Genomic DNA, 67268 nt, shown 5'->3' with positions numbered 1-67268 from the left:
ATTCTCTGGCAGACAAGGGTAGCCTGGCACTATGGTCCCAGTACTCTGGTCTCCAGCGACTGGCTCAGGATGGGCAGGCTCCAGGGTGAGATGCTGCAAGGTGTGGTCAGGTCATCCTGAAGACAGCAGAGTCCCAGGAGGACTTAGGGCTGGCTACCGGGGGTGGTAACCTGTGAGCATTCCCTGGGGCAGGCTGAGGTGTGGTTACATTGACTCAGACTTCTCAGGTGACAGGCTTCAGGATCCTGCCTTGGCCTGGGACTCCTGGCAGCCCCATGTCGAGCAGGCTGTTGCAATTTAGCCTAGAGGGATTACAAAATCCTGCCATGATGGGGCAAAGCACAACCGTTCAGAGATGATCAGATGATGGCAACTAATCTGGAAAAGGGAGGACAAGCAGATTCTGGACACAGGAGTAAGCCGGTGGGTCTTCCACTCAGAGGATCCTTCCAGGAGTTCATCCCTCAGCTAACGGCTGCTCACCTCTGCCCTGTGAGTGCCCTCTCTATAACATTCCTCATTTTACAAGTAGGAATGAGTTCCTGAGTGCCTGAACCAGTTCAGAAAGTGGCAGGGACTGTCCACCTCACCAGGAGATCTTTCTGGGCTCCAACCCCCCTTTTTCGCTGCTTGGAAGTTAATCGAGATGGTGTGTGAGTTTTGTTGTATTAATTTTCACTTATTCTGCTTCTTGTGTAATTTAGTCCATGTCAGTATCTAAGGCACCTTCATACAAACTATATTTCACAAAAAGAAGTAGAAAATGCCATGGGAAAGCATCACTGGATGAGTTTATTTAAGTGACCAGGGTTCTGTGCTAGAGACTGGGAATACAGGGTGACCCAGACATGGGTCCAACCCTCAAGAGCCCACCATTATTTCCCGGGGTCATGAACACTTGAAAAACAAAACCATTTGCATCTTTTGGATATTCACAAATTTGTATATCCAAATAAAAGGGAAAATGTCAGCCTTACAAGATATCATGAGCCAAGGGAACCACTGATGTGTGGCTGCCTGGGTGGGAATGTTGAGAGGGAAATTCAAGGTTGAACTTGAACCCCTTTGATGGAGTTACATTTTTTAGGTATGAGTTTTACTAAATGAATCTTGGATTTTTGAACAGGAAGGACCTTTAGAAATTTCATCAGATAGGTGCAAATCAGGATAGTGATATAGTGTAGGCCCACACCAGAAGGAAAGGGGCTGCATGGCTTCCAAGGGGCCTCTGGGCTGGGGCCTTCTCCTGTCCCCCAGGGAAGAGTTGTCCATCCCAATTCACACTTTGTGAGGCTTCAGTTTCAGAGACCCGGTGCCTGCTTTCCCCTTGCCCAGTGTTTGCACAGGGGAGAGGAAAAGGTTACGGTGACAGCCGGGAAAGGTGGCTGCTATGTGTGTCATCTTATCAGTCACTAATGATTATCCTTTATTGATCTGGATGCTCCAGAAGTATTTCCTCATTTACCCTCCCAGAAACCTGTAATTGTGATTACTGTCATTCTAGATGTGAGAAAAATGAGATTCTGCTTGATTGACATTTTCTCGTGGTTACCCTGCTGGCAAGCAGCCAGGCCAGGACTGGAGCCCACAACTGCTTAAGTCCAAAGCTCCCACCATTCTTTATGTGCCATAGAATTGCTCAGCTGTTCCCCGGGATCACCATGAATGTGTTGGGGGAAGAAAGCACAGTATATCGATCATCCAAAAATCAGCTGAGCAGCCCCTAGCTCCCTTGGCCACTCTTACTCAGGGTTAGGTACTCTTGCTGTGCTATCCTAGTGCTGCCGTATACCTTTTTCAAAACCTTTCACAAGAGAAGCTTAACTTCACTGTGTCCCTACACCTAGCATGGTATGTATCCCCTACCACATGTTTAAGAAGTAACTTTCTGAAAAATGGTGGAATGAGCAAGCAAATTAATTCATTTTCTTTTGTTCCTACATTTTTCTATACTGTTAGAATAGAATGTTGTTTGATTTTATTCCCAAGATTTATTTTATTTATTTATTTATTTTGTGAGTAAGACCGTTGTTTCCACATCATTGCTTTTTTTTCTGTATCTGGGGTAAAGGGGGAAAAGCCCCACCCAGCCTCCAACCCTTCCCAGGTCCCCAATATGGGGCATGCTCCAAGCGTCCTGCTCAAGCAGGTTTGATAATTCAACAGTTATGCATTGCTGCCAATCTCGCCGTTCCAAGCACAATGAAATTGCTGCAGAATTCACTACTTGACATAGTCCACCTAATGTCTCCTTTTGCTCAGATTTTCACTGCCAACACATGGCTGGGTAGATAACAATTTGTTCTGTCCTCTGTCCTCTGTTATGGTACCAAGTATCCTCTGCAGGTTCTGATGGACTGCCATATCCTCCATATGCACCTGGATAAGCTGTCCAGACCATGGAACCTGCACTTCTCTTCATGGTTGGGGTTCTGAGTCCGGCAGTTCAATTGGGGAGATCCCCAAAGAAACTCTGAGGTGATCCCAGACCAGATTCTTGTATGTACTTGCCAGTACAGGGTCTGGCACAGTAGATCGCTCCCAATTAGCTTGTGGTTGCAATTGCTGGGTCAGTTCTGTTTCCAGCCCTGTCTTGCACAAGAACCAATGGGTGTTGCAGTCCATCCTGATTCTGCCCAGCACACACTCGGCCCTCACGCAGCCTAGTTGGAGTGACCCACAATAACCCCCACCAGGCCTGCCCCCTGCCCTGGTTCCCGTGCTTGCAAGTATGTACAGCACACTAGTCCAATCTGTCCCACATCCCACTTAGCTCTCATACATGTCAATGGGGATTGAAGCACAGTTCAACCCAACCGGCCCCACTATCCAGCCCACATACATGCTGCTGGGTGCCTTTCTGACCAGCCACGTCTACCTCCAGTCCTGGTTTTCATGCTCTCCTGTGGGAGTGATAACCCAGGAGGGAGGTACCCACTATTTCGCTCCTGGGCCCACTCCCAGATCATGCACTTTCCAGGTGTCTCTGCAGTTTAACCTGACAGGATTAGCCCCCAGTGCCAGCATCTGCCAGCTGATGCTGTGGCAAAGCCCAACCAACCCACACCCACTCTGATTAATGCTTGCACCAGTAGGGACAGTGAACCAAGCCTGGCTCTTCCCTGATCTGGCTCTCATGAGGCCCACAGGTGTTGTAACCCTGCCTGGTCTGGTCTATCCCCATCCCAACTCAGGCTCTCCAGTGTGTGAGGTGTTCCAGCAGGAGGCCCTCCACATCCCCCCTACCAGCTTTACCTCTCCCTCCCTGGTTCCTACATGTGCTGGTTGGGCACCATGGCCCACCTCACCTCAGCATTTGCCAGTGGGTGCTGTAGCCTGGCCCAGCCCGGTCCACCCCCAATTCCAGTCGACGCCTAGCCCAGCATGCACCCTATCCCAGCCGTAATGTTTACTAGTATGTGTTGCGATCATACCTGGCCCGACCCACACTGTTCTGGTGCTTAGATTCATCAGTGGGTGATATGACCTGGTTCAGCCTGGTCTGCCCCTGACCTGTATGTATGCCAGTGGGTACCTTTCCCTGGCCTGGTCTTGGCTTCTCTTTATTGTGCTCACCTACAGGGTCTGTGTCCTGCCAGAGGAGTTGCCCAAGCTCCTCCATCAGAACCTCTCCCAACACAAGACCTCGCGCATACCAGTGGGTCCATAAACCAGCCCCACTCAGTTGACTTCCTGTCCTTTACTCGTTGAAGGCCTGTTTCAGCCCAGCCAAGGCTCGTCCATAACCAGATACAATTCACACATGGCTCAGTAAGGGCAGAGACCTACCCTAGTCTGTCCTACATCTACCCTGGTCCTCCAGAGCACCAGATGGTGCTGGAGTCTAGCCCGGAGTGGTGCATGTAGCCCCAGTCCACACTTGTGCCAAGGGGGACTGCAGCCCTATCCAGACCAGAATGCAGCCCCCACTCCAACCCCTGCACTCACCAATGGGAACCCCAACCCAGCTAGGGCCTGTTCTCAGCTATAGATCACATGCATGCCAGTGGTTGCTGTGACTCAGTTTGGCATAGCCCCTCACTTGTCTTGCTCTTTGCCTTAGATGCTGTGTCCTAGCATCCCTGGCTCTGCAGACCAGTAGGTGTAAGAGCCTAGCTTGGCATGACCTGTGCTCCATCCTGACTTCTATTCTTGCTTGTGAGCTGCTCGGCCCTGCCTGGTACACCCCCTTCCATAACCAACCCACACATTAGCCAGCCATTGTAGCTACTTTGCCCAGCTTGTCCAACCCCCAGGCCTAGACCATGTGTTCACCAGTGATAGCTATGACCCACTAGGGGAATTTCCCAAGTTCTTCAACTTGACCCACTCCCAGACCCAGTTCTCATACATGCCAGTGGGTGCTAGGCCAGAGTCTAGCATAGTCTGGCCTTCCATTTGCCCTTGTATGAGCTGGTCAATGTTGCAGCTCAGCCCACCCCACACCCTATTTAGGATGCACGTTTGGGTGCTGCTGCCTTGACCAGCCCAGACTGTTGTCGGTTCCTTTACTCATGAGTGATGGCAGGTTCCTTGGTCACACCAACTCAGCCCATCACCCCAACTCTTGAGCTAACCAGTGGGACTAGTATTTCCACAGGTTTTGGCCCACACATCCCCCACAGAATCTACCCCCAGAAATGGTTCTCTTGTGTGTTGGTTAATGTCATGGCCTTGCCTAATGTGACCCATCCCCTGATGCAACATTCTGTCAGGTGCTAGGATCTGAGCCTGCTAGACAAGGCCCTAGCCTAAGCTTTTGCATGGACTCGTGTGTGCTGGTCAGCATTGTTTGGTGATAACAAGTTCTATACAGGACTCAAAGAAGGCTGGTGTATCAGTCTGATCCATAAAGATCATCTGTTCCCTCTTCTCCAAACCACCAGGTCTCAGTACCCTCGCTTACCTGCAAGGAAAAGTTACTCTGTCACTGGGAGTCTTCAGGATTGATTCGCAATCCAGAAGCACAGTGGGCTCAACATAGAGGTAGCTAGGCAGCAATTCATGCTGCTAAAACTCCAGAGCTCGCCGCTGGGTGGCCAGCAGGTGGAACCTGGTGCCAAATGGCACAGTGGCCGCCCAGGAACAGCTCACCACGTGTTCATGGTGGCTGGAATCAGGGCTCTGAGCATGGAGTTCGACCCGGCCTGGGACCTCCCAACAGCCAAAAGGCTGCTGGAAGTTCTCCCACTCAAACCCCAAAGCAAGATTTATTTTCTTTTTGTTAAGATACATTTTTTTTTTACTTGTCAGAGAGAGAGGAAGAGATAGAGACAGAGGTCTTCCGTCTGTTGATTCACTCCTCCAAAATGGCCATTACAGTCAGAGCTGGGCCAGGCTTCAGACTAGAAGCCAGGCATTTATTCTGGGTCTTCTAAGAGGTGCAGGGACCCAAGAACTTGGGCCATCTTCTGCTGCTTTCCAAGGCCATAAGCAAGGACCTGGATCAGAAGTGGAGCAGCCAGGGTACAAGCAAACATGTGCCCATGTGGGATGTCAGGGCCACAGATGGAGGATTAGCCTGATACACCACTGTACCAACCCCCCTTTTTTTTATGTGAAAGACTGAGTACATAGAAAAGAGGGTATCTTTTCTTCACTCCCCAAGTGGCCACAACAGCCACTGGCAGGCCAAAGCCAGAAGCCCAGTTTCTTCTTGGTCTCCCACGTGGGTGCAGGGACACAAGCACTTGGGCCATATTTCACTGCTTTTTCGGGTGCATTATTAGCAGGGAATTGGAGTGGAAATGGAACATCAGGGACTTGACCCAGTGTCCATATGGGATGTACATGTAGTAGGTGGGGGGCAGATTGACTAAAATTACTCTAAAGCTCTGGAAACCAGCCAAATGAAGCCTATCAGGGAAAAGCCACACTTAAAATTATAGGAAATTTCACGATATTTTTACTTGACTATGTCCATTCAATGAAGGCAGAAGGAAGAGGCTCAACTCCTGGTTCCCATCCTTAGGCAAAAAAAAAGAAAAATGTATGAATTGTTTGCATTGTTCTATCTCATTTGTGGCCTTCCCAAGGAACTAACCTGACCCTGCTGTCAGGTACCACAGAAGGAAGTGATGGATACTGTGGTGAATGAAGTCTTGAACCTGTGGAACTGGGGGCAAGAGATTACACACAAAGGAGCTAGTATGGTGGCTCAGCAGGCTAATCCTTCATCTTGTGGCACCGGCATCTCGTAGCAGTATGATTCATGTCCTGGCTGCTCCACTTCAATCTACTCCTAGGAGGGCAGCAGAAGATGGCCCAAGTCATTTGGGCTACTGCACCCACGTGAGAACTTGGAAGAAACTATAGGCTTCCAGCTTCAAATCAGCTCGGCTCCAGCTGCAGTCATTTGGGGGAGTGAACCAGCAGATGGAAGACCTTCTTTCTGATCTCGCCTTCTCTTTCTATAAAATTTGCCTTTCACGTGAAAATAGATAAATCTTAGGAGAAACATTTTAGCAGAGGAATACAACTAAATATGTTAATGCCTGAGAAGTTAGGAAGAACCTGGAAAATCAAGACACTTGAAAGTAGGCAGGGAAAAAGGGAAGAAAGAGGCACACAGGCCCAAAGAAGAAAGTTCCCAGAAGAGCCTTGAGAATCCCTGAAGCCTCTACCAGGAGCTGACCTCTGGACTCAGAGTAGAGGCCTCCGTGCCAGTCTGGATGCTGTAGGAGGTAGCGTTTTCATTAAAGCATACAAAGAAACTTAGTTCATTCAGAGGAACAAAATAAACTTGCAGAAACTGTGATTGAAGAAACACAGAACAAACTTAGCAGACAAAGACTTTCAAGTGACTGACTTTTGTATGCTCAAGGGCTAAAGGAGGGCCCAGCATGATGGCTCACTTGGCTAATCCATATGGTTCCCAGTTCATGTCCCGGCTGCTCCATTTCTCATCCAGCTCCCTGCTTATGGCCTGGGGAAGCAGTAGAGGACAACCCAAAGCCTTGGGACCCTGTCCCCATGTGGGAAACCTGGAAGAAGCTCCTGGTTCAAATCAACTCAGCACCAACCGTTGCGGCTACTTGGGGAGTAAACTAGCAGATGGAAGATCTTTCTCTCTGTCTCCCTTTCTTTCTGTAAATCTCCCTTTCCAATAAAAATAAATATTTTTCAAAATAGAAGGGGGTGGGGAGGCTAGAAGAAAATGGTCATAACATAAAGGGAAAAACTGTAGAACAAAATAAGTATGTAGACAAAAGATAGAGATTCTTAAAAATAGCAAAAACCAAACAAACTATAGAGCTGAAAATACAGTAAGTGATATACAAATTTACTAGAGGGGTTTAGCTGCACTCAACTAGAAAAAAAAAATCCATTGTCAAGTGTGAGAGCACAAAAGAAAAAAAAAAGAATGAAGGTGAATAAGAGCCTAAGGAACTTATGAGACATGAATAAATGAACCAATACACTTATTAAGAGAGTTCCAAGAACAGAAAGGGGCAGATTATTTGAATATACAACAGCTGAGAGCTTCACAAATACGAAGAAAAATATTAAGAAATGGAATTCAAAGATAAATTTGTTTTTGTGCAAAAATATTTTTAAATTCATGCAGTTTTTCTAATAACATTTTTCTTGAACTTTTTGAAGACCTCATTATACACAGGTGTACAAATTAAAAATGTAAAACTGTCCAAAGAGGAAAAATACAGAGGTGCCCCAAAATATAATCAAACTATTACAAGTTTAAGACAAAGAATTTAAAAATAGGAGGAAAACCATGACATGTACAAGGAATCCCAACTTAGATTATCAATGGATTTATTAGCAGAAACCTAGCAGGTTGAAAACGTTGAATAATATATTTAAAGTGATTAAAATTTTTAAAAAGACTATGAACCGAGAAATCTGTATTTGGTGACTTCAAAACATAGACAGTGATGTAGGCACCATATAGGACATCCACACCCAAGTTAGAATGGTCTGTGTCCTAAAACCATTCCTGATTTCAGTTTCCTGTTAATGTGCATCCTGGGAGGCAGTACCTTAAGCTACCGCTTTCAACACTGGCATCCCATTATCATAGTGTTGATTTGAGTTCCAACTCCTCCACTTTTTTTTTTTTTAAGATTTTATTTTTATTGCAAAGTCAGATATACAGAGAGGAGGAGAGACAGAGAGGAAGATCTTCTGTCTGATGATTCACTTCCCAAGTGACCGCAATGGCCGGTGTTGCACCAATCTGGAGCCAGGAGCTAGGAACTTCCTCCATGTCTCCCACACGGGTGCAGGGTCCCAAGGCATTGGGCCGTCCTCTACTGCTTTCCCAGGCCACAAGCAGGGAGCTGGATGGGAAGTGGAGCTGCCGGGATTAGAATTGGTACCCACATGGGATCCCAGTGTGTTCAAGGTGAGAACTTTTAGCCGCTAGGCCACTGTACCAGACCCGCTCCTCCACTTTCAATCTTACTTCCTACTTATGTACCAGGGATGGAAGTGGAAAATGGCCCAAGTACTTGAGCCTCTGCCACCTTTATGGGAAACCTGGATGGAGTCTCTGGCTTCTGGTTTGGTCTGGCCAGTACCTGACAGTCATCTGGGGAGTGAATCAGCAGATGGAAGATTCTCCCTCTCTCTCTCCCCCCAAGTTTTTCTAATAGATATATATTTTAAACCAATGGAAGAAAATTCTCCAGTAGAATGATTTACTTGTCTACTTGGTCTCAGTGTAATAATAAGCAAGCTTGCTCAGCCTTTGTCACTAATAGCAGCCACAGAGTGTCCCACAGCACATATTCTGGAATCTGAGGTCCTCAGTTATCCCCAAGGAGATGCCCCAATAACTTTGTTTGATGACCTGCTATCTCTCCAAGGGCCTGACACTCAGCCCTGGCACCTACTGATCTAGACCCCCATTAAAATGGTGTCATCCATCTGTAGTTTTGAGAGTGTAGTAGGGAGAGTTTGAAGTTTGGAATTAGAGGAGCTGGCTCAAGGCTCAGTGGCAGCACCTCAGTTTGGAGAAGATCAACAAAACCAAGTATGGATTCTTTTAAAAAAATGTTGTTAAAAAATTTTTTTTTGGAAAGGCAGATTTAGAGAAAGAGACAGAGAGAAAGATCTTCCATCCACTGGTTCAATCCCTAAGTGGCTGCAATGACCAGATATGAGTTGATCCAAAGCCAAGAGCTAGGAGCTTCTTTCTGGTTGCCCACATGGGCGCAGGGTCCCATGTCTTTGGGCCGTCCTGTACTGCTTTCCCAGCCCACAAGCAGGGAGCTGGATGGGAAGTGGAGCAGTCGGGACGAACTGGCACCCGTATGGGATCCTGGCTAAGTGAGGATTTGGCCACTAGGCTACCATACTGAAGTTGAATTCTTAGAAAAGGTAACAAAATTGGTTCACCATTAGATAAATTAACTATGAAAAAAATGGAAGGCGCAAACATAAAAATGAAAAAAAACCATGAATTTTATAAAAATAAAATTACTAAGAACAATTATACATCAATAAATTAGAAACCCTAGATAAAACAAACAAATTTCTAGAAATATACATCCTACTGAGACTGGATCATAAATGAATGCGAAAATCAGAATAGAGCTTTAACTAATTAGAAAATCTAAATAGTTAACAAAAATGTGCCAATTCCATCAAATGCTAACAGAATTAGTAACTTCTCAAAGTCTACTAAAAATGTAAGAAGGGGAAACACTCCCAAATTTGTTCTTTGAGGATGGTATTACTCTGATACCAAATCAGAAAAAGAAAACTGTAGACAATGTCTCTTATGAATATACAGGCAAAATTCCTCAGCTGGTAAACTCGGTTCAAGAAATGCAAGAAAAATATATCGCAAAAATCAATACAATTAACAGATTGAGTGGGAGAAAATGCAATCATCTGACTTGGTGCAGAATGTTGTTTCATTGGGTTAGGTGTTGTGGCACAGTGAGTTAAACCACTACCTAAGAGAACCACATCCCATTTAGGAGAGCCAGTTCAAGTGCTGGCAACTGTTCACAATTCAGCTCCGTACTGAGGCTCCCAGGAGTGGCAGATGATGGCTCATTGAGTTCCTGCCAATTGGAGTTCCTGGCACCATACATTCCAGATACATGATAGAAAACTACAGTTAATAAACAAATTCAGCAAAGTTTTAGGATACAAAATCAATACCCCCAAGTCAGTTACATTTCCATTCATGAACAATGAAAAATTCCCCCAAATTTAAGAAAATAATTCCATTGATAATAATATCAAAACAGGTATTGAGGAATAAACTATATCGAGGAGGTGAAGTATTACACAATGGATGCTGAAAGATGTTAACAAAAAGAAATGGAAAAAACTGAACGTTCATAAATTGGAAAACAGTTTTGTTAAGCTATCAATACTACCAAAGATAGCTACAAACGAGATCCTGTTGGCAAATTTTGGGGCAGAAATAGAAAAATCCATCCTAAAATTATACAGCATCTCAAGAATCCATAATATCTAAAACAGTTTTGAAAAAGAACAAAATTAAGGGTCTCACACTTTCTCTTTTCACAACTTATTACAAATCTAGGATCAAAACAACATGGTAATGTCCAAAAAAAGGCATATATGTAAGTGGAATATGGGCAAGAGTAAAAATAAACCCTCAGGTATATGGTCAAATGAGTCTTTTCTTTGTTAAGCTTTCCTGCAGATTTAGTGCTGTTTTCTCATTTCCTTCAAGCCACAGTAAGTCTGGCTATTTTTTAAAAAAGCTTATTTATTTATTTTTAATTGGAAAGTCATGTGGAGAGGAAGTGAGACAGAGGAAGCTCTTCTGTCTGTTGATTCACTCCCCATTTGACCGCAAAAGCTGGAGCTGAGCCGATCCAAAGCCAGGAGCCAGGAGCCCACACAGGTGCAGGGTCCCAAGTCTTTGGGCCATCCTTGACTGCTTACTGAAGCCACAAGCAGGGAGCTGGATGGAAAGTAGGGCTGCCAGGATTAGAACCGCTTGACAGACGAAGACCCTAGCCACTAGGCTACTGTGCTGGGCCCAGTCAAATGACGTTTAATAGGACAATAAGACCATTCTTAAGGGAAATGATAGTCTTTTCAACAAATAGTTTTGGAAAAGCTGGATGTTCACATACACCCAGCAAAAATAATCGGACCCTTGTCTTGTACCATATTTCAAAATTAGTGAAAGACCCTAAATGTAAGATCTGAAAATGGACTTTTGTATTCTAACCTTGTATTCTGGAAACTTGTTAAAATTGTTTATTAGTTCCTGTTCTTTTCTCAGTTCTCTGGGATTTTCTACATAGACAATCATATTCTCTGTACACAAAGATGGTTTTATTTCTCACTCACCCATTTGTCTACATTTACTTCCCTTTCTTGGCTTACTGCTTTAGCTAGTCCTTCCAGTATAATGTTGAGACAAGTATTATGCTTGCCTTGTTCCTGATCTTAATGGGGAAGTATATAGGTTCTCATCATTAAGTAGGATGTTATCAAGTTGTATAAATTCTTCCTCAATTCCTAGTTGCTGATTCTTTTAAAACTTCTGAATGGGTTTTGGATTTTTTTAATGCTTTTTCTACATCTGTCATTGTGTCCACGGGATTTTTCTTTTTTGTGTTGGCTTTTAATAGATAAAGCCTTAGTTAGGTTGCCTGTTTATTCTTGTATAACTTGTGGAAGGTTGTATCTTTCACATAATTGGTTCATTTCATCTAAGTTGTCATATATGTAGGCATAGAGTTGCTTATAATATCACTTAGTTATACAAAATGTAGTGTCCATTGAATCAGTAGCAGTATCTCATCTTTCATTTCTGAGACTAATAATTTGTATCTTCCTTCTCTTTTTGTTGGTTAGCCTGGCTGGAATTTTATCAGTCTTATTGATCCTTTTAAAGAACAAATTTTGTTTTCATTTTTCGTTATTGATATTTTGTTTTCAGTTTCATTGTTTTCTACTGTCTTTTCTTGCTTACTTTGGGCATAATTTGCTCTCCTTTTTCTAGTTTCCTAGGAAATTAAGCTCAGATCATTGATTTTAGATTTTTTTCCACCCTGATGTATGCATTCAATGCTGTTCCTGTACCCACTGTTTTCTCCTTGTCCTGCAATGTTTGACAAGTCGCATTTTCATTTTTATTTAGTAATGAATATTTTTGAATCTTTCTTTGGATTGTTTGACTTGTGCTATTTAAAAGTATAGTATTTAATCTCCAAGTATTTGGAGGCATTCAAGTTGTCTATTATTGACTGCTAGTCTTAAGAGAATCCATTGCATAATTTAAATTTCTTTAAATTTGTTAAATTGTATTAATAGCTGAGAATGCAGTCTACCCTGATGAGTACTCCATAGGATCTTGAGAAAAGTGTGTGTTCTGTTGTCTTGGGTTCAAGTGATTAATGGATGTAAATTATATCTAGTTCATTCACTGTTGAGTTCAGTCTCCTCACAGTCCTATTGGCTTTCCTCTCTTACTGGTTTCCTTTTTTAAGATTACTCATTTATTATGAGAAAGTCAGAGCAACAGAGAAAGAAAGAGACTGACAGAAAGATCGATCTTTCATTCGCTGGTTCACTCCTCAAACTCCAGCAACAGCCAGGGCTGGCCCAGACTGACACCAGAAGAACAGAGATTCAACTAGTCTACCAAGTGCTTGAACCATCTTCCACTGCGTTCCCAGATACATTAGCAGGTAGCAGTCCAGCACACTGATGTGGGAGGCTGGCATCTCAAGGAACAGCTTAACCCACTGTGCAAATTTTCATTGAAATCTGCTTTGTCTGAAATTAAGGAAGCAACTCTAGATTTCTTTGAATTAGTGATAATAAAGCATCTTTCTCCATCCCTTTACTTTCATTCTGTCTGTATCTTTCATTCTGTCTGTATCTTCATCTTTAAAGTGGGTTTCTTGTAGATAATACAAAGTTGGCTGTTTTTTGTCTTCTCTGACATGTTGATGACTTCTTTTTTAATCAGCTGCCGTTTGATTGGCAATATACATCTTACAACTAAAACTAACTCAAGTTCATTTTCAAATAGCACCATACCACCTCATAGATAGGGCAAGTACTTTATAAGTTAGCATTCCTAATTTTTCCCTCCCATTCTTTAAATCATTACTACAATGCAGCTTGCTTACATTAGTTATAAAATACATTATTTATCTTATCTTGAATGAACTGTTATCTATCAGGCAATTGAAGAATCAGAAATTTTTGAAAGCATCATTTTTATCTTATTCTATCTTTCATGGTCTTTACTTATTATATCTTTCATAGTCTGTCTTTATATAGATCTGATTTTCAAACTCAAATAATTTTTCCTTATCTCCAAAGGAAAAGGGGGATGATGGTCTATTGATGACAGAATCCTTAATTTTTTGTTTATCTGATAACATCTTTATTCCTTTCTGCTTCTTTTGTAAAGGAAAATTTTGCTGGATACGGAACAGTAAGTCAGTGATTTTTTTCAGTGCTTAAATATTTCATTTCATTTTCTTCTTGAATGAAGTAAAAGCTAATGCAATTCTTCTTATCCTCTCCTGCCTATAAATAAGATGACAGAAGTGTTTTCCCTTTGTATTCTTTTAAAGATCTTTTTGTTTTTGTTTTTATTGGAACTATAGATTTACAGAGAGAAGGAGAGAGAGAGAGAGAAAGGTCTTCCATCCACTGGTTCACTCCCCAAGTGGCCGCAACAACTGGAGCTGAGCTAATCCAAAGCCAGGAGCCCAGAGCCTCTTCCGGGTCTCCCACACTGGTACAGGGTCCCGAGGCTTTGGGATGTCCTCAACTCCTTTCCCAAGCCACAAGCAAGGATCTGGAAGGGAAGAAAAGCAGTTGGGGTATGAACTGGTGTTCATATGGGATCCTGGCACGTGCAAGGTGAGCACTTTAGCCATGGCCTACTGTGCTGGCCCTTTTTTTCAATTTTTAAGAGAAGTGAGTAACTGTAGGCTGGGACATGCCACCCCGGGCTCCCCAGAGGTGGAGACTACAGATTCTGGGCAGGGATGGGAGTAGAAGCAGTTGAGGGCATGTTTGACAGGAAAGGAATGACTTCTGGAGTCTTCCATGGGCTGGGCAGGTTGAGGATTAGCTTGTTGAGCCATGGCACCAGCCTCTAAAGTGGGTTTATTATAGGATTCAAGTTGTTGATCCAATCTGGCAATCTCTGCCTGTTAAATGGAGTATTTAACTCAAAAATATTTAATATGATACCCAGTACGATTATATTTTAATCTAACATCTTATCACTTATTATGTTTGCCACATCTGTTGACTATTGTTGGTTCCTCCCCCCCCTTTTTTTTCCTGTTTTGAATTAGTTGGATAAATGGAGTATGTATTTTTGAGGAGCAGAGACACAGTATGAGAGACAAAAAGATTTCCCAGCTTTAGGTCCTTGCAGCAATGCCCCAATGTCCAGAGCTGGACTGGGAGCTAGGGAGATGGGGAGCTGGTTGAGGTCTCGCTTGTGGGAGGCAGGGACTTGACTGCTTCAACCATCACGCTCTGCCTTCCAGGGTCTGCACTGGCAGAAAGTCCGAATCAGGATATTCAGCTACAGGTCAAACCCAGGTACTCTAATCTGAGACATGGGCATCTTTTTAAATTTTTGTTTGTGTAAGATTTATTTATTTTTATTAGAAAGGCAGATTTACAGAATGAAGGAGAGACAGAGAGAAAGATCTTCCGTCTGCTAGTTCGCTTGCTAAATGACCACAACAGCCAGAGCTGAGCCCATCCAAAGCCAGGAGCCAGGAGCTTCTTCTGGGTCTCCCACATGGGTGCAGAATCCCAAGGCTTTGTGTCATCCTCCACTGCATTCCCAGGCCACAAGCAGGGAGCTGGATGGAAGCGGAGCAGCCAGAGTACAAACTGGCACCCATATGGAATCCCAGTACATGCAAAGTAAAAATTTTAGTCAATGAACCATTGTGCCAGACCCAGAATGGGCATCTTAATTGCTGGCACCAAGTTGATTTTTTAAGATACAATTTTATATACATTAATGACCTCCTAGGTCTCTTTAAAGTAATTGCTTTAAAATTCATATTATAGATTTTTGAGCTCATTTACCATCAAAGAATACTATTCCACTTCACACACAGTGCAAGAGCTTCACAGCAATCTGTTTTCATTTCTGTCCTGCTCTTTGTGCTATTGCTATCATAACCTTGGACTTCTATAGATTTCATCAGGATGGGTCTTAGTTTGGTTTCCTTCGGTTTATTCTGTGGTTATTGTGTACCTTTTTAAACCTATGAGTTTATAATTTCCATTAAATTCCTATTTTTAAATATATTTTTCTAACCTTTCATTTCTGATGCTTTAATCACACTTTTTTTTTTACAAGATTTATTTATTTTTATTTGAAAGTCAGATACACAGAGGAGGACAGAGAGGAACATCTTCCCTCTGATGATTCACTCCCCAAGCAGCCTCAACAGCTGGGGCTGAGCCAGTCCGAAGCCAGGTGCTCTTTCTAGTTCTTCCGCGCGGGTGCAGGATCCCAAAGTGCTGGGCCGTCCTCGACTGCTTTCCCAGGCCACAGGCAGGGAGCTGGATGGGAAGCAGGGCTGCTGGGATTAGAACCGGCGCCCACATGGGATCCTGGTGCGTTCAAGGCGAGGACTATGTTATCACTATGTTATCACGCCGGGCCCTTAATCACACATTTACAAATATTCATTTTATTTTTATCTGAAATGCAGATTTACAAAGAGTGGAGAGACAGAGAAGGTGTTCCATCTGCTGGTTTGTTCACCTAGTAGCCAAAACAGCCAAGAGTGAGGAACTTTTTCCAGGCTTTCCACGTGGAGGACTTAAGCCATTCTCCACTACTTTCCCAGTTCATAAGCAGGTAGTTAGATTGGAAATGGAGCAGCCAGGACATGAACTGGACCAATATGGGATGTAGGCACTTGTAGGTAGAGGATTAGCCTTATATGCCACCGCACTAACCCGTTTAATTACATTTTTAGGCCACTCAATATTGTCTCTCAAGTCATTGCTTCTGTGGTTATTTTTAGTTGTTCCTCTGCTTTACATTTTGGAGGGTTTATATCAGCCTGTCTCATGTGTGCTGTTTTCTGCAAGGTTTGCTTTTTCAGTCAATTTTATATAGTCTGCTTTCATTTTAAACACCTTTCAGATTTTGGTTTAGATCATTTCAGGTCTCCTCTCTTTTCCCTGTCCTTGTGTTCCTCTGCCTCCATGACTATATGGCATGTACTTTTACCGTCCACGTCTGCCAGGCCCGTCATCTTTGGCATGTCCAGTTCTGTTTCTGCTGATTGACTGGGGTGTAGTTTCATTTCTTCCCATCAAGCAGTCATCTTCTGAGGATACTACCTGATCTCTTCCTACCCCAACCTGTGGGAGCAGGAACTCTTCCTGTCCTTAGCACAGCTCAGAAAGTTGTTCCTCCTGGTAGCTTTGGTGTTTTTCTCCCACATGTGAAAGTCAGTGTTCAGCTAGATTCAAGGTGATCCCCGCCCCAATCTCCGAATCCCTCCTGCTGTACAGTCTCTCCTCTGGGGCCTCCTCCTTGAGCCCGGAATTTCATCTCTTCACTCTTCTAGACTCCTGGCCTCCAATGTGCCTTCCCCTCCCCATGCCATGGTTGGTAAACCTCCCGCAGACACTGAGCAGAAGCACCCACTGGGTTTCCCACACGTGTTTCTGGATCATTGTCCCACACTGTCTACTGCAGAACATCTGAATACTCCAGGTCCATAGGTTTCCTCCAGGCTGGTGGACCTTTCAGGTGGGCAGGTAATAAATCGGATCCACTGGCGGGAGTTTCTGTAATTTAAGACTACTTTCTTACACCTGATAGTGTTTGAATCCAACCTCATTTGATTTAATCCCTAAATCCTGTGAAGAATTAAGCAATGACTGGAATCCTAGAGAGGGCCTTGGACTGAGTCATTTTACCAGTTCTGCAACTCACTCACTTGCTGTCATTTAATTCCTATAGGCCTCAATGCCTCATCTACAGAGTGGGGGTAGTAATAGTACACCTTCCCTGCTCACCTGGAAAGGTGTTAGGAAACAACATGACGCAGCTCACGTAAATGATATTTACAAGTGCAAACAAGGCGCAGGACATCATGCTCACGAGAATAAAACTTTTTTAAAAAAAAATGAAATGTCTGCTATTTTTTTTTATCAGTTACTTTGGAGTAATTTTGAAAAGCCTTTGAAAGCAATGATGCTGTGTGCAGTTTCTCCTAAATGTGTGTGGAAGGATGAGGGAGAAGGCGGCCTCATCTGAACCTTGGGGGTGGAAAGACTGCTCCTATTCTGTTAGTCATGCTGGTTTTTTGCATCTCACACGTGCCTTGTGGTTAAAAACCACGGCTACAACTCTAACACTCTCTGTTTTGAAAACTCGGGGGCTCTCCCTTTTCATCCCTTTGAACCTAGCCAGATTTGTGACTGCTCTGACCAAAAGAATGTGGGCCAAAGGAGCTCTCGAATGCCTTCTGAGCTTGGATCGTCAACGTTTGTGCAGCTTCCGCCTTGTCTGTGCGAGCGCACATTCGTTGGGACTATGAGTTGGTCTGTGTATTCTGGGCCCACTCTGTGAAAAGGCTTCCACCGCCTTATAGAGAAGCTATGTACCAGTCCTCCAGCCAGCAGGACTAGCTTAGTCCTCCCTTTGAGTCACCTCAGCCCTGGCACAAGACTTGTGGGGCCAGAAATCTCCAGGAGATTCCAGCTCCTGACTCTTCCGGTGACCCCTAGTCACTCATATCATTCCAGTTAAGACATCGGACGTCATGAAGTAGACACAGGCCATCCTCGCCCTGCACCGTCTAAATTCCTGACCCCTAGGATCAGGGAGCATCAGCTACAGTTGTTTGGAACTGCTAAGTTCAGGGTGGGCTATGGTTCATCAACTGACCACTAGAGCCCATCCCCTCCAAGTCACTTTCAGGCACTGGTGGAATTTTGGAATGATCCAAGGACTAATTTCACCAGGTGGTCTAGGTGGTCATATGAATGGATGAATATGTTTCCCAGGGAAGTCTGCTGCAAAAGGTCTCTAGGAATGCTGAGCTCTGCCAGCTGTCTGCATGTGGATCCGGAACTCAGGAAACAGGATGTCCTCACTTGGGCACATAGGGCAAGAATACCACATGTGCTTCTTTGACACCTGCATTTGCTCTGGGCAACTCACATCCGTGCTTGTGGGAGGGGAGGCCCTTGAAGGCAGCCCTCTCGGTACCCAACCAGCCAGCTCATTGCGCACCATGTTCTCCCCTATCTTCTTCTCTTCCTCCTTTCATTGAACACTTAGTATAAAGAAAGCATTTAGGGTTCTGAAGTGTCAGGGTTGAATGTACATCCATCACACGTCTGTAACCTCATGCTTTGACATCTGGTCCTTGCCATCCTGGAAGAACTGCCCCTCCTAGAATTAGCCAATCCTTGGAGATAGTAAACAGCTCACCCCGTGAGTGTGTGTTTCAAAGACAAACCAACCAATCCAGAGTTCACACCCCAGCCACTCCCTCCAGCAGGCTCTTAGGTCCAGGTCACTGTGGTTGCAGACAGCCGGGTTGACCCACCTGTCCCAGAATCCATAGCAGTCAGTCACCCCCATACACCCTCAGCCTGCTCACTGCCTGCCACAGGGAGCCCTTCTCCCTTTGCTTACTGAGCAGCCTCACTGCTTTCCTAAAACTCCCCATGGTGTAGATACCCCTCCTCCCCTATAGCAAGTGCTCTTTGTAATGGCAGTCTTCTCAGCTGTCAGCCATAGGATGCCTTATATTTTCTATATTTCAAAACAGAATTATACTCAGTCCCTGTTACAAGGGAACGTGAACGCTGGTGATGTTGGCAGCCTTGTCAGGAGCAGGGCTAGGGGCATTCTGTGTCATGATAGGGGCCCTACTTCTGCAGGTGGATTCCCTTTGTGAAAACTCAGCCAGCAAAAACCCCTGTGCACCCCTATGCAGATAAACTGTACGTCTAATAACATATTATTAAAAAAATAAAATAATAATAGCCTGAAATCCACCAATCGGGGCCAGTTTGTGGCATATCAAGTCAAGCCACCTGTGATGCCAACAACAAATATCAGAGTGCTGGCTGTTCGTTTTCCAATCCAGCTCTTTGCTAATTCCCCTAGGAAAGCAGCAGGAAGTGGCCCAAGCACTCAGGCCCCTGCCACCTGATGAACAACCTAGATGGAGTTCTAAACTCCTGGCTTTAGCCTGGCCCAGGCTGGGCCATTGCAGCCATTTGGGGAGTCAGCCAATAGAAGGAAGATCTCTCTCTCTCCCTCTCTATCTGTCTTCCTTTCAATTTCTCTTTGTTATTCTGCCTTTCAAATTTTTTTTAAATCCACCCATTAAATAATTTCAAAAGCTAAACAAGTACATCTCCTTGGCGTCTCACATTAGACTTGTTCACTGATGACAGAATTCTCTGTGCTCAGGTGTCTCTTGAGCTGGCTCGTCATGCTAGCCATCGTGGTGACACCATTTACCCAGCAATCAGAAGTGTATATAGGAGGCCTAAGAAAAGACTTGTTTTCTTTGATAGGTTATTGTAGGTGGTTTCTCATCAGCTTCACTCCTGGACATTTGGAAGGAAGAGATCACTAGGACAAAGAGAAAAACATAGACCTCACTCCCCCACTCCCTGCCCCGATGATACGACCTTTTCTTTTCCTTATAATTTCTTGGTTTAAGGTCACTTATAAAATGATCAAAATAAAAATCAGCTCTGCACAACCATCTGACATATCTGTCCCTTAATGGAAGCCTGTTAATTGTTCAAGGTGGAAACAAGTAAAGGTAGAAAAAAGCTCCTTGTTGGCTCAGAGCCCGTCTGGCCTTCAGTGCCAGGGAGAAGCTAGCACACATCACAGAATCGGCATAAGCATCTCTCAGACTGGCACAGCCCTCCTGCCAGGGCCTCAGCGGTGCTTCTGACCCTGTGAGTTAACCAGGTAAATGACTGGCTAACATTCGCACAAACCAGTTAGGACAGGTCAGACTGGACATTGGGATTCTGGGCCAAGCTCATGTTCTTCCCACCTTGGAACCCAGCAGCATCCTCTGGGAGACACACTTAGTCAGAGACAGGAAATGGGAGAACTTGCAGTGTGTGTGCATGGGAGAGGGTGATTCTGCTGGAACCAGGAGACCTCAGGAACACTTCCACTTCTGTACTCTCTGCTAGTTTATTGCTGTTAAGCCACACCTACAAAAACTGGAGTCCCAAGGGCTGATGAGAAGCCTCTCCCTGGGAATGTAGGGAGAGGTTGAGGATGGGGAGAGGGAAGCCCTCCCTTGGTGCACTGGAGCAGCAGCAAAGGCCTGGGGGCAAGAAATCCCGGCCCTCCCAGTTGCAGCCAAGCTCATCTGAGAAATGGCTTAATACCCAAGCCTGAAGGGTGGACTTCAGGTTATGTGGGGGCACAGATTAGCCGCTGCAAGGGAACCTGCTTTACAAAGTCAGCCAGTGAGTGAGAACAAAGTGGGTATTCATCAAGACTTCCTATTTCCATGCTGGTGTATAGGGCAGGCGGATTGGGAAGGAGCCCTACCTCCAGCCTGGTTTTGCTTTTTAGCAACAGCAAACACCTGCACCAAACACTGCAAACGCCACGCTGCCCCCAAGGCTTCAGAGCCTGAGACCTGGCCCTGGGGACAGTGAGGGGACCCTGGCAGACTTGCTAGGTTTGAGACCGGATTTGCAGCTATTCCTAGCTGGTGCGAAGGAACCTCTCCTTCTTCTAGTCTCCCTCTTCCTTTCCATCCCCAGAGTGACCCAGATTCCTCCACTTGGAGTAGAATAAGGGTAACTCTCACCTAGGGAAAAGTTTGCACGTTTTTACAGGCGTATTTCACGGGTTCGGGCAGGTTCAGGAGAAGCTTTTGCAACCGCGGTGTCGGTACCCCGTGCTTCGGCTCCGTTTTAGAGGGGAGGAAACTGGGGAGTGATGGGGCAGTCTCTGGCTCTCAGGTCCTGCTGTCCTAGGAACTTGCTATAAAGAGGAAAGGAGAAAGAGGTGGAGAGATGGAGAAGAAAGGGGAAAGGAAGCAAAGAAAGAAAGAAAAAAGGAAGTCTTTTTTGCTAGGAGATGAACCCGTGGTTCACGCAGCTGACATGGGAAAAGCGGGACCGCCCAAAGGTGTGCTGCTGTTTGCGCTCGCGGTGACCAGCGAGGCCAGCGTGGAGGTGCTGGGTCTGCTTCTGTAATCTCCAACATCTGCTGGCGCCTCGGTCCCATCCCGCTGCGGTTCACAATACTGCGCAAGACTCAGCTCCGTAGCACCTGCGTCCCGACTGCTGGCGTTGCCCACGGGTGATTCGCCGCACGGAGTCTCGATCCAGAAGCTGCTAAACCCACGGCGGCCGCGGAGTCCCGGCCAGCACGGGGTTCCCCACAGAGTGCGGGTCCTGACATCTGCAGCTGAGCTCTCCGAGCCCCTTGGCGTTGGACACTTAGTGTCTGGGTAGAACTCGGGAAGGATCAGAACGTGCGGTGACCAGAGAAGTGGAGGGATACGGGAGACCCCGCGTCTCCTGGCATCTCCCGCAGCAGGGCTGACTAGCACTCAGCCGTCCGGATGAATAAACTCATTGCCGCGAATAGAGGAAGGGATGAAAAAGCCTGGGCGATGAGAAGCCCGTGCGCCCACAGCTCTCAGCGCTCCTGGCCACGCCAGTGCCAGCGAGGAGATGATGAACGCACAGCTCCTGGACGGCCCAGGTTCAGTGAGCTGTCTCTGTACGAAATGCCAGAAGTCAAACAATGGGAAATAGCAATCCCAACACGCACTCCCTGCCCCCGCCCCTTTGTTTTCTTGGTGTTTGCCTCCGGTCCCTGGGATTCACCTGGGCCACTCTGCTCTGGCACCCTGACGGGGAGTGCGCGCTCGGCTCTGGGTCACGTCGGGCACCGGAGGACGCAGGACGGGGACCCCTCCTGACCTCTTCAGACCTTCTTCCCTGGGGAGCCCCGTCCCCGCCCTAGCCAGAAGGTGGAAGCAGGAAGATGGGACCGCAGTTCTTCCCAAGGTGCGCCTTCGGGACCCACTCCCTCTCTTGCCCAAAGAGCTACTCTCCTTTAACGGGGTGCAGCCCGCCTTTCTCACCCCCGAACTCGGCAGCACTCGGCCAAGGGAAGAATTTCCGGCAGAGGGGCGTGACCCTGGGAATGGTTTAGGCTTCCCGACGTAGGCTGTCGCCCTAGATGGCAGTCACACCCTCTACAAAGAGCTTCCCTGCCTGGTTCCCGGCGCCAGGCAGCCGGTTTGCTCGGCCTTGGGTTCCAGAACGCTTTCCTGCGAAGAACAACCCACCTTCTCCGCCCGTGCCGCATCTACTCCCCACCCTGTTCTGGCCGCAGCCTGTTCTGGGAGAACCGCAGGTGGAGCAAACGGGCCTGGGGTACCGTTCCTAGACCCCGGTTGGAAGTCACGAGAAATCCCTCCAGCAATGTATTATAAGAGGAAAGGGCATTTTCAGATGAAAATTACTCAAGGTAATTTTCTAAAGGCAGGGCCCACGTCGTGGCTTGGTGGGTAAAGCTGCCCACTACGACCGACCCCCACCCCATCCCTTATGGGCGCTTGTGCCTGTACCAGTTGCTCCCACTTCCCATCCAAGCTCCCTGCTAATGTACCTGGAAAAGCAGCAGAGGATGACCCAAATGAGCCTGGCTTCCACTTATCTCAATCCTAGCCCTTCTGGCCTTTTGGGGCGAAATCAGTGGGTGGAAAATTCTCTCAACTCTCTAACACCGACTCTCAAATAAATCTAAATTTATTGGGATAAATTTATCCAAATAAATTCTAAACATTTTTAGAATTAGGACGCATCAGCGGAGTTGCTTTTCTCCAGGGTCTCGCGGCCAGCCTTGCCTGTACTGCGGGGTGATTGCAGTGGCCGGGACTGGGGCTGGAGGTTTCTGTACCTACGCCCACGCCCAGGGAGTTGATCTCACCGAACCTTCATGTTGGTCCCGGGAGGCCAGTCTTATTGCCCTCCCCGTTTTAGGATTAGGAAAGGAGGCAGAATCACGCATTCAAGTCACCCAAACATTGGGGCGGGTCCTGACTACCAACCTCGCGCGACCCTCCTACCACAAACCGCTGCCTCCTCCCCGAGCCACCTTTGCGGAGTTCCTCACAGGGGTGGTGCTCGGTCAATATTTGTGGATAGAATTCCAAAATCCAGTTCAGGGTATGTCTCAGACGTCCGCCGAGGGTTTATTCACTCACTCAGCCGTTCTTTAAGGTCTAGTATGTGCGGGCCCCAGTGCACACACAGTAAGGGTGCGGGCACAGCCGCAGCCCCTGGAATTCCCGCTTCCTAGTGCGCCCCGGATCCGCAGGCACATTCCACCTGGGATCTTCCAGGTCAAACGGAAGCCACAGGGGACACGAAGGAGGATGGCAGCGACCCCCCCCCCCCCACTCCCCGGAGAGGAGACAGACTGCCTATCGGAATGGAAAAGAGAACAGGAGGAGGAAGGAGTTTAGGGGTGACTGAGCGCAGACCTGGGCCACCCCAAGAGCAGGGTGCGCGTGTGGGGTTGAGACGCCTGAGAATTTGCACCCCACCTACAAGGTGTCCTCCAGGAAGTGGGGGGCTGCGGGTATCCGGGGGTCTCGGGTACGCCCTGCTCAAAATCCAGGCCTCAGCCTCAACCCCAACCTCAGCCCCGGGCTAGCTTCTGCAGGGAGGTGGTCGAAGCAGTCGGTGTGGATTCTCAGTCAAGGACAGTCCGACGGCCGCCGGGGTGGGGGGCTCAATCAAGATGCCGGTGTCCTCCCTTCCAGTCCCCGCACCCGTCCCCCTCCCCCGTGCGCCCCGACGTATTTCGCCAAGGCGGCTTGGGTCGGTTTTCCCGTAGGATCCCTTGCGTCTGAGTTGATGGAGGTTGGCTCAGGGAGGCCGCGGCGGGTCGGGGCAAGGGAGGGCGCTAAGGCATGCAGTGGCAGCTGCGGGCTGCAGCGGTGCGGCACCTGCGGCCGGGAGCGGGCGGGGCTGCGGGCCCAGATCCCAGGCAGGCCGGGGAGCTGGAGGGGCGGGCCCGGGGCGGGCGCCGGCAAGAGGCCTCCCCTCTCTTTCCTCCTCTTCCTCCTCCTTCTCCCGGCAGGTCGGAGCGGGGACGCAGGGAGGGGGCCCGCGCTGCGACCGAGGGAGGGGCCGCGCCGCCTTGGAGAGTCATTGGAGGACGCGGCCACCCGAAGCTGATAAATAAGGGGCCCGGACACGGCTGCCAGCCAAGTTGGACGCCCCGACCCTTACGAGGGCCAGGTCAGCACCGGCCCCGCGAGGCAAAACGAGGCGAACCCCGTGCTGCCATGGCCTCGCTGTTGGGAACTTACTCGTGGCCCGAGGGGCTCGAGTGCCCAGCACTGGAAGCCGAGCTGTCGGATGGGCTGTCACCGCCGGCTGCCCCGCGCCCCTCAGGGGACAAGGGCTCGGAGAGCCGCATCCGGCGGCCCATGAACGCCTTCATGGTGTGGGCCAAGGACGAGAGGAAGCGGCTGGCGGTGCAGAACCCGGACCTGCACAACGCCGAGCTCAGCAAGATGTTGGGTGAGTGGAACGGGCCGGGGGGTTGGCAGGGCGTGGGCACGGCCCAGCTAGTGTGCGCGCGCGTGTGTGAGCGCCTGGCGTCCGGCGTGCCGGGCAGGCACACCTGGGCTGGGCCCAAAGTGAAACCCCGCAGCGCCGGGGACGGGACTGTCCGGCTCAGGGGACACAGTACACACCGACGCGCCAACAGGAGCGCTTGGGCCGGGGAAGGGTCGAAGCGGCAAAACCCACCACTCCACGTGGGACCATTCTCGGCTCAAACTGTGACGGATTCCTGTTTAATAGCTACACGCAAAAAAAGAGTCTACTAAAAAGACGCGCTTCATTTAATGCGTTTCTTGGTAGGAAGCGTGTAGATGCGATTCGGTTGCTCCGGGGAACCAGTGAGGGTCTGTCGCGTAGCCTGGCGTTGGCTGCTGGCTGCGGTACAGACCTGGGCCGCGGGGACCCGGGGAGTGCGTCTGGAGTTCTTGAACCGCCCCGAGTTCCAGCGGAGCTCCTATCCGCCCAGCGTTGCAAGCCAGCGCGGTTACCTGTGGAGGTGATGTTTGCGGGTTTTACTCCTTCGTCCCCCAACTCCCTTGAGAAACCCTGGGTTCTCGTGGCAGGCGCAGGGCCGGGGGAGAAGGACGTGCGTGGTCACCCAAAGCTGGCCTTTCCCAACCCCACCCGGCCCGGAATGGAGCCCTTCCTTTTTCCGCCGGCGCTCAGGGCTTCTTCCCGGGCCGGAACCAAGTGGAGTGCTAGCTGGCGCGCCCCTCTGCTGCTGACCAAAGCTGCACGCCCCAGCAGGGAGCGCCAGGCGCTTCTACACTTCAGACGCCCCTGGCTGCCAAGTCTGCCGCCCTGCCCTGCGCTGTATGCTCAGGGCCTTCTGCCCGCCCAAGGCGCTGCCTGCCCGGCCAAATGTACCCAAAGCATTAGTGCATCAGTGCCTTCCCGGACATGAAATAAATACATAACTTACCAAGATGCCTCAAAAAGTTTTTGGAAAAATAGCATTATTGGATAAGTTTGGATAATGCATACATTTTTTGAAATCTATGCATTTGAAGTGTCTTCAAAAGTTCATCAAAAGTACATAACATTCAAAAACCTCATGGATTTTTAAATTCCATTTCCCATGAACTTTTTGAAGTGCCTTTACAGACTGTATTGACATAGAGGGAAATGTATTTATAAATGCCATAACAAAACATGTTCTTTGACCTACAAACTCATATTTTCCTTCAGATTCTGATATAAATGGAAACTTTTTTGTGTGCCTGGGAGCTTTTTTCCTCCCCACGGACCCTTGGCACCATGCCTATTGATGAGGGCAGGTGGAAAAAGGAAGCCTGGGGTTGTGACCCTGTTAGAACAGGTGCCTGTCCCAGGCCCGGGCCAGAGGTGGGAGAAGAGGGATGGCTGGGGAGTCTTGCCCCTTTGCCTGGAGTCTGCCTGCTGCCAGGAGAGGAGCAAGCAGAGGGACTTCAGGAAACAAATGTGGCTTTTTGAGCCAGGAACTCAGCTCTGAGAAGTTACCGTGCATTCGCAGCAAAGACCCTGATTCCCTCCTGCTCAGCCCCACAGCCCCTGGCTCTGGGTCAGGGACACCAGCACAGGGTTGTTTTGTAAGCTGTGGACTTGGTATAGCTTTTAAAAGCCACCCCCAGGAGCTACTGCCCCCACTCCCAGTCCTCCTTTTTGATCTATGAAAAGGGACCTATGCTGAGTCCCAGTGTTCTCCACCAGCAGTGTTACAACCTTGGGCGTTAATATTGTACCTAGAGCACTAGTATTTCTAGTACATGATGAACAAGGGCCATCCAGGTCCAGGGAGTCACATGTTATATTTGGATCACGGGATCTCGGGTCTCTTGAAACACTGGGCAGCCTCAAGCCACAGACTGGAAACAAGCTTTGAATCCAGAGACCCTAACACTTCAACTCATCCTCTTAAAAGGTGACCACTGATTGTGTTACAGGATGACTCCACAGAATAGAGAATCCACCTCTAACGATGGGTGGGAACAGACCTACAGTAGCTCGCAGCCCCCCATTTGACTGCCTGACCCATGGATACAGTCCAGTGCAGACACAGAACCACAGGTGCATAGCTATGTACATGACCCTGGGGGCCCGCACCAAGTGGAAGCAATGGCCCCTTTCCTATAGGGCTTAGCCAGAGGCATGGACTCTGGGCTAGTAGACGTTGAAGCTCAGGATGCATGAGAGCTAGGAGGGGATCATATTCAACCTGAATCCATGCTGGGAGGTGACAATCCACAGGATCCCCAAAGTTCCCCCCCCTAAGAAAACACTGGAGATAGGTGTGCCACAGACACTAGGAAAAATAACAGAGAGATGGCAAAGTTACTGGCAAAATAGTCAACAGTTGAGGACCGATGGATTGTAAGTCGAGTGCAAGCAGCATTTTATTGTCCATGAGTTCCCAAGGTGGAATGTCACTTAAAGAGGGAGTTCTGAATTGGTTAGTTTCACCGTATCTAATTCAGACTTAGGGAAATAGATACCCAGGGCAGTTCAGGGATTTGTTTTTGTATGTAAAGGCAGTGGCTGAGCAAGTGTCCCATATTAGTCAAAGGGTTATCCACAGAGGGCTTGTGTGTACCTCCGTGTGTATGTGTATGCACCAGGGGGGCAGGAAGACCCTAGCTTCCTGGCTGTGGTTATACAGAGGCGTCCGTTCAACCTCCAGAGGTTAACAAAGAGTCATTTGTTGTTCTCAAAAAGCCTACACTAGACTCCCACCCATGACAGGATGGACAGAGTGAGGCTGTCACAGACAGGGCTATGAGACTTAGGCTGTGAGGGAATACTACAACAGCAGGGGGTTTTCATCACCACGCATGAATGACCAGAATTAACACCCACCTCCCTTCAGAGGTGCAGAGAACCCTGATCAGGGTTGTGGCTTGGTGGCTTTTCCCTGTCCCTGTCACAGAGGCCAGGTGGGCTTGTCGCTGCTGCTCCCCTAGCATTTGTGGCATTTGGTGTCACTTGGTGGCTTTTATCGGAGCAGAGACCCTTCTTCCTGTGTACTTTGCATGAAAAGACCTGACAGGGGAGGCAAGCAGGAAATGCTGGTCCAGGTTGCATTGGCGTTCAGGATCTGGGCTAGGTAGGAATAGAGAGGTTGGAGGTGTGTCAGGCCCCTTGTGGCCATGAGAGGGGGACTGGAGGTGAAGCTGGGCACAGAGGTACAGGGTTTGTGTGCATGCATGCATGCATGTGTGATGCCTGGAGGCCCCAGGCCAGAGGCAGGTGTATTAGCTGGCCCAGCTACGCCAATGCTGAGCGCGGCCCTCTCTGACTTGTGTGAGCAGGAAAATCGTGGAAGGCTCTGACGCTGTCACAGAAGAGGCCTTATGTGGACGAGGCGGAGCGCCTGCGCCTGCAGCACATGCAAGACTACCCCAACTACAAGTACCGGCCCCGCAGGAAGAAGCAAGCCAAGCGCCTCTGCAAACGCGTGGATCCTGGCTTCCTCCTGGGCTCTCTTTCCTCCCGAGACCAGAACACCCTGCCAGAGAAGAGGAGCACCGGTGGCAGCCGGGGGGCACTAGGGGAGAAGGAGGACAGGGGTGAGTACTCCCCGGATACCGCTCTGCCCAGCCTCCAGGGCTGCTACCATGAGGCCACTGCTGGCGGCAGTGGCAGTGGCATCAGCGCTCCGGGGAGTGTGGACACATACCCCTACGGGCTGCCCACGCCCCCAGAAATGTCGCCCCTGGATGTGTTGGAGCCGGAGCAGACCTTCTTCTCCTCCCCCTGCCAGGAGGAACACGCCCACCCCCGCCGCCTCCCTCACCTGCCAGGGCCCCCTTACTCACCTCCCGAATTCGCCTCTAGCCCCCTGCACTGTAGTCACTCCCTAGGCTCCCTGGCCCTCGGCCAGGCCCCAGGAGTCTCCATGATGTCCCCCATCCCTGGCTGTCCCCCATCTCCCGCTTATTACTCCCCTACCACCTACCATTCTCTCCACTCCAACCTCCATGCCCACCTGGGCCAACTCTCCCCGCCTCCTGAGCACCCTGGTTTCGATGCGCTGGATCAACTGAGTCAGGCGGAACTGCTGGGGGACATGGATCGCAATGAGTTCGACCAGTATTTGAACACTCCTGGCCACCCGGACTCTGGCCTCAGCAGCCATACCTCGCTCTCCCAGGTGACCCCCACGGGCCCCACAGAGACGAGTCTCATCTCCGTCCTGGCCGATGCCACGGCCACCTACTATAACAGCTACAGTGTGTCCTAGAGCTGGCAGGCCCAGCCCTGCACCTTCTCCTTCCTGCGCACTGAAAGGAGCCTGGGCAGCACCACCAGCTTCCCTCCAGCTCCCCCTCTGTAGAATTGCCGGGATTTCCCGGAGCCTTCACCCCAAGGCTCCACTCACCCTATTCCCCTCCCCTCCACTCTTCTCCCATACCCCCTCCACCGCCCTGCAGCGTTCCCTTCCAGTGAGTGTCCATGACCACAGCTGGGAGTGAGGGCCTCTACTCCCCCATGGAGACTACACTGCCATCCACTCCTGGTCCCCTTGGTTGAACCCACTGGCTGGAAGCCCCACAAGCAAGCCTAGGAATCTCTCCTGTTTCTGACATGACGGCACCCAACCTCTGTGCTGCTCCAGGGGAGAGGAGTCCTGTGCTGGGATCCAGTCCTGGTTCTGTCCCAGGGGCCTGAAAAGTTCCAGCTCCCCTTCCATTGTTGGTTCTGCTCACTGGCAGGTGGGGCCAGACACTCACCACCGCTATGCTGAACCTCACTGTGATTCCCAAGAAGAGATCTCTCTGAGCCCTGGCTGCCCCACTCCCCAACCTCCCCAAACCAAACGGTTCCAGCCTTCCCCCAAACTTCCTTAGAAGGAGCGGACTTGCTGGTGAACTGAAGATGGCTGCTGGTTTTTCCATGTCAGCATTTTATTGCCTGTATGAAATATGTGTTTTATATACTCTTGTATTATTTTCACCTTATATTTTGCATTGTTGACAGACCCTGTTTTGTCCCCTCCAAGAAGTCTTCTTGTAAAATCATGTATAAGATATAACTAATCCTGAAGCTATTACTGTATATGACATTTGGTAATAAATAATGACTCGGTGATGACATTATTGGTGCACCCAGAATGTGTATTCATAATCTTGTCCAATGGTGTCACAGACATTAAGCTAAACTGTTCCTTTATTGTTGTTGTTGTTGTTGTTGTTGTTAAGAGCTACACATGTTTGGAACAGTTGTACATTTTGATTTGTTGAAAATATTTAATTTAAATAAACGTTTTTGTACCATGATTGTTTTTATCCATTGCAATAGAGTTTTTGCAAGAAGTTAACCAGCAGGTCCCAGAGAGTATAACTGGTGCTGTTTGCAGAATTAATCCTATATGTTTTCTGCAGCAACCTGTAGATTTTGGAAAGCTGCCACCTTCTAGGAGAGGGTTATCTTGAGTTTTGGTAAAGAGGCAATCCCACCATTCTACATGGAGAAGTGCTGTTAGCGTTAAGCCCAACAAAAGCTCCCAATTCATTGTCTAGCAAAAGAACCGTTTTCTCCTGGAGATTTTGGTGCTTGCAAAGTAGCGTGAAGTATGTTGTGTTCTGTCACTTGCTGGCATCAGGCAGCTACCTCACTTTCCTCTTTTTGAAATATTCCTGAAAAGCACTGAGTTGACCTGCTTCCCCTCCACGCACTCATGGGTGTGGTGTGGCAGTGCACCGTGGGCTCTCAAATGTGCGTGGCGGATGCTGGCAGCGTTGGAGTGGAAACGAAGGCTGAATGAAAATCTCAGCCATGGCTGGGAAAGCTACTGCCACTGGGCCTTGACCCAGGTGCCGCGCTGCAGCATGTTCACATGGGAGGCAGCCTTGTGCCCTCCCCCTCCCCCAGCCAAGGACTGGGTCCTGAGAGGGCCCACTCAGGTCTGTACAGCCTTCCATTTGGATCCTAACCTAGACTCAAGACCCTGAGAGTGCTTTGCAGATGCATGGGGCTTTAAGGCAACTTTTACCAGCCACTTCCTCACCCACGGCCCCTTTGCGCAGCAAAGACACTGAGGCCCAGGGTAGGAGCTGCCCCTTGCTCCTCCTGCTTGCCCCCAACTGGGTCTCAGCACATAGTCAGAAGGTGTTCATTGTCAATATTGTTAGCTAGTCTCACAGCTGAAGCCTGTTGTCTTTAAAAAAATTTTTTTTTTCTCATTGCTTCACTATGGTATGGAATCTTTTTTTTTTAAGGTGCGGAGATGGGATTCTACTTGGGGATTAGTTGGTATTACAGATGACAGTGATACCAAAAGCCAATGCTGCTTTACCTCCCCCATACACACTTCACCTCAAATCTGTCAGGTTCTATCCACAGCCTCCCATCAGAACACAGACAGTCTCATTTTGGTGAAAATTAAAGCAACCTAAATGCCAGGCTCGTTCTGTGTTGATGTCACTCCCTCTGCAGATCCATAGTTCTGACTCATTTGCTCAGGGGGCTAGGAGGTCAGCAGGGGCGGAGCCCCAGCAGTCTCCCAGCTCCCTCGCTAGTAGGGTAATAGCCTGAAGACAGACAGGGCTCCTACTTCAGACAGGAAGTTGGCATTGAGGGCAAGGACTGAAGACCAGATCTTACAGGAGAGTTGGAAAACATGGTTCCCTGCCTCATCCTTCTGACTGCACCTTGAACTAAGAAAAAGCATAGAGGTCAGGAGGGGCAGTGTGCTGGGGAGCAGGAATCGGGCCCCCATCACTACTTGCAGCTGGGCCGGCCAGGAGGCAGGTGAGGAAGGGGAGAATTCCTGAGCTAAACCCCCTATGTAAAACGGGGGGCAAAGGAGCCATTTCTCTTATGTTCAGTCTTACGAGAAGCAAGATGAGCCATAGGAGGTTTGCAATGTTTTGGACCTTAGGTTAGCAATGGTCCACACTGGTGATAATGGCTGAGGAGTAGATGAGGTCGGACCAGCTGCCTAGTGAGGTCTGAGGAGTAGCACACTCCAAAGAAGGGCAGACCACAGAAGTCCCAACCAGTCCCCTTGGGGCTGCAGCCTTAGCCCCTGCCCAGCTCTGGCCCAGACTCGAGAGAGGAGCTGCACAGGAGGCGAGCAGGCATGCAGGAGTATACACAGCTATGCTGGTGATGGGAGAAGGCTGGCTCCCTGTTTGGGCCTCACTCGGCTGTTGGGGGGAGAGGAGGCAAAGTCAGCCCAGGGAGGGAAGGAAGCAAGTAGAGATGGCAGGGCTGGTGTTTGATGAGGCGGAAGGCCTTGCTGCTCAGGCCTGTCACTGCGGTGGCAAGCAGGGATGGCTTACAGCATGGTTCAGACAGGGTCTGCCTGGGATAGCCCCCCTTGACACAACCATATGGGCACCTTTGATTTGGGACACAGAATGTTGTGAGTGCTTAGAAGCAGGGGTGCCTGAGAACTTAAACCACCCTTCCTGGATGCCCCACTGCCTTGGTGCCAAGAGCACTGGCCAGGAAGAACCCACAGCCCTGCACACTTATGAACCACTCTTCTTGAATGCAGATGTCACTTTGTCACCCTTTTTCTAGAGACTCTTCAGCACCTGCTGGTCACCAGGACACAGGTGGTCACTTCACCATGGGGCTATTGCCATGCCTGCCCCTTGCCCTCACTTTGGGGTTTTTACCTGCTGGTCGTGTGTCCACTCAATCCATTGTTTTCGATGAATTTTTTGAAAGGTTGCTGCTCATGTGATTGCTCCTGGACCCTCTTTCCAGAATCTTCTCCCACAGCTCCCCTCCCCAAGTGTATCCTTCAGAGGAAACCTGGTGACACACGCTTCTGCATGTTCTCCAATGCCAGCTTCCTGCTGCCATCCCGAGACATCTCAGAATTGTCCAGGCCCAGGCCAGACAGACCCAAGCTCTGCCCAGCTCTCACAGGATGTGGGCAGATTGGTCATGGTAATGGCCTGCCTGGAAGAATCGTTCACTTTGTGTATCCTCCCCAGCAGGGCCAGCCCAGGGTGGCTTCCGGACAAACTAATAAGTGAAGAAATGAATGAACAAGGACAGCATCTGAGATGCCGTGTTTCAGGTGTCCTAATTCAGCGGTCCTTCTGGGTCCTGAGTTTTCCCACTTGTCTCTCTGGAAACCCAGGTGTGACCTTGTTAGGGCAATGAAGCTGGCTCCAATGTGACCATGGTGACTCATTTGCCCCAGCCAAAGAGTAGCTTGGAGTAGACAGGTCAGGCTCTGCGCTTTAGGATAGGGGAAGAGACCGCCTCTCACTTGCTGTGTGGGGGCAGCAGAATAGAGCTGAGGATAGAAGACTCCTAACATTGCTACTCTTTACAATCTTGCCTTTCAAGAAAATTGCTCAAGGAGAGAGAGAGAAGGAGGGAAGGAGGGTCACCCACACATTCTTTTATCTGTCTACACACTCAACCCTGTCCATAATCCATTTATTTATTTCAGTTCCTTCCTTCTCTCCCTCCATCCCCAATCTTCCACCTCTTCCCACCTTCCCCCTTTCCTACCCTCTCTTTCCTGCCCCTCCCTTCTGTCCGTGATCCATCCATCTTCCTTCTCACCTGACTGCTACCTATCATCATCTCTATTCTCAAAAGAGCTGCCTAGCTTTGTAGAAAGCCTTGAAAAAGTAACAGATCATAAAGGAAAAAATAAATCGCCCATTGTCCACATTTTAGAGACATTAGTGGTGATGTGAAGGTCTACATCTCTCTAGCTCCTCTTGTTGATCTTGATGTACGTGTCTTGTATAACAGACCTTTGTATTAATGCTAAACATTTTCCTATGCCATTAAACATTATTTTCCTTGCAAAAGTTATTTTCTTCCTAATTGAAAAAACATTACAAAAAGTTTTTTGGGGAAAAAGGGAACATTTGCTCCATGGCCTTGGTGGAATGTTTTTAACATCCTGGCTGGTGTGCACTGAACTTTCTCTGTTCCTGGATTTGTACGCACACAGTTGTACATGATGTAATCACAGTGCAGTTGGCTCCATCTATTCAGCATCTGATTGTAGAAGTGTTGCCACACTTATATCTAAATTCATACATACTATTTTTTTGATGTAGTTTATTCTGCTTGTCCACTTTCTTGCCATGAGATAACTAAGCTGTTACCCTTTTTGGTGTTATAAATAACACTGCGGGGGGAGCAGCTAGTATAGTGGAGTATCACCCTAATCCTCTGCCTGTAGTGCTGGCATCTTATATAGGCACTGGTTCTAGTGTGGGCTGCTCCACTTCCCTATCTAGCTCCCTGCTGTGGCCTCGGAAACGAAGTAAGGCAACTTACTAGTACCCCTACCTACCCCTGCCCAGTATACATTGTTGAGAACTTCCTGAAGAAACTCCTGACTTTGCATTGGCTTGGCTTTGGCCATTGCCACCATTTGGGGAGTGAGTCTGCAGATGAAAGATCTCTCTCTCCTTCTTCTCTCCTTCTCTCTCTGTAAAATCTGCCTTTCAAATAAAAATAAATAATTCTTTTTTTTAATAGCACCGCAGCGAACATTCATTGATTAATGTTCTTAGCTGGATTCTCTGCTGGGAGCCCTTAGGTCTAAACACGTTGATCTGTTTACAGCTTTTGCTTTTAGTTGCTGGCTTTCACAAGAGCCTCTGTGGCCATCTTCATGGGAGGATCTAAACCACTGGAGATGATTTTTCACCTGACTTCCAGCTGACCAGGCCCAGGTGGCTTCACTTCCCATGATGCCTTTCTCTGCCTAAGGACTCCTGGGCTTGATCCTGATTTCTGTTAGCAAATCTGGGTGTCCCTTTCCCCAGATAACACAGAGAATGATGCACTTCTCCTTGGCTTTTGACCTACTAAGGCTGCTCGCAGCCTGAGATATGAGAAAGTGGCTTTGGTCTGCACTTAGCATCAACTTGTTATACGGGCAAAGGATTGATCTGTTAGCAAGGCAGTTAAATTGGTTCCCCCATGCTCCCAGGCACAACCCGTAAGTGTGTGTGTGTGTGTCTGTGTGTGTGTGTTAGGGTGGGGGTTCCAGAATTCCAGAAGAAGTCAGCATCTGGGGCATGGGTCTATCCTTGCCCATCGATACTTTTGATAGGGTCTTACATAAATCCCTGATTTGGTCTTACCTAAGAAGGTAGTTGACGAAATGTGAAGCCTTAGGTGGATACACAGGAGACCTATTATCTATATTGGATTTCTTGAGACTATTTGAATTTTTGTTAAGCTTAGAGGCCAGGACTAGCTTGAAATTTCTGAAGCCGAGTATTCAGTGATTGTCAGATTGAGACTAAGTGTGTATGAGAAGTAAGGGGAAAGAAACCCTACAGTGTGGCTGAGGGGGCATTACAGGGGAGATCTGCTGAGTTGAGCTAGGGTTGAGACACACCACACAGGTCCTTCCTTGCTCTCTTCTCTTGCATCTGTGGAGGAAGGCCTGCTTGCTGTTCTTGGCAGGTGGGTTTGTGACTCCTTCTGGGAGAACTGTGCACGCTGGTCTAATATGTCCAGTCATCAAACAGTTTTTCTCCCTCATCTGAAAACCTCTGCTTAGCCCAAATCCATAGCTGATGTCACCGATGGCAATGTAGAGTAACATACTCCATTCCTGGCCAGGAAGTTCTCAGCCTTGAAGGCAGGTGATCTTTATCCTCCTTGCCTTTTGGAGGAAAGCCAGGATGGGGTAGTTGTGGCTTTCCCCAGACCTTTTCTCGGGGTCCCCCTTTATGAGAATTAGTATAATAACACATGGGGAGTGGAAAGATCTCATCGTACAAAGGATTGGAAGGGGACGCCAAGTTTCACCAGGGGTTTGAAGAGTGTACTTCCAGAAAGTTTCAGAATGGTGTTAAGTGTTCACACCATGGACCCATGTGGTGGCTTCCCCAACTCTGTCCATTGTCTTTTCAGAGCATCCCTCATCTCCCATCTGTCCAAGGGGTGTGGTCAGTGGCTGAGGTCTGGGACAGGTGGAGAAACCTTAAAGCAGGAAAAAAATGTGCCCTCTGGAAAGGTCTCCAGCTTCCGACAGAGAAAAGATCTTCCCAGCCCCTAAAATCCCCCAGAGAATCTGCATACTGTGTCTTCAATGTTCCTGTGGCAAACTCTACCAGGGAAGGCTGTGGTCCTCAGGGGTATGAGGTCATGCCCACCAGCAGGGCTGGTGACCTCTGCTTGCTCCTGCATGTGCCTCTTCCCGTTGGCTGGTTCTCACTGTACTGGAGAATCTGAATGCCTGCTCAGCCGCCCTTCCCAATCCAAAGGAGCCAGAGAATTCCCTTGCTGGCTGTGAGTACCATGTACACCAGGCTTCATCTCAGGGCACGATAAAGGGCAGGGAGAGCGTGCAGCATCTCACAGCATGCAGGGGGCCGTAGAGGACCAACAGCTTCATCTGAGCCTCCTTAATGGGGGCAGAGGCAACAGAGTCCAACTGTCCCTTAGTGTCCCTAGGGGGAACTCTTGGGTGTAGGAATTCGCCCTTACATGCCGTGGTGGTGTAGTATAAGCAGGCACCTCAGAAAACTCATGGAAAATGGAATTGAAAGACGATTTTACTTTGGAGGAAAAAAGATTGGAAATTCATGCCTAGTACCCCTCCCTACCCCTGCCCAGTATACATTGTTGAGAACTTCCTGAAGGTCCCCTAACCCCTCATGCACATCCTCTCATGTTCTTTACATCCTCTCCCGACCCACCCTCAGAGAGGCAGGCATTGGACACAGTGGTCCAGATACCTCTTGGGATGCCGGCCTGAGCTCATAAGGTCCTGGCTCTTTTTTGGTTGGATTGCTACTTCCTGCTCAAGCACACCCTGGGAGGCAGCAAGGGATGGCTCAAGTCGTTGGGTCCCTGCCACCCACATGGGAGACTGGGATTAAGGTTTTGACTGCTGACTCCAGTCTCACCCAATCCTGGCTGTGTGGGCATTTGGTGGGGGGGCGGGTAAACCAGAAAATAGATGATCTCTGTCTGTCTCTTCTCTCAAACAAATAAAAACAGCTAAACTAAAAACATTTTTAATCGTCTGTTGATTATTTATAATGCCTCATGCACATTTGTTGCACCTTGTTGTTGAGGGAATAATGACAAAAAAGCAAAGTATACACAGGTCTGGAAGCATCAGTATAGACTCAGCTACCCAGAGCACATAAGCCATGATGTAACTTTTCTGAGAAGCAGACACAAGAGTGGGCACGCCTCTGTGTTCACGTCTCAAACACCTGTGAGGGCTGGAGTGAGGCCAGGGCCTAACTCAGGAGCCCAGAACTCAATGCTGATCTCCCACCTGGCTGGCAAGGACCCACTTCACTTGGGCCATCACAGCTGCCTCCTTAGGTCTGCACCGATAGGAAGTTGGAACTGGGAGGTGGGATCAGATACTCTATGAGGCTAAGAACCTACTCCAGCAACTGTTGAGTTTTTGTTTTTGTTTGTTTGCTTTTACCTTTTCATTCTGCGCTTGGCTGAACCTCCTGATGGAAACTTGCGGGTGTGAAGGGCTGACTGTGGTTGCATTTCTACTGAAAAGAGCACTGGATTCTGTGACCTTGAAAACCAAACCAAAACAAAACAATTCTGATTGAGCTGGAAGGAACCATTGTGAGCCTTGTGGATCCCCAGATATGATGGAGAAGGTGGAGGCCCAGAGAGTTCACCCTGGCAGCAGTGGCTGAGGGGTCCACCTGGCCATGGCTATGCAGACAGGAGTGCAGGGAGTGGTTCCCCCGGCTTCACATGTGGCCAAGGACTGGTGGTTCAGGTGCGAGGTGGAGCGGAAAAAGGCAGAAAGACCCTGGGTGGTGTGGGAGGGAGGGAGATAGGCTCAGTGGTGCCGGTATCCTGAGATGGCCCGCAAAGTGCTTGCTGGGGCTTCTTGAAGCCTGTTTCAGAGCTGAGCCAGGCCCAGGACAGTGAAGTTGGAACCTGCCACCCCAGGGGGAGGTGAGTGTGCACCTGTGCCCACACCTTGGGGTGGACAGGCTCTCATGGTATGAGTGGGCACTCTCAAGGCCCTGAGGGGTCAGAGGGACATCCCCTAATGGTGTAGCAGCCAGTGCCCCTTTGTGCTGGGTCTGCCATCCTGCCTGCTCCATCCTGTCTCTGTGGGCCCTGTGACCAGGCTGCAAGGGCGGGAAACAGGGGAGGTCAGGACGTCCAGCGGGGTGGGCAGAGCTGGGAAGGTGGCAGAGCTGGGAAGGTGGCAGAGCTGTGCACACAGTTGGAGACTTGCCCCGCCCAGTAGGCTAGAGGAGGCAGGAGGGGGCAGTGGGGAGGGGAGGGCTGCAAGCTGCTAGAGGGGCCCCTGGGCAGGGCCGAAGAGCAGCGAGCAGCGGCTGCTGACTGTTTTCCTGCCCATGGGAGCTGCTATGACCAGGAGCCTGGAGGATGTGGCCGGAGCCCAGTGTTTCCTGCCTGATAAGAAAGCCCCTCCCTGCAGAGCCCTGGCCGGGTCCTACCTTCACGCCCACCCAGAACCCTGCCCAGGGAAGGGCTGGCTGAGGAGGAGGAAAATCACTTCTCCAGATTAGCTCTCTCAGGCCAAGTCTTCCTCCCCGCCCCAATCCACAGCAGCCGCAGGAAACGGGGGGCCGGGGCCATGCGCGCCCAGAGGTCCCCGGGCTCCAGGCCCGGGGGCTCCAGCCTGTCTCGGGGCCCCGCCACCCAAGTCCCCCAGGAGTGGAAACCTTCCTGTTCCAAGGGCAACTGTTTCCAAGGATGGCAGGGGCTGCGGCCCCTTTGTGTGGGGGTCAGGTCTCAAGGGGCTGGACTCTAAACCTCGTTGGCTTTATTCTCAGGCAGTTCCATGGACCTGCCTCCTCCCTGGCTGGGCAGTGGCTCATTCTGTGACCATCCTAAGGCACCTTCCTCTCTCTAGGATTTGGAACTGGCGTCTGGGTTCCTCTAGGAGCTCCCATTCTGTTCCAGAGGAGCTCAGCAGCATCCCATACCTAGAGGGGCATTCCTGCTATTGGGTATCATTTAGCAGGGCCGTATCTCCGTTTTCTTCTTTTCCTCCATGATGAAGAATCTCCCCTGGTTTTCTTATCCCAGTCCCTGCCCAACTGATGCCAGTCCCACACCTTAGGGAGCTAGGGAGCTGGAACTATGCATGGAATAAAGGGCAGGGGAGCCAGGAGATTGGCTTCTCACAGAGTAGTCACTATGTGCCCTGATTTTGACATAAAGATGGCGGCTTAGAGTGCAGAGTGGCACTACTCAGACTTGGCCATGGGCAGAGATCTGCCTAGACGAAATAGGCTCAGGTAAGCCTCCTTCTATTGAGCACACACCTGCTCCAGACCATCAGCCTGTCACAAAGCACACACCAGCTACAGAGCACACACCTGCCACAGAGCACACAGCAGCCACAGAGCACACACCTGTCACAGAGCACACACCTACCCTCCTACAGAGTACATACCTGCTCCAGACCATCTGCCTGTCACAAAGCACACAGCAGCCACAGAGCACACACCTGTCATAAGGCACATACCTACCCTACTACAGAGCACACACCCGTCACAGAGCACACAACTTCCATAAGCACACACCTGCTACAGAGCACACACCTACCCTGCCATAGAGCACACACTGTCACAGAGCACACGCCTGCTCTACCACAGAGCACACACCTGTCACAGAGCACACACCTACTCTATCACAGAGCACTCACCTACTACAGAGTGCACACCCGTCACAGGGCGCACACCTGCCTCAGGCCCAGGCATTTCCCTCACACCCTGGCTATGTTCCATCTCCTTCCCCATACTCGAGCCTTGCTCCCTCACTTGCCATCAAAGCAGCACCCCTTCCCAGGCTTTGATAGTGAAGACTCACATGCAGGGTGTCTGCTACCCAGAGCTGATAAACACCTGCTCACCTTGGAAACAACGCTTCCAGGTGAGCCAAGACCTGAGTGTGCACATGCATGAAATGCGAAGGTGCTTATGCCCTGCAGAAGCCACGTGGTTGAACGACCAAGGACTCCACCCATGGAGCAGGACACAAAGCCCACCTGTTCTCCTCATTCGCCTCCCTCCCTGACTGCCCTCCCTGGAGTCCTGCCGTGGAGGAGCAGCTTTCTGTGAGACTGCAGGTCTCGGCTGGCCAGGTCCTGATACAGTTGGCTGGTGGTGAGAGGATGACAGGAAATTCTCTGGGTAGTGCACAGCCCGTAGTCTACAGCCATCATCCCTTGGGACCTCCTGGACAAGATGAATAGGGGGGGCTTGGGATTGAGGCCTTTGTCATCCAGCACTAAGTAGGCCCACCTAACCACCTAACCATGAATCTGTTGGCTCATCTCAGGCTGGGCTCTGTCCCTCTGGGCCTCAATAAAGCAGAAAGCAGGACCTGGAAGTTTCTAAGGATTGCAGCTCCCCTCCTCTGACCCCATAGACAGGGAGAAAGGGACAGAGACCTTTGACCTCTGCCCCTGACCTCAGCATGGCTATGGTCCCTGAACAGGTGGGCAGAGGTTGAGTACAGTGTCTCCTGGATGATGGTCCCACTGCACAGAGCTTGTGGCCAGAGAGGAATTCAGGAACTGCTGCTAGCTGGGCTGTCTGCTGCTCTGGGCAGACCCAGCTTTCTGTCACCAGGCCCTGCAGAAAGTCTCCAGACATCTGGCCTGGCCCTGTTCCCATGAGTCACCGACTTAGTCCTGTCTCCTTGGTGCTCTGACCCTCCTGGCCCACATTACCCGATCCTCTACCTCTCTCCACCTGCTCAGGATGGGGCAAGAGGCCCATGTCTGAGCTCAGCCTCGTAGAACCGCATGTAGCCCTGGCAACTGGGAGTGGTCTCCCTGTCAGCTGTGCTGCAGGCAATGGGGCTTCTGGGCCTCCATGGCTTCCCGGATTCTGGCCCCGCACCAGACTGACCTCCGCTGGCTCCCCCCAAGGCCCTCAGCCACTCCCTCTCTGCCATCCCCCTGCCACTCTGCTCCTTCCAGCTAGAGAGACGGGCTGAGGAGATCCAACAGGCATCAACCTCTGACACCTGAAACAACTCGGATCTCACAGAACACGAGGGAATCTGGCTGTCCAGGCCCAGCTTACCTGGGCAGTAGTCTCTCCTCTCTTTCTGGGGCACAGTCAGTTTCCAAGTGGGAGCCATTTCCTTCACATGTCAGTTTTTGTATGTACTGTTCCTTCTGATTGGGATGCCTTTCCCCACATCTTCTCTTCATGGAGCCCCGCTCATGGCTGAAAACAGCTCAGACATGCCCCCTCACCCAAGCCCACCATGGCCCAGTTCCATCCTGAGCCATCTGTGACTCCATTTTCCACTTATCCTTATAGGGAAGCTAGCACTAATAGCGTTAAGTTGCAGCATCTTTGGTTTTGAGTCTGGGGACATATTAATCTGGGAAAAGCATCCTACTCATTCTAATTTCATGGGTGCTGTTCCGGGCCAGGCATGTGGATGTCTGACCAAGAACTGACAGAGTGATGGAGCTGGTGCTGCGGCATAGCTAGTGAAGGACCCACCTTCAGCACCAGCAACCTATACGGGCAGCCAGTTTGAGTCCTGCTGTTCTACTTCCAATCCAGCTTACTACTAATGGCCTAGGAAAGCAGAGGAGGATGGCCCAAGTGCTTGGGCCCCTGCAGCACCATGGCAGACCTGGAAGAAGCTCCAGGCTCCTGGCTTTGGCCTGGCCCAACTCTGGCTGTTGTGGCCAGTTGAGGAGGGCACCAGCAGATGGAAGTTCTCTCTTTCTCTTTCTTTCTTTCTCCCTCTCCCCCTGTTCCTCCTTTTCTGCAAAACTGATTTTTGAATAAATAAAAAATAAAGCATTTAGAAAAAGTGCAGGGTGATGCTCAGTGCTTGGCCTCTGCCAAGGGCTTGATTTTCTGTGTCTGGGCTTTTCCGGTGTAAAAGTGGAATTGTTGGCTTCCAGAGGCTTCAGATGTTGGTAACAAATAGAAACACTGAGGAGAGCCTGGGAGGGGGTCAACAGTGAGTTAGAACTTCCTAATCCTCTTGCCTCTGAGTGATCCCTGGAAAAGTTTAATTCTACACTGGATCCCTGCCCCTTCCTAGGCTGTGTTCACACCCCACCCTTGGCCCTCAGTCAGGAATGAAAGCTATGTGTGATAGTGTCCTCCACAGAGCACAGCTAGGAAGAGAGTGTGCACTGGTTGGGAGTGTGCATACATGCACACACACACACACACACACACACACACACGTTTATCACAGCATCATGCTGCTCTGCAGACCCCTGGGATAGATCATGGGCAGCTGATATTGATGACCCAAGTAAGGACGAGTACAATGGAGCTGCTGCTAATTCTATAGCAATAAAGGGTGCTAAGATCCCGCTGGAAGTAAATGAAGCCTGTTGCTGAGTCACTTTGTTCAGACTCCATTCTAACATCTGTTTACTTCTTGAAGCATGTTATGTGCAGGAAACTTGGAAGGAGAGAGAGAGAGAAAGAGAGAGGCGAGATAACCCCTAAAATTTCACAGCCCAAGGATACCTCCTGTTGCTACTTCATTGTCTTCTTTCTGGACTTGTTTCTAAGTCCATGTGTGTGTTCATAAAAATGTTTTGAAGTACTTTTGGAGAACCAAGAGTCCTCTGTTTTGGAGCATGCAGCTTGGATGTATGCCTGCTCCACCACCGCCTTATGCAGGTTCCAGGGCTGCTTCCCTGAGTCATGCCTCTGCTCCCCATCTCACCAGCTTCCCAACACCCTGGGTTTACTGGGGAGGTGGGGGTGGCCCTCCATGAGCACCCACATCTTCTGTCACTGAGCACCCAGCCTGTTGATTGTACCTGAGGTGCCCAGTCTATGACCTTGAGTATCCTCCCGACCCCACCTCCTGAAGCTGGCACCCCTTTTCAGGGATACAGCCCTTGGACCCTTCTTGTGCTGTTTCCATCACCCAAGAGCATTGCAGGGTTTGTGTGTACGTGTGGCATGGACTGGTGAAAATCCCACTTGAGTTCTTTCCTTTTTAAAATGTTTTCCTAATATTTATTTTTATTTGAAAGGCAAAGTTACAGGGAAGAATAAGGTGAGATCTTCTATTCATTGGTTTACTTCCCAAGAGGCTGCAATGGCTGGGGCTAAGCCAGGCTGAAGCCAGAAGCCTGGAACTCCATCCAGGTCCCACACGTGGCTGCAGGGGCCCAAGCACTTGGACCATCTTCCACTGTCTTCCTAGGCTATCAGCAAGAAGCTGGAGGGGAAGCTGAGCAGCCAGGACTCCAACTGGCACTCCTATGGGATGCTGGTGTCACAGGGGGCAGCTTAACTGGCTGTACCACAACTCTGGTCCCTGTTTTCATGTTGTAAATGTACAGTTCTGTTATGTCACTGGATGTTGACTTTCAGACATGTTCCTGCTATCCCCGTAATAGTGTGACATCTCTCTGCTTAGTTACCTATAGCTGGCCCAGATTACAAAGGCCCATCTGGGAGTCCCAGCCCAGATTAAGGTGGCCACAACACCCCTTCCTCCCTTGCAGTCCCTTGCTGGTTGCCTACGGGGAGAAAGTTGGGTGGTCTTCAGGTTGCAGGGTCAGTCAGCATCATGGCTGCTCTGGAAGGGGTCCCCACCGAGAGCATTGGGAATGGGTCCCCCCTGCCTGGGGCTGCCATGCTGCAGTCATCTTGCTCTGGACAGAAACACCCCTTCCTGGAAGGAGGAAAAATGGGCCTGGGGCGTTCCTGGCCCAAAAGTCTCTCTCTGGTAAAAACTGTGCAGGAGGATTTTTGTGGTCGTGGTGGTGGGGAGATATTTTTCTGTGTGCACTTCCTCTGTCCTGCTGCATGCTGACCATGTGGAACATGCCTCCCCAGGTGGAAGCTTGTAGCTCACTGCTGCAGGGAAGTTGGGGGGTGCTACAGCTAGGGAAGCCATCAGCTGGGCGCTCCCCTCCTCCACTTCCCAGCTGTGAGCCCCGGGCACATCCCTAGCTTTCCCAGAGCCTCAGTTTCCTCAACTGGAAGCACAGCGTCTGGAATTCCATGCTGTCAGCAGTGACTCAGTGCAGACGCCCAGGGAATGGACACTTTTCCTTCGGAATCATTCTGTCCCCACCCAGCTCCATAGTCACAGTGGCTTCCTCCCCCTGGATGGTGCAGCATAAGTCCCAGCCTCCCAGATGCCACCAGCCAGCCTTGAGATCCGCTGGCCCATGTCCTTCCCTCTACCTCCTCCCAGCCACGTGGCACCAGCCATACCGCTCCCAGCAATGTGTCCTTCTGGGCCTGTGGCTTTGTTCTCCTCCAGTGCCCTGCCCTTCCCCACTCCCCACCCCCCACCCCGGCTCCTGAGCCTTCAGCTCCTGGAGGTCAGCCCTGCTGCTGCTGTGACAAGCTCCACCTCTGCCTGTCTGACTGGGACTTCTCATCTAAGGGCAATCTCCCAGACTGAGAGAGGATAGCAAGCATGCACTGGCTGTTTTCTCTTTGGGGAAGAGCGTAGATCATGAGGTCAGAAAGGCCTAGGTTTGAATCCCAGCTAGTTACTTATTAGCTAGGGAACAATAGCAAAGTTGCCCAATTCCTCAGAGCCCCTCTGTGGCTGGTGCTTGGAAAGTGCTCAGCCTCACGTTAGCGATGGCTTCCATGATGTTATTTCTGTAGTCACCTCCACACCTTGTGAATTCCATAGTTCCACTAGTGCTCAGGAAACAGGGAAGCTGTGCGGCGGAGGGGGTCGTGGTTGGGGGAAGGGCAGGCAGTGGCAGTGGGTAGTACTGGCACCCAGGCAGGCCAGCCTTCGCCACAAATGTGGTGTGGGTTACGCATGTTGCGTTTCACAGAGGTCTCATTATTTTGTGCAGGGTCTGAGCTCCCCCCTCAAGCAGCCACACTAAGTGTTTTCACAGGCTCCCCGCTGTGCCTGGCTTTTGAGGACCATCATTTGGAGTATGGCATTTCTGGGGGGGTGAAGATTTGAAAGGAATCAGGGGAGGCAGAGTCCCTGTGGAGGTCAGTACCTCTCTCCCCATCCCGGAGCACTGCAGCGAAGGGAAAGAACCTGGGCTGAGAACCTGAGACAGGCTGATGTGTACCCTGCCAGCAACCACAACAGCAACTTGGGGCAAATCACTACATTCTCTGTTTTTGTTCCCTGAAATCCCATTGGTCCTCTCTGTTGGCAGGTCCCAGATCCAATGGTTCAGCCAACTGCATTACAAAACACTCAAAACATTGCTGCTTTTTGTTTGTTTGTTTGTTTGTTTTTTCAGAAAGAAACTGTGGAGCACCAAGCGCCCTGCTGCACCCATGCTTGGGAGTTCGAGCAGGCACAGGTGCCAGGCTATGAGACCAGCTCATGCAGGTAAAGGGGTGTACCTCCATGCCTGTGCCAACCCTTGTCATGCACCAAGGCACACACTCCAAGTGCTGACACATAGAAGGGGCACAAAGCAATTCAACCTATTTAAAGTGTGAGGGAGTGAGCAGAGGCTGCCCACATAGAGAAATGCTCCTTGTGAGTGGGAAGTGAGATGATTGCCTGATAGTGGGGATGATGGGGGGAGACTGGGATGGCTCCTGGCAATACCCCCAGCCTTGGCTTACTGAGGAAGAGAAAGAGCTTTAGAGGGTGGTGTTTCTCCAAGTGTGAAGTCACCTGGGAATTCACTGACATCTCCACAAGTTACACGTGCAGCTCAATATCCGTGTTTTCATGACCTCTTCCTTGCATGAAGAAGATGTAATCCCAAGAAAGGGGGTAGTTTGGATGTCAAGTAGGAAGATAGAATTCCCTGGGATGAGGGAAGGGGTGGCTTGCAAGTACTGCATCCAGCAGACCTATCTAGCTATCTACCTATCTCATAGCACCGGCACCAGGAGACGAGTCCTGAGGAGGTGCCCGTCCTCAGCTGTGATCCGCTGTAGCGATCTCCTTGCCTGGAGTTCGGCAGTGGGTAAGGCTCCTTGAGACACCTACGATGTCCAGCTGCTGTCTTGCTTGAGACAGTAGCTGCTGGCCTGAGTTCGTGCTGCGAGTCCAGTCTTGGGCAGTGCTGCCCAGTTTTGACTGGCACTGTCATCCTTTTGCTTTAGAAAAATGCCAAAGGCTGTGTCTCCTTGTCTGGCTTAACCTCACTCACAAACTCACTAGGGGTCCCTGGAATCCTCAGGAAGAAAACTCATGACATCAGAGGCTCTTTGCAACTTCCAGCCAGGCCACTTCTCTTGCCTGGAGGGTCAACAGAGGTGGTAGTTCCCCATTCTGCCTCTGGAATGGTGCACCCTGGGCAACCAGATTCATTGTATTGGAAGCTTGGGGTAAGCTTTAGAAACCCATCTCCCAAGTCTCGCTCTGAGACAGGTGCCTTAAAATGTGTCCTGGGAGCCATGTTCTTAGCTGGTGGGAGCAGAAGCGGTCTTTGGACGGACCCAAGAGGAACCTTGCTCATCATCAGTTCAAATATGTGGCCATGGCAAACAGCCTCTGCTACTTCCCTCAAGTTCTGGAGTAGGTATGAAAGAACTAAAGGACTTTACAGAATCTGTGGGAGAGTGTCTTGCAATCTTCTTGGGAAAGTTCTTCACAAGGAACACCGTGAGGAATTTGCAGTGATAAAACACCAGTGGTGGCTGGAAGTCTAGACCCTCCCATGCGCTTCTTAAAGGGGGTGAGGAAGGCCAGTAAATGCACCTGCTGGGTTTGTTCACATCCCCCTCCGCAACTAAGTATGTGTAGCTTTCCAGGTGAGAACTTCCTCACCCTGGACCCTGTATGGTTTTACAAGACTAGATGCTGTGGTCTCCCTCACTGTCCAGAACAAAAGGGTGCTGCTGCCTGGGGAGAGGAGGCATGCCTCCAGGGGGCAGGGTAGAAGCCTGGGCTGTAGGGTTCAGGCTGTCTGAGGCAGTGGTCAGACAGGAGCTCTCACCTCGGAAGGAAGAAGGTCTGGTGATTTCTCTCGGGGCTTCACCCTCAATGAGTCAAGTGACCTTGAGCAATCGTTGCACCTGTCTGAATCTGTTTCCTCATCTATCATGGCTGAACCATTCTCTTCCCTCCCCATCTCACTGACCTCAGTCAAATGATGGGTGTGTGTATACCACTAGGCAGCAGGGTGGGGCTGCTTCCAGGGAGATGAGAATAAGGAGGCAAGTTCTCAATCAGTTGCTTTTCTTTCTTTTTCCCTGCTTCTCTTTGCTGGTGAGTTTTTCTTTTCTTCAACTGGAGTCTCAGCTCCAGCCTGCTCTGGCCTCCTAGGTTCCTCACGACTTTGCAACCAAGAGGAAGAGCACCTGTCAGCATTAGTTGGAAAAAGTCCCAGAATCCACTGTCGTGGGGGAGGGTGTGGTGAGGGAAGTGAGGATGGGGTGCTTTGATGGGTTCAGTTTGCCTTGTGTGCCAACCACTGTAGTTCACAGCCAAAAAGAATGCTATGATTGGGCCATCCTCCCTGGGCCCTGGGGGGAAATCGTAGTTGGGGGACCCCATGAGAACTAACTACCAGGCACTGAGCTTCCAGGCATTAATCCTGTCATTTTGGTATCTTTATCTAAGAGTCCTAGCCCAGTCAAGGTTTGGTAAACAACAGGCACTTAATACGTATCTGCCGAATAGCCTTGGCAGTAAAATTTCTAAAAACCCCAAGGTCACTGGCGTTAATATACCTACCTGTGACCCTAATAGTACAGATCCTGTCATGAGGATCTGTTTAGTTCCTTGTTTGACTTCCTGTTCCTCTAGGTGCAGCCATGACTGCTCTGTGCTCCAAACTCAACTCCAAGTACATTCCTGCTATTAGATTATTTTAGTTGTTTGTTTGTTTTTGTTTGGCTGTTTCTGTTCCAATAGAACCCAGTGAAAATATTGCTTTTATCCAGTGCTAAGATATACTATATTTATGTTTGTATCATCACTTCAAAAATAAGCACTTTTATCTTTAGTGTCGAACTTTGGAGTGAATGTCTCATGGTATTCACAATATTAATAAATGTTTTATCTGCAAAAGAGTCAGTTTGCCAGGCCATTATTTTGCCTGGATTAGTTGAGCAGAGTGAACCATCACAGGCGCTGGCTACTTCTGCTACAAAAGTGTCTGCTTTCATTCCTAGGAAACTGAGCCCATTGAACTGCATGCACAGTTCTACTCTGTAGTTATACTACGATGGTGTACAGGGTAAGTTTATTCTCAGCTTGTGCACAAGAAAACTTAAAACTGACAAAGCACACAGTCAATTTTGTCACTTGATCAGTCGCTGCCATGTGTGTTGAATCATGCATTCTAGCATTGTTTGATTCTAGCAAATCTGGCCTCTTCAGACATGCTGAAATCTGCGTCTTGGGAAGACTGGTGCCTGGCTGCCTAAGTGTTGAGTGACACCATTACTGTTCCCAGGGTCAGTGGTACATACCATTAGCCACGTTCTGTGCCTGTTACAGTTTCATCATTAACTTTCCTGAAAAAGAGAATGTCAAGATAGTTACACTTTACATTCTTGTATTCTTTTGACTTCTGCCAAACTCATGGTTCCCAAAAGGGCTTATTGAAAAAAAATGGAGTAGCAAATGATATGGTAGTTGAATGTCAGCAGGCCCTTGTCACATAGTAAGTTGCAAAGCCACCACAGCAAGGCTGTTTATGAATTTTTTTGGTGTAGATGAGAGCTGGGTCACCGTGTCCCATAACAGTGTATCCAGGCTTGGTTCTTGGTGCTGGCTCCTGATTCCAGCTTCCCACTGATGCAGACCCTGGGAGGGGAAGTAGTAATAATGGCTGAAATGCTTGCATTCCTGCCCTCTATGTGGGAGACCTGAATTGAGTTATTGGCTCTGGCTTCAGCTGGGGCTATGGTGGGCATTTGAAGAGTGAACCAATCTATTGGAGCTTTCTATCTGTCTCCTTAACAACAGTATAAGTGCAGCAGTAGGTGGGTTGCTCATCAGACTTCTCAGGTCTAAGCACACCTAGCTGCAACATCAGTCTAGAGAAATAATTTTGGGTGGGGCCCTCCTTTAGGTCCTTCTGTGGCCAGGGTCTTTGGTGACAGTCCTCCATGGAGTTCCCTGACTCTTCATTTCAGGCTGACCTCCAAAGACAGGCCAACTTTGCCTGCAAACAGACCCAGCCTGGAGTAACTGCCTCACTGCCCTACTTCGGGGGGTGGCAGTCATCCAGCAAGCTGACTGTAGGAGAGGCCACTGTTTCCAGGATAGAGCCCAGAAATAGGAATTGAGAGGAATGACTGAGCTCCAGACCCAGTCTTTGGCTCCCTCGTGCATGACTTTGCCAAGATGCCAACCTTGAACCTTGAAACCTTAAAACTTCTGACATGGGAATAGCACAACCTGCTTTGGTCTCTTCCAGGATGTGACAGTGGGGAGGGGACCTTCAACATCAGCTCCATCCTGCTCCTCTCATGACAGAAGAGACAGAAAGGCTACGGGCAGGGTCAGACAGAATATCCTGCGTCTCAGATCTCCTGGATGACACTAACTTAAAACCTGCCTCAATCAACACAGGGTAACGTCTTTTGGAAGGACATTTCTCAGAGGGCAGTGGCTTGGGATTATCTAGAATGAGATTGTTATGCTGCAGACAGTCCCATTGCAAAAAATCTCAAAAAACAGAATCCCAGAGTCCATTCACTCTGCTGGCAGAAACACTGTGCTAGCTAGAGCAGCTTGCTCGTTCCTCACCTGCAAGTTGTGTCTTCAGGGGGGACTTGGACTTCTCCAGCAAGTGGCATCCAACCCTTACCAAAAGCAGAGCTCTATGTTGCGCACAGGTGCACACCCTTCTATCCATCTGCATAGACATCCATGGGGACTGGATTTCTAGGTAAGAGAAAATGGTTTCCAAAATAGAGACAAATGGGTTTGGTTTGTCTTTGTTTCTTTTAATCACTAGAAGTGTTCGCCTCTTGGGGCTCACCATGCAACCCTTCTCAGAACTGCAGGTGGCTCTTCCTCTTTTAGCATCTTAAATGATGGACGGTTACCTGGGACCTTCTACTTCTTTCCTTTTGCTTTTTTCCCTTTGTTGGCTTTGTTGGGCTTCAGGGATTCATCTTGGCCAGGTTTGCTGGCGATTGGGGGAGGGAATGGGGTGGGAGCATTCAGTTGTAAAGATTTCTTCTGCAACTTCAGGTCCAAAATATCAAAGGCAGTCTGAATCTCACACTGCAGCAGCTCCTGCAGGTACTCCATCTGGATGCGGAGGACCTCACTGATGAGATTCTCCAACTCCTGGAAGACAAAGGAGCTGGCTGGTGAGTGTGACTCTGGCGAAGTCTGCAGACAGAGGCCACAGCTCTGCCCCTGCTCTGTATGAGAGAGCCCCTTCCACTCTTTGCCCACTTTGTACTCTGTGACACTGATTTCTCTCTTTTCAAAAAAAGGTTTATTTTTGTTTTGAAGGCAGAATTATAGGGAGAAGGGACAAAACGAGAAAGAGATCTTCTATACACTGGTTTAATTCCTAAATGGCCACAACAGCAGGAGCTGAGCTGACCCCAATCCAGGAGTCAGGAGCTTCTTCCAAGTCTCCCACACAGGTGCAGGGGCCCAAGGATTTGAGCCAGGTACTTTAGCAGGGACCTGAACTGAAAAATGGAACAACTAGAACCCAAACTGGCTCCTATGTGGGATGCTACTGCCACAGGCAGAGGCTTATCTTGTTTTGTCACAACACTGATTTCCAAGGGCTGCATTTACTGGCTGCGTTGACTCTTGGCTTCTGGGAGGTCTGAAAGTGGAAGGAGAATGAGGTGCCTTATCTTCCTCCCGTCCAGCTGTGGGTTGGTCTTGCTTCATGGTCTCCTGCCCCTCTCCTCCATGGCTGTGGCTTTTCACCCACGGCCACACTTTGGTCTCATTATCTTCTCCTCAGTAGTGAAGGCTCTCTTGTTTTTAGCTCCCAGAAATCACATCTTTCTCATTCCTCTTCAGGCCTTGCAGAGCAAAGATCATGCGACGGATCTGGAGAGGATAGCTGCCTGGGATGCATCTGTTATATTTGAGCAGGACCTGTCCCTCCAAACCTTATGTAGCTGTTTAAATTCTGGTGTCTTAAAGTTTGAAGTACTAATGGGGAGACTGAAGGTCATAGTGATGACTAGTAGGTGGGGCTGGTGGGCAGTTTTGGGGGGTATGCTCTTGGAGGGTGGTTTTGGTGGAATATTTGGCGATTTAAGCTCAAGCTCCAACTCATTGCTGTGGCGCATGGCATCCTAATCACCATATGAGCATATCTTGACACCTGCCATGTACAGCTTCCATCAGATGGCAGCCTATGGGACTTTGCCCAGTCCTGAACTGTAAGCTCCAAATGGTAAGCGGAAATAAACTTCCTTTCTCCAAGGAAAGTGCCCTAGGGAATTTTAATTAAAGGATAAAAGCAGATGAATACAGCATTTCTTTGTTCTCCATTTTTTTTTTTTTAAATGAAAATCCTAGGCACAATTTGACAATCACCTCAGAAGATCCTCCCTTGGCTAATTGATATAAAAGTAGTGTTCTTCGTCTAGATCCTTGGGTAGTGTTTCCAGCTCAGGCATACCACCAGGGGCACACAGTGGGAGGTTTGGGCTCTGGCTGTGCCAGGCAGGGCTCAGCAGCTGTGTGATGGAGGATGGAGGGGAAAAGTGGAGGGGCAGGCAGGAGAGTGGATATAGGATATGTGCAGGGAGCAGGAATGACAGGTGGGGAGCCCCCTCCCACTTTCGACCTAACCCACATGTTCCACAAGTCTCTTGCAATGGACTGGAGACAGGTTGTTGCATGTGACTTCTGGGTCCCTGTTGGATGTCTTGATGCCCTAAGTATGCATGACATCTTGATGTGCTGTGCCTCATTTGGGGAATGAATCTCAAAGGATTCTCTTCCATTCCACTGTGTTAGCTGTTCTCTGGAGATTTTCATACTGAAATCTGTGACTGTAGAATCAACTCCTTGTGGTCCACAGGGAATTAGCTCCTGGACTCTCAGACACCATATCTACAGATGCTCAAACCCCTCATGTTAGATGATATGATATCTGTGTATATCCTATGTATACCCATATGCATACTTTGAATCACCTCTAGATAGCTTATAGTATAAAATACTATGAAAATAAATAGTTGTGTTACTGAATTGTTTAGGGAAGGATGACCAAAGAAAAAGTCTACGTGTTCAGCACATGTGTAGAATTTTTTTCCCAAATATTTTCAAAGATTTCCTTGAATGTGTGGATGCAGAATTCATGGATACTGAGGACAGATTGTAATTGACCTTTAAAGGAATACTGCTTAAAGCCATTTCCTCTTCAACAGACAATTGTGAAACAGATAAATAATAGTCCAGGCACGCAACAGTTGAGTCGCCACTCGGGACACTCCTATTCTACATCAGAGTACTCCTTTCTGCTACTGATCCAGTTCCTTGCTATTGCTCATTCTGGGAGGTAGTAGACGATGGCCCCAATACACAGGTCACTGCCACCCACATGGGGGCCTGGACAGAGGTCCAGACTTCTGTGGGCTTTGCCCTGGACCAGCTCTGGCTATTGCAGGCATTTGGGGGGTGAACCAGTGGATGGAAGATGCCTGTCTCTCAAAAAAAGTGAAAACCCATCAATATTAGGTGACAGCAAATCCCTTTGGAACACCCAGGTCTCATTCCATGACTCTCCACCCCACTCCCAAAGCCCAGAACATGCACACCCACACATTTGCACACACATGCCTGTCTCAGTGTTGCCTGTGTACACATGTAGCCACCAGCTCTATTAGTCTCAGCCAAACCCTCAGTAAGTCAGTGGCCCTCAGGCCTGGCTGATCACTACTGGGGAAGAGCTAGCCACTAGAGGTGCTGGCTACAGGAGCCTGAGCGGTCTTCATAAACCATCAGTGGAGCAGGCTCGTCTCTCACAGCCACATGCCACATGGCTCTGGGACCTCCCTGGCCATCAGCCCTGCCTCCTTGCCTATCTCCTCAAATCACCCCCTAAGCTGTGTCCCAGGTCTCTCTTTCTCTATCTCCCCTCTCCCAGGCCTTGATAGTTGCTGCTTCTGTGGGCCCACAAAATGTGCAGGGAGGCTGTAGCAGCTCTGAGTCTGGTCTGCTAATCCTACTTCTCTTAGGGGAATCTGTCACTGAAGAATGACACAGCAAACAAAACTGGAACTTTAGGGTCCACCAGCCTCAGTCCACGTATGAACTCTGCCGCACGCTACAATGGATGGGTGAGTGGATGCAGTTTTCTGAGCCCCAGTCATCCAGTCACTAAAATGGGAGCATGCATTTTCTACCATGCAGGGATGCCACAAGACAGGAATGCACATGGAGCCTGGGGGAGACACTCAGCTCCTCCTGTGGGTGCTCCTCTGCCCTCCCCCATTGTGAACAGACCACAAGGGCCTTTCTGGAAGTCACTCCAACCTGGGGCACTCACCTCTCTTCTAAGGAGCTGGCCAGGCTGGGTGGGCCTGTCCTCGAAGGCCTTCTGCAGCAGGTGTCTCTGCTCTAGCGTCATGGCCTCCTTCAGGAGCAGCATGTGGGTGCGCTTCTGCACCTCTGCCACCTGAAGCTCGGCCACCTGCTGCTCGTGCTTCCAGACCTCCCTGTCCACACCTGCGGCCAGAGGGAGGGGCTGGAGCGGCACACACACCTCCAGGTGGATGACAGTCAGGTTGACTTCCTGGTCCTGGCCCAGGACGTACTGGAAGAGTCTGTAGTGGCGGATGAAGGTGTTGTGGAAGTAGTCACAGAGGGCCAGCAGGTGGGTGGTGTTGAACTGCCTCTGGTAGTCTCTGAGTTTGTCCCCTAGGATTGCCACCGCCTCGGTGATGGAGCAGCCTAGTGCAGAGTGTCAAGGGGGCAAGAAAGTGTTCATAATTAATCCAGTCTGCACCTAGGCAGTCTGACCCCAGAGCTTATATCCTGGATATTTACTGGCTCTTGGAGGCTGTGGAGATGATCACATTTACCGCCCCCCCCCCTTTTAAAATTATTTATTATTTTATTTGGATAATCTTTACATAATTGATTAGGGCACAAAGGGTCAAGGGCTACAAGAATGTGGGTAAGACCATTGTTTCCACATTATTTTTTTTTCTAGATCTGGGGTGAGGGGAGAGATATAGGGAAAAGCCCCATTCAGCTTCCCACCCATCCCAGGGTTCCTTATGTGGGGCATGCGCCAAGGGTTCTGCTCAAGCAGGTTTGATAGTTCAATAGTTATGAATTGCTGCCAATCTTGCCATTCCAAGCATGATGAAGTCGCTGCAGACCACTGGCTGACATAGTCCACCTTAGAGTCTCCATTAGTCCAGATTTTCACTGCCAACACATGGCTGGGTAGATGACGATTTGTTCTATCCTCCGTCCTCTGTTGTAGTACCAGGTGTTCTCTGCAGGTTCCTGTAGCCTGCCATATCCTCCATGTGCACTTGGATTTGCTGACTACTGCTCTGTCTAAACCTCTGGGGAGGTTCAGCTTTGACACATGTACTCTATGGTTAGACCATAGAACCTGCACTTCTCTTCATGGTTGGGGTTCTGAGATCAGCAATTCAGTTGGAGGGATCCCCAAAGAAACTTTGTCTGAGGTGATCCCTGTTCTGATTCTTATGTGTGCATGCCAGTACAGGGTCTGGCATAGCCCGTCGCCCCAATCAGCTTATGCATATGTTGGTGGTTGCAATTGCTGGGTCACTTCTGTTTCCAGCCCTGTCTTGCACAAGAACCAATGGGTGTTGCAGTCCATCCTGATTCTGCCCAGCATACACTCGGCCCTCACATAAACCAGTGGGAGCAGCAGCCTAGTTGGAATGACCCACAATAACCCCCACCAGGCCTGCTCCCTGCCCTGGTTCCCGTGCTTGCAAGTATGTACAGCACACTAGTCCAATCTGTCCCACATCCCACTTAGCTCTCATACATGTCAATGGGGATTGAAGCACAGTTCAATCCAACCGGCCCCACTATCCAGCCCACATACATGCTGCTGGGTGCCTTTCTGACCAGCCACGTATACCCCAGTCCGGGTTTTCATGCTCCCCAGTGGGAGTGATAACCCAGGAGGGGAGGTACCCACTATGTCGCTCCTGGGCCCACTCTCGGATCATGCACCAGAATCTGCAGTTTAACCTGACAGAATTAGCCCCCAGTGCCAGCATTTGCCAGCTGATGCTGTGGCAAAGCCCAACCAACCCACACCCACTCTGATTAATGCTTGCACCAGTAGGGACAGTCAGCCTAGCCTGGCTTTTCCCTGATCTAGCTCACATGAGACCCACGGCTGTTGTAACCCTGCCTGGTCTGATCTGTCCCCATCCCAACTCAGGCTCTCCAGTGGGAGTGGTGTTCCAGCAGGGGAGCCCTTTATAGTCTCCCTACTAGCTTTACCCCTCCCCCTCTGGGTCTTGCATGTGCTGGTTGGACACCATGGCCTGGTCTGGTATGGCCTGCCTCACCTCAGCATTTGCCAGTGGGTGCTGTAGACTGGCCCGGCCCGGCCCACCCCCAATTCCAGCTCAGGTTGGTGGAGGCTAAAGCCTAGCTCAGTCCAGCCGGCACGCAGTACTGCTATGTGTTGCAACTGGACCCAGCCTGACCCACACTCCATTCTGGTGCTCAGATTCGCCAGCGGGTGGTGTCAACTGGCTCTGCCAGGTTTGCCCCTGACTTGCGCCAAATGTATGCTGCTGACATTTACCCCTTTTTGCCTTGGCTATCAGGAAGCTCAAAATTCATTTTATGGAGTAACTTACACTTACCTTATTCTTTCTCCTTTGATTATCCTACTCCTTACCTGGTTTTGACTTTTGACTTCTGTTTTTAGGACTTAACCTTACCTTTGCTTTATGTTATTTTCATGTTATTTTCCTTAGGGAGATGAAATCAAGAGAAGGGAATTCTGATGGGTGTGAGGCAAGGGGTGAGGGCATGCCTTGGGAGGAAGTGGCATTCTCTGGGGCGGGAGAGTCCAAGGGCTGCCTGGAGGAGGTGGGCAAGGTCAGAGGAGTTTCCTGGGAAAAGAAAGGTGAAGAGGGGTGCAGGCCGGGGGAGGTGGGGGAGGTGGGGCATAAATATGTGGCCAAGGAGGCTTGCGGGGAGAGAAGGTGCTAAACAAGCCAGAGACGTGGAGGGGAGGCTTGGAGTGGGCAGCCCCAAGGATGTCCTGCCCACAGAAGTGTCCTTGCCACTGGCACCACCCTCCCCCGGGCACCCTTAAGCACAGCCGCCTGGCCCCACGATCCCGGTGGTCTCTCTCCAGAGCCCTTGTGTGATCTCGTATCTCAAGGATGTCATTTCTATATCTCATCCTCTTCGTCTCGTGAAAGCTGGAGGAGCACTCAGCTTTTTTTTTTTAAGATTAATTTTTATTGGAAAGACAGATATACAGAGAGGAGGAGAGACAGAGAGGAAGATCTGTCCGCTGTTTCAATGACCAGAGCTGAGCCAATCAGAAGTCAGCAGCCAGGAGCTTCTTCTGAGTCTCCCAGATGGGTACAGGGTCCCAAGGCTTTGGACTGTCCTCTACTGCTTTCCTAGGCCACAAGCAGGGAGCTGGATGGGAAGCAGGGCCTCCAGGATTAGAACCAGTGCCCATATGGAATCCTGGTGCTTGCAAGGTGAGGACTTTAGCCACTAGGCTACTGTGCTGGGCCCAGAGCACTCAGCTTTGTTGCTTGCTTGCTGCTGGTGTCTGGCACGCAGCAGACCTGCCACAGATGGGGAGACTTACTGAATGAACATGATTGAATAGGTGGGTCGGGGAGGGAGTCTTCACTCCAAACACATTATTTAGCAAGCACTGCTAGTAACACGTGTAGCCATGGCCTCTGGACAGGGACCTGACTGTGGAATCTGCCAGGTGGGCAGAGCAGGTCTGGGAGGTCAGGCCCAGAGGGGCATCTTAGGGCAGGGAAGGGGGTGATGCCAGGTGTCAGGGAAGAGACTGTGGCAGCAGCAGGAGGAGTGGGCTATGTGGGAAGGAATGGCTGAGGACTTGGGTCAGCTGGTGGCAGGCTCCTGGCCTGGCCTCATACACACCTGTGATGGTGAAGGCCACCTGCTCCCAGTGCCTGGCGGTCCTTCCTGTCCTACTGTCTGCTAGAGTTGAGTGCCGGAGTGTGTTAAGTGTTTCCACTGCAAAAATGTCCGGTGATTGGCCAGAGCTTCCCAGTGGGCTCCGTGAGGACAGCAAGTGAGCCAGAGGTTCATGAGCTTGACATGGGGGATGCTGGCCTGTGTCCCAGAATTTGGGCACCCTATGCTTCCTTGCTACTACTTGTCTCATCTGAGTGACTCTGGGCAAGTGGCCCAAAATCTGTGGACCGCACTTTCCCATCCTGCAGTGGGTTCCCTCAAGCTCCTTGGAAAACAGCTCAACACAGCAGACATTGGTTTTCTGGGTACAGAAAATCTTAGCCCGATGGTCCTTCAATCCTACCCAGTGGCCTCATAGTCCTCAATGCCCTGCAAAGCAAACACATCTATGTCTCCCTTGAGTGCTCACTGTCATGTTGCCTCTGTTCCAGAAACTTGTGGGGAGTTGTGTAGGCCTAGTTGGAGCCTCAGACTGTGTCCCTAAATCCAGAATCACTGGGAGTGTTCTAAAAACACAGACCCTTTGGTTAGCAACTTAAGCTGTTATCTGCAAATATTGGCATCTCCCGTGAGTGCTGATTGGTGTTCTGTCTGCTCCACTTCTGATCCAGCTTTCTGCTAATGTGCCACAGAAAACAGCAGAGGATGGCCCGAGTACTTGGGTTCCTGCGCCCATGTGGGAGATCTGGAAAAAGCTCCTGGCTCCAAGCTTTGGCTTGGCCCAGCCTTGGCCATTGCACCTATTTGGGGAATGAACCAGCAGGTGGATGATCTCCTCTCTGTCTTTCAAAAGAATGAAACAAATCTTAACCACACACGCTTCCAATTGTCTCGTGAAAGCAAGTAAGGGTTCTCAGAGTAGGGTCAGGTTGGGATTTGCTGCTGCATCACTTGGATCAGAGCTGGGAGCCAGACTGAACCAGGGGAGCTTGGTGACTGCCACAGAGACTGACAAAGTCAATGCCCCCAGGTGGCTGGCTCTGCCAGGTGATTGGGCCACACCTGCCTCTCCCCTTCCCTCTCACCCCTGATCTGGGCTGCTGGCTCTCTTCCTGCACAGGTGTGCGCTTCCTGTTGCCTGAAGTCAGTGGGCGAAGAGACAATTCCCAGACCTCGCAGTGTCACCTTCTTCTTGTTAATGGCATCACTACCTTTCACAGATGTCCATAAAGCATCATGTGAGAGTGTCCAGGCAGGTGGCAAAACTGGATACTGATGTAGTGAGGCGGCCCAGTGTGAAGCATGATGAGACAGGGAAGGTGCAGACGTGGGGAGACCATGGGACCCTAGGTGCTCAGGGCAAGGGAGGGAGGTTTCCTGCAACCAGAGATGCTAGAAGCCCAGTGCAGATGAATGAGGAGGAGTTTGGCAGAGGATGGTGGGAAAGATGCCTGAGGCTCAGCGAGAGCAGGGATGAGGACTGGAGCTGGGCCAAGCACAGTGGGGCTGTTGTGTGCACAGGGCCACTGCCAGCTCAGAGCTCCAGGGAGACAGAGCTGGGGGACCTGGAGGGTCGGGGCTCAGTTTGGGGACAGTTTAGACAGAGAAACTCAGGAAGGGGTCCTGTGCAGGACCTCATGAGGGAACCTGAAGCCCTCCAAGGATAGGGTATAGAATGGGCTGGGCTCCTCCAAAAGCACATCCAGAATTTTGCTTGTATTTTTTCCCCTCTTGGTTGAGGCTACCTAGAAAGCTGTAGCAACAGCAGAGGGCAGTGGAGCCCACAGAGGCATGGAGGGGGAGAAGCTGGATGTTGGAAGGTGGGGGGAGGCTGGTGGGGGCAGGGGACACAGAGGTGGGCACAAGGTTGCTGTCTGTGATCATCAAAGCCCGAGCCAGGTGTAATTCATTGAACCTTGTCTGGGCTCCTAAGAGCTAAAGTGGCCAGAAAGAGCCCTGATTTTTCTTGAGCATGGCCTGGCCTGGCAGCACTTGTGGGCAGGGTAACCTGCCCCTTCCAGAGGGGCTGGCCTAGAGCAGCCAAGCACAGAGCCCAGACTTGAATCAGAACTCTGGGAGACCCTTCTGTGACAGTGTTTCAAGTGCTTCTGGCAGCTCAGCCTGCTACTGAGGTCTTATCCCAAGCACGGGTGGGTCACGGAAGACACCTTCCCCACCCCACCCCCAGGTCCACAGGAAAGACACTTTGGGTTTGCAGTTTGGCCAATTCTGGGTTTCAGCAAAGCTCCTCCATGGCTAGTTCCTGAGCCCACACCCCCGAAGCTCCAGGTTGACAAGCTCCTCATGACTCACCCCAGGGATTAAATCGCCAGAAGCCTCTGGCTGCTGGGCGGACGGCAGACAGACGGATGTGTGCCTGCAAGTCGCCCTTCAATAACAGGGAGTGGCCTTCATTTGCATGGGCGGCTGGGAACTTCCTGAACTCGGTCCCCAAGGCCCTGGAGGCCAGCACCTGTGAGGGGGCTGTGGCACAGGGGTGGAGGAGGAGAGGAATGGGGAGCGGAGCAGCGGGGGAGGTTGGCAGATGGCAACGCCAAGCGTATGGGGCTCAGGGCCAGGAAGCATCATGCTGGACCCGCAGTGTTGGGTGCCACCCACCCTCTTCCCCTTGGAGAATAAGGTGAGGGGGCGCAAGGGACAAGGCTCCGTTGCTATGGAGTTGGAGGACCCAAGTGGCACTGGTCACCCCTGACAAACCAGTCTGATTACCTCTGTCTGGGCACCAAGAGGGAGGAACTAAACCAAGTGCCAGCCTGGCCTGATTACTTTTCCCAGTGCCTAAACGTCAACCAGGGCTGGCCCGGGATTGGGGAAAGTGGATGAGAGCCAAGCCTGCCTGCGTTGCCCCTGCTCAACCTCAGCAGCTGCCTCTGCCCACTTTCTACTAGATGAGCTCACCCCAGCACCATGACTGTGCCTATGACAGGGTCAAGCCCACTGCTGTCCCCTGAGTCAGGAGCTCTTACTGCACCAGGCCCTGCACACTGGGACTCTCCTCTGTGCTATTATCCCTTTCTAGTGCTGTGAAGCTGGGGCAGGCACCATCCCCTTTACCCAGGAAGGAAGCTGAAGCTAAAAGAGGATGAGCTTTTTATTCAGGGGTACACACTGGTTGGTGAAAGAGCCAGAATTTAACTATGGCATTCAGCCAGTCAGCCCTGGAGGTAGATGCTGCAGGGACCCACCCCATCCCCTCAGCTTTCTAGAGGAAAGTTCTGCAACAGAGATGACCTCACAAGGAGGGCAAGAGATGCTTGGGGAAACTGAGCCAACCCTCATCAAGCATATGGACTTCCCAGAATATGCTAATAAGAGCAGCTCAAAGTGTGTTGAGCATGTAAGCTGGTGCTCCAGGCTGCTGGAGGCGGGTAGGGGGCAGAGTCGTTCTGGATTGAGGTCACGTCCTGGGAAGTCCTGAGTTTGCCCAGTTCTCCTGTGCTGCAGCTGGGGAAGCTGAAGTCAGAGGGAGGATAGCATGGCTCATGTGGAGCCAAGGCAGAGCTTGCTCTCTAGCCTGGGTGTAGGGGCTCGGCGGTCAGGGCCTGGCGGTGGAGTTGTCTTCTGTTCCTACTGCCATAGTAGGGAAGGCCCATTTCTAGTTTTTATCGTTGCCCCTGGGTCTCTACCACTGTGTGATGGGTCTGTTAGGTCTCAAGAGGGGACTAGGGAAGGTGAGGGGGTGATAAGCCTGGGTCAGATGCTGCCCCTGTTAGCCGTTTGCTGACCACTGGCTTGGGGTTGGGCAGGGATTTGGGGTGAGAGCCTGAAAACTGTCCACCTTAGCTAGGGACCTCCTGTGTAGCCTCTGCATGTCCCTGACTCTCTAGGCTGTTAGCCTCCCTGTAACCTGTGGTACAAAACAACAGTGCCATCAGAAGCACCCTTTCTGGGGATGGCCGGTGGCATTGCTGCCTGCTGAGTCACAGGGGGAGAAGCAGCAGCGGCAGCAGCAGTAGCAGTAGCAGCAGTAGCAAGACTATTATTCTACCCTGGAGGACCACATGGGCTGGGCTAGCTGGCAATGACCCTCTCTGGTTGCTCTGGGACAGTAGCACTGAAGGTTGGATAAGCACAGGTCTGGTCTCAGCCACCATGCAAGTCCCCTGGAGGCCACCTCTGGGCCAGAGCTCCAGGGCACTGAAGATGCCACTGCTGTTGAGGCCCTTGCTCAGAGCCCAGCTCCTCTCCCAGGGCCAGGACATGCACATGCTCACAGCACAGACCCGTGGTTCACAAGCCAAGGGTTCCCGTCTGTCTTCTGCTTCTTGGGCACATGCACAGGTGATGCTGTCTTCTCTGGAGAGGCCTTCGTCCTCTGTCCACTTGGCCTGTGTCAATACTACTCTCTGGCTATTTCGTATGATATTGTAGGACCATAGTGTATAAACAACTGCTTGAGAGTTCTCAGTTATATAGCCAGAAGATTACTGGGTCACATGAGAACTCTATGGAGAATTTGGTGAAGAATTGTATTGTATTGTATTGTATTGTATTGTATTGTACTGTATTTTAGATAAAGCCACAGTTAGATTACTGAAACATCTACCCAAATCCTAGGATTAGAAAGATTTTATTCTTTTAAACATTAGCTTTCTTGCTTACTTGCCTGGGTGGGCTCAAAGAGCAAGCCCAGGACCATCTAGTTCAAAGACCATCGCAGGTGTTTATTTGGTGGTCTGCTTAGCAAATTCACCCCTTGCTGGTCCTCAGTGCTGTTTCCCAAGAAGTTGGCATGCTTAATTAATGCCAAAGAGCTGTAGCAAAGAAGACAGGCTCTGCTGCCCTGTATGACAACTGGCAAGTGACCTAATCCCTCTGAAGCCCAGTTATATGTGTGTGACATGGAGACAGCAGTTTCCATGCCTTCAGTTAGATGATGTAGGTAGAGAGTGCTGGTTACCATGACCCTTAGTGGACGTTCGCTGTTGTTGAGATGGTTGTCATCCTCGCCTTGCCAGGTCCTGCCAGAAGCCTGGAGCTCTGCTCAGCTTAGCCCTCCAACCGCTCAGCATCCTCAAGTGCAGGTGAGTGCCTCCAAGTGCAGCCACCTGGGCTCCAACCCCAGGCACAGTGTTCTGTTGGAGAGTGAGTGAGTAGGGGCAGGACACAGGCCCACCTGCAGTCCTGTATCACTAACAAGTGGTCACATACAAGATACAGCCCTGTACCAGCCTAGGAATCAGTTACTTCCTACACTCTCCTCATCCCCCAGTGATGATTGTGGAAGGGGAGGGCCCAGAGAGCATCTCACTTGGTGTCCTGCTGCTAAAGCAAGGACATGACGTGATAAAGATGAGTAAAGGATTCCTGCAGAGGCCAGCTGAGGGTGCTGGTGCCCTTGGCTCTCACATGGGTAGCACAGCCAGCTGCCAGACACAGAGTATTCTGTTTGTTATGCCTGGGCCACTCTTCATATCGGAGCAGTGTTCTGAGGCCCAGGATCCTGTGAGTAATCCCAGTGACCCAGTGAGGGTTTCTTCTGGTTGCTCCAGGTGCTTGCTCCTCCAGCATACCTACATGCCTTAGCCCAGGCACCATGGGGTGTGTTAGGGGTTGGAGGGTCCTCTCCTGGGCGCCTAAGCTGCTGCATAGGCCAGTAGGTCCCTGGTCTACTACACATCTCCTAATGCAGACAGAATACCTGCAGCACTGGGTCTTCTGCCATCAGATAGACTGGATTCTAATCCCAAGTCCATTCATTCGGGCTACGACCTTGGATAAGGTCTTTAACATTCTGGGCCTCCACATCTTTGACCTGAGAACAATGCCTGTAAAGCCAGCCCAAGCTGTGAGGAGGATGGTGGTATGAAGGATTTCATGCATGCAGACCTCCCTCTGCAACAGGACGGCCACTGGCACAAGGCAAGGGAAGGTGCCTATGACACAGTCTTGGTTTCTGGCTAACTTCTTGAGTTGAGTCTTACCCTGGGAGCTATGTCTTCACTCACTGTTGCAGTTCCCAACACCAAATTCACACATTTAAGTCATGCCCAAGACCCCTGAATGTGACTGCACAGGGCTGGAGTTGTGGCCTAGCACATAAAGCCGTTGCCTGCAGTGCCAGCATCCCATATGGTTGAGTCCTGGATGCTCCACTTCCAATTCAGCTCCCTACTGTGGCTTGGGAAAGGAGTGGAGGATGGCCCAACTTCTTAGGCCCCTGCACACATGTGGGAGATTTGGAAGAAGCTCCTGGGTCATAACTTCTGATTGGCACCCCTGGCTGTTGTGGCCATTTGGGGGAATGAATCAACAGATGGAAGATTTGTCTCTTTCTCCCTCTTTCTCTGCAACTCCTTCAAATAAATAGAATGAATCTTACAAAATAGAATGTGATGGTATTTGGAAAGAGCATCTTTAAAATAGTGATTAGATCAAGTGTGGCCTTGAGATGGGCCTGATCCTGTATGACAGGTGTCCTTGTAAGTAGGTGAGGACAGGGAAACACACATGATGGAAAGCCATGTGAGGATGCTGGGAGAGGGTGGCACCTGCAAGCCAAGGAGAGAGGCCTCAAGGGAAGCTAAACCTGCCCACACCTGTCTCAGTCTCCCTGCTGCTTCAGCCAAGGGCAAATAAGCATCTGTGGCCCAAGTTGTGCAATTGGCGGTCCTCTGTGATGGTGGCCCTGGCCAATCCAGATACTCAGGAAAGTTCTGAAATAACAGCTGCTCCTTGGTCCCTAGAAAAGTTCTCCTGAGATGAGCACCAATGGCCCCTGCAAACTCTACTAGTGTCCAGCAACAAAGGGATCCCAGCCAAAGCCCCTTGAGGTCTGGTCCAGGGCTTAGCCAGGCCACAGGTGGCAGCCCCTGCTTGATGCTCAGGAGACCACCTGCTGGGAGGGCAGCTGTGAGCAAATGTGCCAGTAGGAAAAAGGGTCCCACAGGGTGCACTTCAGAGAGTCATTGTTCCCTGCCAGCCCCAGCAGGCAATGGGGGGGGGATGGGGCAATGAGCTAGTGGCTGCCTTTCCCACCCTGTGGTGGCCTGAGGGATGTTTCCCTAAGACTCAGAAGTGGCACCATGCATGCACTTGGCAGAAGGCAGGCTATAGCATTTTCTGGCTGGTTACCTCATCCACAGCTGGGTCCTCAAAGCCCTCTTCCTTCCAGCCCCACTGCCTCTTCTCCCCACTCCCAGTGGGAAATAGCACCTCTTCCTCCAAGAGGCCAGTGCCCGTGGGATGCTGATGATAGAGAGGAACAGAGGCAGCAGACTGGTCCAGGCGGCCGTCGGCCAAGGAGGGTCCCATAGGTGAGCTGAAGGGGTGCGGCTTGCTCACCTGCAGACTCAGCTCCCTACCAGGTGAGGCTTGAGGCAGGGCAGGCCACCCCTCCTTGCCTGCCCGTCTCTGCCCCAGGCTTCTGAGTGTCCTCCTCCTCTCCTGAGCATGGGTAAGATGCCCGCAATCTGCCCCTTCATGAGATCTCCTCCCACACTTGGAGGTGTCTGCCCTTCTGTGTGATGGCTGGTGACCTCACCCTCCTGTCCCCAGGAGACAGCTGGGTGTGGCCTGCTCAGGGCTGCCTGGGGATTGGCCCAGGAGGGGCCAAGAAAGAACTCTTTCTTCTGTCCTGTGCTGGAGACTAGAACGTCCTTATAAGCCATTTGTGGGGTGGAATTAGCTTGTGCTTTTGAATAAAGGGCCACCCTTGTCCCTCCCTGTCCCGAGGCTTGATGGGGCCAGGAGATAAGCTGAGCTGAAGGCTGCCCTGGCAGAACCATGCATCATTGTTGTGCAAACGTGACCCTCCTTGCATGCTGCCTGCCAGCCTCCTTATCTCCCTGGATGCAAACCGAACTCAATCATGCTCAGTCCAAGATTAGCAACAACAGCACAAGGAGAAGCACCTTCCAAGAAGAAGGCTGCCTAGGGTGAGCTGCTGGAAGCTTCACAGAACGTACAGTGTTGCTGGATGCAGCCTGGGTCCATGTCTGGGACAGCTGGGACAATGGCTGGGATGTGAGATGGGAAGGGTCCCACTTGGGATCTGCTGGGTCATCTGCACCACCTGATTCTGCTCTTGCTACTGGGGTACCTAACAAGAGCAATGGACACTTTCTATCTCTCACTCTGATGAGCAGCGATATTTCCTTACACCTGTGCCCAAATCCGTTATGGGTGTAGGGTAACTGGATTAGAGACCATACCAGGGGTTATCTGGGATTGCATTCTGCTGTCTAAGGTCTGGATCCCTTATCAGTAAGATACAGAGAAGATGAGTCACAGCTAGTGAGAGCCCTGAGAGCAGCATCCAGCCCCATCCTATCTAGGGTAAAGGTCATCTGGAGTTTACTCATGTCCAGAGTGTTGGACACTTGGGAATTAACGTTTACTTGAACATGTACTGGGTAAGGCACCTGTTCCTCATCCTGTTACATGTGTTATCCTATCCTATCTCATTCAAAGATGCATCCACTCTTTTATTTGGAAGAGAACATGATGGAATGGGGGACTAGATACACACTAGGAGAGGATATGTGTGTGAGAGCAGCAGGGGTGGGAGGTGAGGTAGGTGGTGGTAGTGGTAAGGAGAGACGTCCTCTGTCTGCTGGTTTAATCCCCAAGTGGCTGAAAACAACCAGGTCTGTCCTGGCCAAAGTCAGGAGTCAGGAACTCTATCCAGGTCTCCCACTTGAACGGTTAGGGACCAAGTCCTCGACCATCTGTCGTTGCCTTTCTAGGTGCATTAGCAGGGAGCTGGATTGGAAACAGAGCAGCCAAAACTCAAACAGACACTCCGGTATGAGGTGTTAACATCACTATCAGTGGCTTAACTTGCTGTGTCACTAGGCTGGCTCCTTGTCCTATCTCATTTAATCCTTTCAACTGCCCTGTGAATTGGAGACTATTATCACCTCCATTCTTCAAGTAAGGAGGAAGCACAAAGGGGTAAGCTGGCATTTCCAAGATTATGTGGCAGCAGACGAGGAGGTGGGACCTGAACCTAAAGTTTCTGACTGCAGTGCTGGAATCATCCTCACTTTGATGGCTGAGTGATCTTTGATGTCAACAGAGTGCCATAACAGTGGTGAGGGCCCCAACCTCTCCCATGCTCCCAGGCATCCTGGCTGAACCCCATTGACTGTCGAGATCCACTCATTTGTTCACTCACTCATTTCAACACCTGCAGCATGATATGTGCACCGCTTGGCACTGGGAGGACACTGCAGGAGGCAACCTCCTTCTAGGAATTCAATTGACTCCATGACTCGGCTTTGCTTGCTGTGAAGTTGTCAGGCCTTTGACAGGAGTTTGGAATAAGCAGAAAGGAAAGGAAGAAACTGGAGAGAAGCTTGGTCAGCAAGGATGAAGGACCCAGGGAATAGGACAGCTAGGGAGCGCGTCTGCAGGTGCCCAAATCAGAGACAACAGTGGAGGTGCAGGTGCAGCTGTGGGGTGTCAAGGACCTGGAGAGGGCAGGCCAACCCAAGAGCCCTGCTGCCTGTGGTTTAGGTTTCCAAGGATTCCAAAAGAGAATTCCAAACCTTCCAGCCCTATGCATTTGGTGGAAGATTCAAATGAGTGAGTTAGCCATGGAATCTGCAACAACAAAAATTTCAGTTTACAAATGCATCGTTTCCCTGCATTCACATTCCTTCCAGCTGATGAAATTCTAGGAGTTCTAATGAGTTCTACTTCAAGAAGTCAGTGAAGTAATTGGCTTAAAAATGATTGTGCAGGGTAAGTTAAGCAGACACCACACCCTAGTGGATGCTCTCCTACCACCAGAATAATTTGTGGCAGGGATTGGTGTGGAGTCTCAGTTTAAACCACTGCCTTTGATGCCGGCACCGCATATTTGAGCATCAGTTTGAGTACTGGCTGCTCCACCCATGATCCAGCTCCTTGCTAAGGCACCTGGAAAAGCAATGCATGATGGCGCAAGTGGCCCCTGCCATGCATGTGGGAGGCTGAGATGGAACTGCTGGCTGGTTGTTGCATGCATTTGGAAGGAAGATTCCTCTCTCTCTCATGCTTCCAAATAAATACATCTCTCTCTTTTTTAAGGTTTATTTATTGGAAAGGCAGATTTATAGTGTGAAGGAAAGACAAAGCTCTTCCATCCACTGGTTTACTCCCCCAGGTGGCTGCAATGGCCGGAACTGAGTGGATCTGAAGCCAGGACCTGGGAGCTTCTTCTGGGTCTCCCACAAAGGTGCAGAGCCCCAAGGTTTTGGGCCATCCTTGACTGCTTTCCCAGGCTACATGCAGGGAGCTGGATGGGAAGCGGAGCAGGTGGGATTTAAATTGGCACCCATATGGGATCCTGGCAATGCAAGGTGAGGATTTAGCCACTAGGCTATCGTACCAGGTCCAAATAAATAAATGTTTAAGAGAGAGAGAGAATTGCCTGTAGCAACTTTGTGATTTGCATATGCATATCTGAAGCATGGATTTCTGCATTGAAGCCAGGATGATTTAGTTGGGAGAGAGAGGGAATATACATGAGGGAATACAGTGGATTAGAGATGGATTTCAGAGAGAGCCATCCTGCTTAGGAAATGACTGTGAGTGTGCTGTCTGCGGGGAGCCCTGCCCAGAAAAGACAAATGTAGTTCCGCATTGCAGAGCAAGCCTCAGAATGTAGCTAACGACTGTGAGTTGCACCAGCTCTCCTGGGCTTCCTCTGCATGCTGCCCAAGGTCTGTTGCTCTGTGATACTTGGGCACACGTTACATTTTCTTTACTCCTTCTTCTTTATTTTTCTTCTTTTCCCCCGTCCCATCCCTTGTTTTAAATGGTGAGCATCA

The 67268-nt window shown here is 50.1% G+C and overlaps 2 protein-coding genes across 3 annotated transcripts in view; one reads left to right on the top strand and one right to left on the bottom strand.

Annotated features, from left to right (window-relative positions):
• The first annotated feature begins 24155 nt into the window (after positions 1 to 24155).
• SOX7 (SRY-box transcription factor 7) lies at positions 24156 to 29831 on the top strand. The gene is made up of 2 exons (XM_004579099.2): positions 24156 to 24540; positions 27870 to 29831. Exons 1-2 carry the CDS (start codon positions 24303 to 24305, stop codon positions 28799 to 28801), a joined length of 1170 nt encoding a protein of 389 aa, XP_004579156.2. The 5' UTR covers positions 24156 to 24302; the 3' UTR covers positions 28802 to 29831.
• A 19496-nt stretch (positions 29832 to 49327) lies between these two features.
• C11H8orf74 (chromosome 11 C8orf74 homolog) overlaps positions 49328 to 67268 on the bottom strand; it is a 24893-nt gene continuing 6952 nt past the window's right edge. For both annotated transcript variants that reach the window (XM_058670092.1, XM_004579098.3), the window contains exons 3-4: positions 52889 to 53292; positions 49328 to 49701 (exon numbers count right to left, since the gene is read on the bottom strand). In XM_058670092.1, the coding sequence (XP_058526075.1) occupies positions 49465 to 49701; positions 52889 to 53292 (641 nt within the window). In that variant the 3' untranslated portion in view covers positions 49328 to 49464. The remainder of the gene's footprint in view (positions 49702 to 52888; positions 53293 to 67268) is intronic.

The sequence above is a fragment of the Ochotona princeps genome, chromosome 11, assembly GCF_030435755.1.
Source record: "Ochotona princeps isolate mOchPri1 chromosome 11, mOchPri1.hap1, whole genome shotgun sequence".
NCBI classification, from domain to species: Eukaryota; Metazoa; Chordata; class Mammalia; order Lagomorpha; family Ochotonidae; genus Ochotona; species Ochotona princeps.
The sequence above is the reverse complement of the archived record's forward strand: the minus strand, read 5'-3'. Positions and strand labels throughout refer to the sequence as shown.

Excerpts from the sequence above, each read along its gene's own strand:
- SOX7 (XM_004579099.2), top strand. The coding sequence starts at position 24,303 with ATGGCCTCGCTGTTGGGAACTTACTCGTGGCCCGAGGGGCTCGAGTGC. Across the intron at positions 24,541-27,869 it reads CGAGCTCAGCAAGATGTTGG|GAAAATCGTGGAAGGCTCTG; the intron begins GTGAGTGGAACG and ends TTGTGTGAGCAG.